The sequence below is a fragment of the Heterodontus francisci genome, chromosome 17, assembly GCF_036365525.1.
Source record: "Heterodontus francisci isolate sHetFra1 chromosome 17, sHetFra1.hap1, whole genome shotgun sequence".
NCBI classification, from domain to species: Eukaryota; Metazoa; Chordata; class Chondrichthyes; order Heterodontiformes; family Heterodontidae; genus Heterodontus; species Heterodontus francisci.
Window position 1 is genome coordinate 84,979,025 of NC_090387.1, and position 72,089 is coordinate 85,051,113.

At 45.2% G+C, this 72,089-nt stretch overlaps 1 protein-coding gene across 1 annotated transcript; it reads left to right on the top strand.

Moving 5' to 3' along the window:
- The first annotated feature begins 2,710 nt into the window (after positions 1-2,710).
- LOC137379106 (lysosomal protective protein-like) lies at positions 2,711-51,940 on the top strand. Its single transcript, XM_068049806.1, has 11 exons — positions 2,711-2,986; positions 27,885-27,996; positions 28,689-28,826; positions 30,465-30,623; positions 31,525-31,616; positions 36,317-36,401; positions 43,093-43,242; positions 43,592-43,722; positions 46,122-46,284; positions 47,495-47,584; positions 49,236-51,940. The coding sequence occupies exons 1-11, from the start codon at positions 2,832-2,834 to the stop codon at positions 49,317-49,319; spliced, it is 1,359 nt and encodes a 452-aa protein (XP_067905907.1). The 5' UTR covers positions 2,711-2,831; the 3' UTR covers positions 49,320-51,940.
- The last annotated feature ends 20,149 nt before the right edge of the window (positions 51,941-72,089 follow it).

Below are 72,089 nucleotides of genomic sequence, written 5' to 3' on the forward strand. Positions count from 1 at the left end.
CCAGTGTCTCTCTCTCTCTCTCTCTCTCTCTCCAGTCCAGTGTCTCTCTCTCTCTCTCTCTCCAGTCCAGTGTCTCTCTCTCTCTCTCCAGTCCAGTGTCTCTCTCCAGTCCAGTGTCTCTCTCTCTCTCTCTATCTCTCCAGTCCAGTGTCTCTCTCTCTTTCTCTCTCTCCAGTCCAGTGTCTCTCTCTCTCTCTCTCTCTCTCTCTCCAGTCCAGTGTCTCTCTTTCTCTCTCTCTCTCTCTCCAGTCCAGTATCTCTCTCTCTCTCTCCAGTCCAGTCTCTCTCTCTCTCTCTCTCTCTCTCCAGTCTAATGTCTCTCTCTCTCTCTCCCTCCAGTCCAGTGTCTCTCTCTCTCTCCAGTCGTGTCTGTCTGTCTGTCTCTCTCTCTCGTCCAGTGTCTCTCTCTCTCTCTCTCTCTCTGTCTGTCGTCCAGTGTCTCTCTCTCCAGTCCAGTGTCTCTCTCTCTCTCTCTCTCCAGTCCAGTGTCTCTCTCTCCAGCCCAGTGTCTCTCTCTCTCTCTCTCCAGTCCAGTGTCTCTCTCTCTCTCTCCAGTCCAGTGTCTCTCTCTCTCTCTCCAGTCCAGTGTCTCTCTCTCTCTCTCTCCTGTCCAGTGTCTCTCTCTCTCTTTCCTGTCCAGTGTCTCTCTCTCTCTTTCCTGTCCAGTGTCTCTCTCTCTCTCTCCAGTCCAGTGTCTCTCTCTCTCTCTCCAGTCCAGTGTCTCTCTCTCTCTCTCTCCAGTCCAGTGTCTCTCTCTCTCTCTCTCTCTCTCTCTCCAGTCCAGTCTCTCTCTCTTTCTCTCTCTCCAGTCCAGTGTCTCTCTTTCTCTCTCTCCAGTCCAGTGTCTCTCTTTCTCTCTCTCCAGTCCAGTGTCTCTCTCTCTCTCCCCAGTCCAGTGTCTCTCTCTCTCTCTCCAGTCCAGTGTCTCTCTCCCTCTCTCTCTCCAGTCGTGTCTGTCTGTCTTTCTCTCTCTCCAGTCCAGTGTCGCTCTCTCTCTCTAGTCCAGTGTCTCTCTCTCTCTCTCTCTCCAGTCCAGTGTCTCTCTCTCTCCAGTCCAGTGTCTCTCTCTCTCTCTCTCCAGCCCAGTGTCTCTCTCTCTCTCTCTCTCCAGTCCAGTGTCTCTCTCTCTCTCTCTCCAGTCCAGTGTCTCTCTCTCTCTCTCTCCAGTCCAGTGTCTCTCTCTCTCTCTCCAGTCCAGTGTCTCTCTCTCTCTCTCCAGCCCAGTGTCTCTCTCTCTCTCTCCAGCCCAGTGTCTCTCTCTCTCTCTCCAGTCCAGTGTCTCTCTCTCTCCAGTCCAGTGTCTCTCTCTCTCTCTGTCCAGTCCAGTGTCTCTCTCTCTCTCCAGTCCAGTGTCTCTCTCTCTCTCTCTCTAGTCCAGTGTCTCTCTCTCTCTCTCTAGTCCAGTGTCTCTCTCTCTCTCCAGTCCAGTGTCTGTCTGTCTCTCTCTCTCTGTCGTCCAGTGTCTCTCTCTCTCTCTCCAGTCCAGTGTCTCTCTCTCTCTCTCCAGTCCAGTGTGTCTCTCTCTCTCTCTCTCTCTCCAGTCCAGTGTGTCTCTCTCTCTCTCTCTCCAGTCGTGTCTCTCTTTCTCTCTCTCTCCAGTCCAGTGTCTCTCTTTCTCTCTCTCTCCAGTCCAGTGTCTCTCTCTCTCTCTCCAGTCCAGTGTCTCTCTCTCTCTCCAGTCCAGTGTCTCTCTCTCTCTCTCTCCAGTCCAGTGTCTCTCTCTCTCTCTCTCCAGTCCAGTGTCTCTCTCTCTCTCTCTCCAGTCCAGTGTCTCTCTTTCTCTCTCTCTCTCCAGTCCAGTGTCTCTCTTTCTCTCTCTCTCCAGTCCAGTCTCTCTCTCTCTCCAGTCTGTGAGAAACGTAGCGCACTTGATAATAATTTACACCAAGTCAAACTCTGAAGAAGTAAGTTTATTTAACGTTCTTGCAAGATCGGGTGTCCTACAAGCAGGCACACCGATCAACATATTCAGTTCATGTTTATACAATACAAATCCATTTGTCCACGCCTTTATTTTACATTATTGGTTATAACGTATTATGACACTAACCTATCCTATGGTTGCTACAGTCTCCTCCTCTGTTTACTTCTCCCCCTACTCTAACTTTCTAGCCCCTAACTCTTGTTTTTGTTTTACCTTATTTGGCTCTCCATTATGTGTTTTAACTTGCAGCTGTCAGCCTTTATCTTAGTGGGGCAGTTTCTTATTCACTACATCCGTTGTTCTAACTCTTGCTGTTTCTCTGTTATCTGCCTAAGCACAATTTTTAAGTGATGTACTGTCCCAAGGTCTCCACTTACATACCCTTATCAATTCTTTGTCAGTGATGTACTGTCTTAAGGTCTCCACATACCCTTATCAGTTCTCTTTGTCAGTGATGTACTGTCTTAAGGTCTCCACTGACATATCCTTATCAGTTCTCTTTTTCAGTGATTTCATTATGTTGTGCACAAATGACTTCTTGGTAACTTTCCACAAGCTGTAGAAACAACATTTCAGTATTTCTTATTCTCACAAGTCCACTCTCTCTCTCTCTCCAGTCGTGTCTGTCTGTCTCTCTCTCTCCAGTCCAGTGTGTCTCTCTCCAGTCTAGTCTCTGTATCTCTTTTTCCTGCAGTGTGACTCTTCAGTCCGAAATGTCAGTTTGAAAAAGCTGTTCCGTTTTCTGCGCCAGCCATGTTTCCGAGAGTGTATCATTTACTGTCGATCATGTGATCATTGTATTCTGAATCCGTCATGTGACGTGCCGCCAATAATTACTTCCCTTTCTTCGGGATCCACCAGGTTATCGTTGCTAATCTGAGAGTCTTTTTCCAGCTGCTTCGTAGCGATGTGGTGGTGTTTGTTGTTGCTTTGTGTGAGCAGTGCTCTGGGATATTTCTCCCCAGATGAAGTCCTGTCCTTGCCGGGTCTGAGCACTAAACTCAACTTCAGGCAGTGGTCTGGGTACCTGCAGGCATCTCCTGGTGTACATCTACACTACTGGTAAGTGAATGAGTTGATGTTGGGTCTCCACAGGAACTGAGATGCTGGACAGCCAACCCTGGCAATGGGGACAAGGCACAATGAGCGGCTGACGAGTGCCCAGACACAGTCAGTTAACTGGGCAAAGACTGGGAATCAAAGGTGGGGTCTCCTGCCCTGTGGCTCAGGTATACCTTGCTATTGCTAAATGAGACTCTGGCAGAGCCAAAACTGCTCAATCCTTATCCACCAACAGCAATCATGTGGCATTCCTTTTCCTCTGTACAGCAAGAATGGGAGTTCCCTAAGGGCTGGGTGTGTGTGAGAGTGATTGTTAGTAATATACATTTACACGCTTATATTTACAAAGCCTCTTATAGACCTTAGGAACTGCAGTAAGCTGTTTGGCTCCTTGAGCCTCTTGCGCCATTCAGTGAGATCAAGTTTGATCAGCAGTCTCACTCCATATTCCCACCTGTGCCCCATTTCCCTTCATACCTTTGGTTAACAAAATATCTATCAGTCTCAGATTTTAAATTTGCAATTTATTTTGCAGCAATTACTGTTTGCAGAAGGGAATTCCAAGCTTCTACATCCCTTTGCATGCTGAAGTGTTTGCTAATTTCACTATTGTAGAGTCTGGCTCTAATTTTTACGCTCTGCTTCGTCGTCCTGGACTCTGCAACCAGCAGAAACAGCTTTTCTCTATCTACCCTGTCTGCTTCCCATAATGTCTTGAAACCTTCAATCAAATTCCCTCTTAAATTCCAGGGAATACAACCCTAGTTTGTGTACTCTCTCTCCTTGTAATTTAACCTGACTGTGAAAATTTTCCAACCTGCTCATTCGTGGTACATGTGTGAGTAATGTATTTTTAACTCCTAAATGGCTTGGCAACATATAAAGAAATCATTTGCATTCATATTACATTTCACAGCTTCGACATCCCAAAGTTCTTTAAGTACTTTTGAAGTGAAAACAGAAAATGCTGGAAATAGTGAGCAGGGCAGTTCATCAGTTCTGACGAAAGGTCATCAACGTGAAACATTAATTCTGGTTTCTCCCTCCACAGATACTGATTAAGTCCTTTTGAAGTGTAGTCACTGTTGTAATGTAGGAAAAGCAGCATCCAACTTGCACACAGCAAGGTTATAATGACCAGATAATCTGTTTTTCTGATGTTGATTTGAGGGGATAGGTAAATATTGGCCAGGCCACTGAAGATCACTCCCCTGCTCTTAAAATTAGTACCATAGGATAAAGGCCTGCTTAGGTCGAGAAAAAGAACCCGACCGATCCACAGTGGACCCGAGTCCGACCCGGCCCAAGTCCCTCCAATTTCGCCCCAAGCCCAACCCGAGCCGACCATCCCTCCGCTTACCTTCTGACTGGGAAGCTCCACAAAGCTGCAGTGCATGTGTGATGACGTCATAGTGATGTCACTCGCTCACTGCACAGACTCCGTTTCGTCCCGGACTCCCAGTTCAAGTAAGTTTTTGTTTTTATTTTTAAAAATGGCAGAGCACTTGCCGTGTGTGTCTGGTCCGGTCTGGCCCGACTCGAACCTGACACGTCGTCGGGTCCCGTTGGGTTCGGGTCGGGTAGCAGGCCTTTACCATAGGATCTATTACGTCCACCCAAGGGGGTAAACGGGGCCTCAGTTTAACATCTCATCTGAAAGAAGGCACGTCTGACAGCGTTATCAACAATTAACACCTCCCTCAGTACTGCACAGGACTGTCGGCTTAGATTTAGTGCTCGGGGCTCTGGAGTGGGAGTTGAAGCCACAACCTTCTGACTCAGATGAGTGTGCTACCAACTGAGCCATGGCTGGAACTTCGAAGGTTCATGAGGATAGCTCAGGATTGAAACTTTTGTCAGAAACTGAATGGGAAGTGATTTAGAGGAAGGGCAGTGGGTGGGATAAGAGGTTGTGCATTCGGATGTGCCATTATTAGTAATTTAACACCTGTCTTGTGTAAACCAGCTACCCTGAAGGTGAGTTTATAAAGTAAATAGCTTACTCTTGCAGGTTACCAAAGCTGATTACCTAGTCAGTGCTGAGTCAGCAGATGGGACACTGGTAGATGTGCAATAATTGGCTCTTGCTTAAGAGAAAGGAGCCAGAGTCCCTGCTCCTGATCACTCCAGGAATGTAAGGAACAGGAACAGGCCATTCAGTCCCTGGGGCCCACTCCATTTCACCATTCATTTAGACCAGGGCTGATCTCCTCGACTCTTTATCCACCAATGCCCCATGTCCCCGTCATATGTGGGCGATTGATGAAGAATAAAAGTGAACTAAAATCTGCATCGAGGGAGAGGGGGGTAAAAGGGAGTTTTTAATTTAAACAAGGACATAGAAATTACAACACGGAAACAGGCTGTTTGTCCCACCCAGTCCATGTTGTTTATCCTTCAGATGAACAGTATTCCAATCCCATGTGCCTATCCTGTCCCCATATCCCATTGTCCCCCTTTTCTTCCTCCAGCTATCTGACCTGTTTTTATATGTTGGCATGGGCTCTGCTATGCTGTTGACTGTGCAGAACAGAAGTGGATGGGTTGTGCCCATTCAGTGACCCCCAACCTGTGGAATGCTGCAGCCCTGGTTAACACATTTCAGTCATGGCACAATTGCTTTCTATTCTCCACATTTAAGAGGGGAAATATAAAATGGCACCTGACTTTTAGAAGGCTGTTCTGTGGATAGCTGGGTAGGGGAAGTGGAGGTGAGATTCTTGCCTGAAATCTGAGAATTTGAGTAGCAAATCTGATGGATTCCTAGGCGCAGCCCATGTACAGCAGGAAAGAAACTAAGCAAGCGAGTTTCCTGCATTCTCTACGGGCTCGGGTTGCAGCCCTTTGGGATCAGTTTCAACTAGCTCCACCCCAGCTTCAACTGATGCAATTTATCTTGGTCAGAATCCAGGGAGAGACTCTGACAGACAGCTAGGCCAGATTCACTTTGAATAAAACACCTGACATAGTTAAGGCAACTTCCCCATTTTTAAAATCTTCTATAATCCCTTAAATAGAATGTTAAAATAACTCTGTTTTATGATCCACTGCCATGTTTTGACTTGCAAACCTAGGTATGGGGCTGGTTTGGCACACATGGTGGGTTTGTAGAATTTTTATTGCTGTCATGTTTCCTGCAACAGTGACTACTTTTCAAAAGGCTGGAAAGTGCTTTGGGACATCCAAAGTTGTGGAATGCAAGTGTTTTTAATCATTCATGGGATGTGGGCATTGCTGGCAAGGCTGGCATATATTGCCTTCGAAGGTGGTGGTGAGCCACCTTCTTAAACCACTGCAGTCTATGTTGTGAAGGCACTCCAAATGTGCAGGTAAGGAGGGAGTTCCAGGATTTTGACCCAGAAACAGTGAAGGAACAGCGATATATTTCCAAGTCAGGATGGTCTGTGGCTTGGAGAGGAACTTGCAGGTGGTGGTGTTCCCATGCATTTGCTGCTCCTTGTCCTTCTAGGTGGGAGAGGTCGCGGGTTCGGAAGGTGCTGTCGAAGGAGCCTTGGTGTGTTACTGCAGTGCGTCTTGTAGATGGTACACACTGCTGCCACTGTGCATCGATGGTCATAGTCATACAGCACAGAAACAGGCCCTTCGGCCCATTGTGTCTGTGCCGGCCATCCAGCACCCAACTATTCTAATCCCGTATTCCTGCACTTGACCCGTAGCCTTGTATGCTATGGCGTTTCAAGTGCTCATCTAAATACTTCTTAAATGTTGTGAGGGTTCCTGCCTCCACCACCTCTTCAGACAGTGTATTCCAGATTCCAACCACCCTCTGGATGAAAAATGTTTTCCTCAAATCCCCTCTAAACCTCCTGCCCCGTACCTTAAATCTATGCCCCCTGGTCCTTGACCCCTCCACTAAGGGAAAAAGTTTCTTCCTATCTAACCTATCAATGCCCCTCATAACCTTGTACACCTTAATCAGGTCCCCGCCCTCAGCCTTCTCTACTCCAAGGAAAACAACCCTAGCCTATCCACTCTCTCGTCATAGCTGAAATGTTCCAGCCCAGGCAACATCCTGGTGAATCTCCTCTGCACCCTCTCCAGTGCAGTCACATCCTTCCTATAGTGCGGTGCCCAGAACTGTACACGGTACTCCAGCTGTGGCCTAACTAGCTTTTTATACAGCTCCATCATAACCTCCCTGCTCTTATATTCTGTGCCTCGGCTGATAAAGGCAAGTATCCCATATGCCTTCCAAATCACTTTATCTATCTGTGCTGCTGCCTTCAGTGATCTATGGACAAGTACACCAAGGTCCCTCTGACCCTCTGTACTTCCTAGGGTTCTACCATCAATTGTATATTCCATTGCATTTTGGGAGGACTAACAAGGCATTACCTCACACTTCTCCGGATTAAATTCCATTTGCCAGTGCTCTGCCCATTGTACCAGCCCATCTATATCGTCCTGTAACCTAAGGCTTTCCTCCTCACTACAACACCACCAATTTTCGTGTCATCTGCGAACTTAGTGATCATACCTCCTATATTCATGTCTAAATCATTAATGTACCCTACAAACAGCAAGGGTCCCAGCACCGATCCCTGTGGTACACCGCTAGTCACAGGCCCCATCACCCTCTGTCTTCTGTCACTCAGTCAATTTTGGATACAATTTGCCAAATTACCCTGGATCCCATGAGCTCTTTCCTTCTTAACCAATCTCCCATGCGGGGCCTTATCAAAAGCCTTATTGAAGTCCATGTATACTACATCAACTGCTTTACCCTCATCTACACATCTAGTCACTGCCTCAAAAAATGCAATCAAGTTAGTTAGACACGATCTCCCCCTGACAAAACCATGCCTGATTAATCCCTGCCTCTCCAAGTGGAGATTAATGCTGTCCCTCAGAATTTTTTCCAATATTTTCCCAACCACTGATGTTAGAATCACTGGCCTGCAATTACCTGGTTTATCCCTGCTACCCTTCTTGAATAATGGTACCACATTCACTGTCCTCTAGTCCTTTGGTACTTCTCCTGTGGCTAGAGAGGATTTGAAAATTTGTGTCAGAGCCCCTGCTATCTCCTCCCTTGCCTCACATAACAGCCTGGGATACATCTCATCTGGGCCTGGGGATTTATCCAATTTTAATCCCGCTAAAATAGCTAATACTTCCTCCCTTTCAATGCTAACGTGTTCTAGTATATCACAATCCCCGTCCCTGATCTCTACACTTACATCGTCCTTCTCCATGGTGAATACCGATGAAAAATAATCATTTAAAACCTGACCTATGTTCTCCGGCTCCACACGAAGATTGTAACGTTGGTCCCTAATGGGCCCTACTCTTTCCCTGGTTACCTGTTACCCTTAATATGCTTATAAAATGCCTTAGGATTTTCCTTTATCTTGCCCACCAGTGTTTTTTCATGTCCCTTCTTCGTTCTCCTAATTACTTTAAGTGCCACCCTACACTTTCTATGCTCCTCTATTGCCTCCACTGTTTTCAGCGCTTGGGATCTGCCGTAAGCCTCCTTTCAGATTTTTTTAGATTTAGAGATACAGCACTGAAACAGGCCCTTCAGCCCATCGAGTCTGTGCCGACCATTAACCACCCATTTATACTAATCCTACACTAATCCCATATTCTTACCACATCCTCACCTGTCCCTATATTCCCCTACCACCTACCTATACTAGGGGCAATTTATAATGGCCAATTAACCTATCAACCTGCAAGTCTTTTGGCTGTGGGAGGAACCCGGAGCACCCGGAGGAAACCCACGCAGACACAGGGAGAACTTGCAAACTCCACACAGGCAGTACCCAGAATTGAACCGGGGTCGCTGGAGCTGTGAGGCTGCGGTGCTAACCACTGCGCCACTGTGCCGCCCCTGATCCAATCCTCTACATCCCTTGACATCTAGGATTCCCTGGACCTGTTGGTCCTATCGTCACCTTAACGGGTACATGTTGGCTCTGAACTCTTTCAATTTCATCTTTGAATGACTCCCACTGGCCTGATGTAGACTTTCCTACAAGTAGCTGCTCCCAGTCAACTTTGGCCAGATCCTGTTTTATCATATTGAAATCGGCCTTCCCCCAATTCAGTACCTTTATTTCTGGCCCGTCGTTGTCCTTTTCCATAACTACCTTAAATCTTGCAGAGTTATGGTCACTATCTCCGAAATGCTCCTCCACTGATACTCCTACCACTTGTCCAGCTTCATTCCCTAGGGTTTGGTCCAGTACTGCCCCTTCTCTTCCAGGGTTTTTTATGTACTGGCTCAAAAAGATCTCCTGTATGCATTTTAAGAATTCTGCCCCCTTTAAGCCTTTTGCACTAAGGTGATGGAGGGAGTGAATGTTCCAAGTGGTGGATGGGGTGCCAATCAAGCGGGCTGCTTTGTCTTGGATGAGTTGAGCTGCTTGAGTGTTGGAGCTGCACCCATCCAGGCAGAGAGTATTCCATCACATTCCTATCTTATGCCTTGTAGATGATGGGGAGTCAGGAGGTGTTATCTGCTGCAGAATTCCCAGCCTTTGCCTTGCTCTTGTGGTCATCATATTTCTGTGACTGGTCCAGTTAAATTTCTGATCAACGGTGACCACCAGGATTTTGATGGGGTTTCAGTGATGGTATGCCATTGAATGTCAAGGGGAGGTGATTAGATTCTCTTTTGTTGGAGATGTTCATTTCCTGACACTTGTGTGGTGTGTTTGTTACTTGCCACTTCTCAGCCCAAGCCTGAATGTTGTCCAGGTTTTGCTGCATGTGGGCATGGACTGCTTCATTACCTGAGAAGTCGTGAATGGAACTGAACACTGTGCAGTCATAAGCAAATGTTCCACTTCTGACCTTATGAGGGGAACATCATCGATGAAGCAGCTAAAGATGGTTGGGCCTAGGAGACTAGCCTGAGGAACTCCTGCAGTGATGTCCTGGAGCTGAGCTGATTGACCTCCAACAACCACAACTATCTTCCTTTGTGCTCAGTATGACTCCAGCTAGTGGAGAGTTCTCCACTAGAGTCTCACTGACATCAATATTACTAGGGCTTGATGCCACACTCAAATGCTATCTTGATGTCAAAGGCAGTCACTCTCCCCTCACCCCTGAAATTTAGTTCTTTTATCCATGTTTGGACCAAGGTTGTATTGAGGTCTGGAGCTGGGTGGTTCTGGTGGAACCCAAACTGAGCATCCGTGAGCAGGTCATTGTTGAGTAAATGCCACTTGATAGAACTGTCGGATGACACCTTTCATCACTTTGTTGATGATGCGGTGGTAATTGGCTGGAATGGATTTGTCCTGCTTTTTGTGGACAGGACGTACTGGGGTTATTTTCCGTGCGGTTGAGGGGGACAGTGGGATAATTGTTGGGAAATGTGGGTATGACTTGAGATCTGAGTTGTGTACTTCTGTAGTTGAAAACTTTCTGTAGACCAATGATAATTTTTAGAACTCGTGACCAGTAATAACTAATGACTAACAACCACTGACCAAAAATCGCAACGCATCCACATCGCAAGATACAGGAGGTGAAGAAAAAATTATCTTTCCCTTTTATAACTGAATTACAGCCATAAGGTGATGGAGGTAAATTGAGCTGCTAACCAGGTTTGGTATTTCGATCTCCAAGTCTCTGAGTAGCAAGCCCCAGGCCCAGACCTTGGCCTGTGCTGGGGGCAAGGGGCTGCACTATAACTCGAGTGAACCACTCTTGGGTTGGGGAGGTGAGCAGGGTCAGCCAGGGTCCTGCTGCTGATCATTATCAATTGCCACCCCCCCACCACCCCCTGCCCCTTACACTGGCTGAAAGGTGCACCTATGTGAAAGTTGGGTGAGGAAAGGAATGGACACGGCTGTGATGCCTCTTATGGTTAAAGATCCTGCTGACACACATGGGCAAGGCTGACACATGAAGGCCAACCACCAAACTCAAGTAACCGAGGAAGTAATTCCCATCAGGTGAAGAGAAAATGGCAGAATAATTTTTTTACACTCCAGATTTAGGAGGGGGATTATTAGCATGAGGCACTATTTTATAAGGTGGACTTTAGCCTATTTAAAGATCATCCATCAGGAAATTTACTTTCTACTGTTTGGTTTACATCCCTTTCCCTGTACCCCACCTCCCAGCCCGTAGTGTATAAGGAAGAATTTGAATGAATTGTATGTGCAAATTCAACTTGGAAGGTATGACATGGTAGTCATTACTGAGACATGGATGCAAGATGATCAGGATTGGGAACTAAATATGCCAGGTTATAAGGCCTGTAGAAAAGATGGGGAAAATAGCAGAGGTGGAGGAATAGCCTTCACGATTGAAGTAATTCTGCTCTTAATAATGAGAGAGAATATAACAAGAGATAAGCAGGCAGTGGAGACTTTATGGATAGAATTAAGAATAGGAAAGGATTTGGGAATGTAGTGGCAGTTGTGTATAGGTTCCTTGGTAGATTACATAAATATAGAAATTAGACAGACATAGCCAAGGCAGAATGATTTTAATGGGGGGTTTTAACTTGCTTATAGATTGGGATAAGTAGACTAGTGCATGTCAGAAAGATAGTGAATCTCTTGAGTGTGTTCAGGATAGTTTTCTACATCAATATGTCCTAGAACCAACAAAGGGGCAGGCCATATTAGATTTAGTAATGAGCCAGATTTAGTTAACAGCATTACGGTGCGTGAACATTTATCTAATAGTGATCGTAATATGATAGAATTCAAGTTGGTATTTGAAAGGGAGAAACATGAAAGAACTACTAAGATGCCAGATTTAGGTAAGGCTGACTTCAATGCGATGAGACAGAGACTGTCCACAGTAAACTGGGCAAATCTGTTAATAAGCAAAATGACAAGATCAGTGGGAGATGTTCAAAGAAGAAATTTAATGTGATACAGAACCAGTTTATATCCGTAAGGGGTGAGAGCTCTATTTGTAAATCAGATAGTCATGGATGACTAAAGAGGTGAGAGACAAAAGGAAACTAAAACAAAATCATGCAAAAATAAAAGCTCAGATCCTGACAAATGGAAGAGGTAGAAAGAATAGCAAAGAATGATAAAACAGATAACAAAAGCTACAAAAAGGAGTCTGAAAAGAAGCTTACAAACGATCGACACATTATTGCAACTACATTAGAAACAAAAGAGGGTTGTCAGGATAAGTGTGATATTGTTAATGAAAATGAAAACTAATTACTTTGTGCCAGTATTTACAGTAGAGGAAGAGGTTAACATGCCACACATCCCAAGGAAACTATTGAATCAGCATCAGGGGCTCACCCAAATTAGCGTAAGCAAAATAACAGTAATGAAGAAACTAATGGTACGAAATAGTGACAAATCCCCAGGAACAGATGGTTTCCATCCCAGGGTTTTAAAGTAACTAGATGAGAACATTGCAGATACCGTAACTATCTTCTTGGAAAGGCCTCTTGATTCAGGAACCATACCTTTAAATTGTAACATTGTAAATGTTATTTACAATGCTAATTAAATGCTATTTAAGGAAGGTGAGTGGGAAGCCAGGGAATTATGGACCAGTTAGTCTAACATCTGTTGTCAGAAAGCTGCTAGAGTTTATACTTGAGGATAGAGTGACTGAACACCTGGAAAATTTTCAGCTGATCAGAGAGCCGGGGCACGTCAGGCCTGGTGAAAAAGTGGTTAAAGTAGTGGACTGCAGAATGTCTATGGATACTATTTACATATACTTCCAGAGAGCATTTGAAAAAGTTTCTCATAAGAGACCGTTAGCTAAAGCTGAAGCTCATGGAATTGAAGGCAAATTATTGACCTGGTTTGGAAATTGTCTCTTTCTGCTCAGAGAGTAAGGTACCATAGTGAGGAGAAAATCCTTAGATTACAGGGAGAAGTAGATGGGCTGGTAAAATGGGCGGAGCAGTGGCAAATCTAATTTAATCCTGAAAAGTGTGAGGTAATGCATTTTTGGAGGACTAACAAGGCAAGGGTATACACAATGGATGGTAAGACCCTAGGAAGTACAGAAAGTCAGAAGGACCATGGTGTACTTGTTCATAGATGACTGAAGGCAGCAGCATAGGTAGATAAGGTGATTAGAAAGGCATATGGGATACTTGCCTTTATTAGCGAAGGCATAGAATATAAGAGCAGGGAGGTTATGATGGAGCTTTATAAAATGACAGGCCACAGCTGGAGTACTGTGTACAGTTCTGGTCACCACACTATAGGAAGGATGTGACTGCACTGGAGAGGATGCAGAGGAGATTCACCAGAATGTTGCCTGGGCTGGAGCATTTCAGCTATGAAGAGACTGAAAAGGATAGACTTGTTTTCCTTGGAGCAGAGAAGGCTGAGGGGGGACATGATTGAGGCGTAAAAGATTGAGGGGCATTGATAGGTTAACTAGGAGGAAAATTTTTCCCTTAGCGGAGAGGTCAAGAACCAGGGGCATAGATTTACGGCAAGGGGCAGGAGTTTTAGAGGAGATTTGAGGAAACATTTTTTCACCCAGAGGGTGCTTGAAATCTAGAACGCACTGCCTGAAGAGGTGGTGGAGGCAGGAACCCTCACAACACTTAAGAAGTATTTAGATGAGCACGCGAATCGCCATAGCATACAAGGCTACGGGCCAAGTGCAGGAATATGGGATTAGAATAGTTGGGTGCTGTATGGCCGGCACAGACACGATGGGCCGAAGGGCCGGTTTCTGTGCTGTATAACTGTGATTCTATAAGGTTAATTGGCAGGTGCTCTAATTGGCATGATGTGACTGGTGTTGTCGCACAAGGATTTCTGTTGGGGCCTCAACTATTCATATTTATTAATGACTTAGATGATGGAATACAAAGCCACATGTCCATATTTGCTGATGAGACACCGATAGGCAGAATTGTACCAGTGCAGATGGAAATGTAACATTACAAAGAGAATTGATAGATTAAGTGAATGGGCAAAACTGTTGCAAATGGATTTCAGTGCAAGCAAATATGAGATCATCCACTTTGGAACTAAAAAGGATAGAACAAGGTACTTTATAAATGATGAAAAGCGAGAAACAGTGGAGTTCAGAAGAGACTTGGGAGTCCAGGTACTCTGATCATTAAAATGTTGGGAACAGCTACAGAAAATTTATCAACTAAAAGTGAGGGGAGGGTTCAAGTGAGGGGAAATTTATAAATCTAAAGAGAAAAGTCAGGACCACAGAGTGGTTTAGATTTTTGGGTAAAGATAGGCAGAGTGTCATAGAAATGGATATAAGGTCAGTCAATAAGGTCAAATCAAGGAAAAATGTTTAAGCAGTTATAAAATTAAAAGGCACTTTATCTGAATGCACTAAGATAGACAAATTAATGGTACACACAGAAATAAATAGGTTTGATCTATAGCCATTACAGAGACATGGTTGCATGGTGACCAAAGTTAACAACTAAATATTCCAGGGTTCTCTATGTTTTACAAAGGGACAAAATGGAAAAGGAAGAGTGAGGGTAGCCCAGATAGTAAAAGAATGATGCAAGGACAGTGATGAGGAAGGATCTTGGCTGGGACATGTCATACACTCATTACAACACAGAAGGAGGCCATTCAGCCAGTCGAGTCCATGCTGCTGCTCTGTACAGCAGTCCAGTCCATCCCATTCCCCCACTCTATCCCCATAGCCCTGCAATTTAATTTCACTCAAATGCCCATCCAATTTCCTTTAGAAATCATTCATCATCTCCACTTTCACCACCCTTGTAGGTAGAGTTCCAGGACATTACCACTTACCGTGTGTATTTAAAAGAAGAAAGTTCTTCCTCACATACCCCCTGCATCTCTTGCCCAAAACCTTAAATCTGTGCCCCTAGTCCTTGTACCATCATCTATTGGGAGCAGTTTTTCTTTGTCTACCCTATCCAAACTTTTCATAATCTTGTACACCTCCATCAAATCTTTGCTCCAAAGAGAACAACCCCAGCGTCTTCAACCTAACGTTGTCGCTAAAATCCCTCATCCCTGGATCCATTCTGGTAAATCTCCTCTGCACCCTCTCGAGGCCCATCCTTCCTAAATTGTGGTGAACAGAACTGGAGACAATATTCTAGTTGTGGCCTAACCAGAGCTTTAAAAAGGCTCAGCATATCTTCTCTGCTTTTGTACTCAATACCTCTATTTATGAGGATCAGGAAGTAGAATTAATATAAGTGGAGATAAAAATAACAAGGGTCATAAAACACTGGTGGGAGTAGTTTATAGGCCCCCTAACAGTAGCTGGACTGTTGGACAGAGTATTAAGAAATAAGAAGAGCTTGTAACAAAGGCAATGCAATAATTTGGGGGATTTTAATTTTCATATAGACTGCACAAATCAAATAGTTAGAAGTATTTTGGAAGGCAAACTCATGCAATGCATTTGAGACAGATCCTTAGAAGAATATGTCATGGAACCAGGGAAGAGATTATTTTAGACCTTGTTTTGTGTAATGAGACGGGTTAATTAGTAATCTCATAGTAAGGGATCCACTGGGAAAGAGTGATCATAATGATAGAATTTCACAATGAGTTTGAGAGTGACTTATGTAAGGTATAAACTAGAGTATTAAACTTAAAGCTAATTACATAGGTATGAGGAACAAATTGGCGAAGATAGGTTGGGAAATTAGATTAACAGTTTTGATGGTGGATGAGCAATGGCGAACATTGAGAGAAATATTTCATAACAAAACTCCATGGGAAAAGAGATTTATCCGTGGCTAACTAAAGAGGGTGAGGATAACCAATTAAGAAAAGATTATGATGTTGTCTAAAAGAGTAGTAAGCCTGAGGATTGGGAGAGTTTTAGATACCAGCAAAGGATGACCAAAAATTGATAGACGGAGAAGATATATTAGAGTAAACTAGCCAGAAATGTACAAGCTCTTACAATGTTTTTATAAGTGTTGGATCCCATTAGTTGCACAAAGAGAGACGAAGTCCGACTGTAGCTTTAAGAAACTTTATTGCAGTACTTCTTGGTTACATCATCAGCAAAGCAAATTACAACAACACCTTTGCCTCCACCTTTCTCCGGGGTGGGGGAGCAGGGAAATCAAGCCTTTCTTATAGTTCTTCATACACATCAGTGACACCCCCTTTATGATCCCAATTGGTTTACAAACTCTGCAGTTTCTTGGTGTCATGGCCTGATTGGGGTCCTGCCTTGTCAATTTGTTGCACCTCCTTACTCTAGCAGTTTCTCATCCCCCTTATCTCCTTGTGAACCGTGAGGCTGACTGTTATACAAAAGGTTATTATTAAGCAGCCTGCAGCTGTCCTGCTAGTTTTGCTTGCTAGTCTACTCCTACTGATAAGCTGTCTGTGCATCCCTGAAGCTATGAAGTCATTCTGATAAGCTGTCCCTACAGCACTGAATGGGCTACTATTAATTTCTGATAAGCTGTCTGCTGAAGCTCTAAAGTTAGTTTATTAGTAGTACATGATTGATTAATTATTTCACCTTAACTGTCCCCATATTATTCTGTTCTCGAAAATTTTGTTCTCTCAACAAGTATGCAAAAAAGAGGAGGGTAGTGAAAGTAAACCCTTAGAGGCTGAGACAGGAGAAACAGGGCACTTAGAAAATCATCATATGATTAGACAACCGCAAGGGTTTATGAAAAGGAAATAGTGTTTGACAAATCTATCAGAATGTTTTTAAGGATGTAACTAGCAGCATAGATAAAGGGGTACTGGTGGATGTATATTTGAATTTTCAAAAGGCATTTGATAAGGTGCCATTTGAAAAGTTGTTGCACAAGATAAGTGCTCATGGGTTGAGGGTAACAGAGTATCATGGATAGAGGATTAGTTAAATGGGCAGAAAACAGAGTAGGAATCAACAAGTAATTTTTCAGGTTGGCAGGCTATCACTAGTGAAGTGTGGCAAGGATCAGTGCTGAGGCCTCAGCTATTTATGATCTATGTCAATGACTTGGATGAAGAGACTGAGTGTAATGTATCCAAGCCTGCTGCTGATACGAAACGAGGTGGGAATGAAAGCTGTGAGGAGGACACAGTCTGCAAATGATATTGACCGGTTAAGTGAGTGAGCAAGAACATGGCAAATAAAGTATCATGTGGGGAAATGTAAAGTTATTTACTTTGATAGGAAGAATAGAAAAGTATAATATTTGTTTAAATGTTGAGAAACTATTAAATGTTGGTGTTCAGAGGGATTTGGATGTCCTTGTACAAGAAACAAAACGCTAACATGCGGGATCAGCAAGCAATTAGGAGGAAAAATGGCATGTCGCCTTTATTAGAAGGGGGCTGGAGTACAAAAATAAGGAAGTCTTGCTGCAATTGTTGAGGGCATTGGTGAGACCACACCTGGAGTACTGTGTACAGTTTTGGTCTCGTACCTAAAGAATGATGGGGTCTTAGAGGGGGTTTAATGAAGGTTCACTAGATTGTCTCTGAAGATGAAAGGATTGTCCTGTGAAGAAAGATTCAGTAGAAAGGGCCTATATTCCCTGGAGTTTAAAAGAATAAGAAGTGATCTCACTGAAGATTCTGAGGGGCTCGACAGGATAGGTGCTAAGAGGTTGTTTCATCTGGCTGGAGACTCTGGAACGGGGGGCAGACACTCTGGGTAAGGAGTCAGCCATTTCAGACTGATATGAGAAATTTCATCACTTGGAGGGTTGTGAACTTTTGGAATTCTATACAACAGAGGGCTGTGGGTGCTCAGTTGTTGAGTATATTCAAGGCTGAGATCAATACATTTTTGGACTTTAAGGGAATAATAGGATATGGGAATTGGGCGGGAAGGTTGGGATTGGGGCCAGAGATCATAGATATCTTGTTAAATGGCAGAGCAGGCTCGAGGGGCTGTATGGTGGATTTTTTTGTTTTATGAGTTCATTCTAAATTTGAGATTGGTTAACCGAAATCTAATGAACGATATTACGGGACATGGGGCAAAGGCGGGTATATGGAGTTAGGCCGCAGATCAGCCATGATCTCATTGAATGGCCGAACAGGCTCGAGGGGCTAAACAGCCTCCTCTCTTTCCTATATTCCTTTATTTAGCTTGGCGACTTGACAGAATGTGGCCATGACCCCACCTCTGGAGATGGCAGTATATACTGAAGCTGCTGGATGGTGGGGGTGTAGGTCTCCAAGCCAGCACAACCTCGGCTCAGTGATCAAGGTGCAGATTTCAGGCCTGTACAGTCTAGTGTTGGATATGGAAACATTTCTATCTTTTTTTTTTTCTGTCAGTTGATGTGACTTAAGGGAATAATATTCTGCATGTATTTCACTTCCTCACCTAAAGGCAGACAGCCTTCACCAGTGTAAATAGCTGTTGTTCATGTCTGAGCCTAGGAGCAGAGTCAGCCTGCATTTCAACTGTGGAAGACATCACAGCCAAGCTGCACATGCATAGCATGCATTTATCCTGCATTCTCTCCTCGAGGGTGCCGAGTTGAGATTAGCTAATTCAGCGCTGACCAGGAATGGAATCTGGGGCTTTCCAATCTTATGTTAAATTTGCCCAGGCATGCGCCATGGAGAGGTCACTCACTGACCACCTCCAGGCGCGTATCCATTGTCTCTCGAGATAAGGAGGCCCAAAAGAAGAAGAAGAAGAAGAAGATGAGAGGCCTTTACTGACTAGGCCAGGAGTGAAGCTGTTGCTGGCTTGTGCTGTTTGAGCTGAGGATTTATTTCCTGTGCAGATTATAACCGCACGTGCTCACTGCTAAGTTAAAGCTGAAACCTGAAGTGGCTTTTCAACTGCTCTTAATCCTTTTTTTCCTGCAAAGAATGTCTCTTTCACTTACTCTCTTATCTTCATACACACTGCTCATACATTCTGTCTCACTCTCACTCATACTCTTTCACCTATTCTCTCCTTTGCTTTGTCACTCATTCTCACTTACTCTCTCCCTCACTGCTTCTTGCGCCCCTCTCTCTCTCTCTCTCTCTCTCTCTCTCTCTCACACACACACACACATCCCCACTTCTTGTTTATTGGCTGGTGGGCCACTGCAGTACACAGGAAGAAGATTCTGATGATTCAGTGGAGGCGCTTGGTCTCCTTTGACTTGAAAGGTGGTTCAGCTCTTTCACAACCCAGAGTACTAGACTGCCCAGGGATGTACGCACCTATTCCCTTCCTCCCAACCCCCAGCCCTCCTCTCGTGAAGCCGCTGATTTTGTGTTAGAGTACGTTCCCTTGGACGCATATCCTGCCCAACCCCAGTACTTCATTGCAAATGAACATTGCTTATTTGAGGGTCTAGACAGTGAATGTCAGTGGGTCATTCTACCATGGAAGGCATCACAACCAAGGCAGATCATCTTCTCCTCTGACATTCTCACAGCAGAGATTATCAGATATGATGGTTGGGAGTGGGAATCCTGTTTACCATGTTTTTGTTTCTCCCTTGACGTGTGAATGCTGAGGCCAGTTGTAGCATGCAGCTGAGCTCTGCTATCTTAGTATAGAATGGGAGCCTTCTGCATTGCATCACTCTCCTACAGCAGGTGGCTCCTTCAGGATACCTTTGGAGAAGCTCAGAACAAAGCTTGCCTCTATCAAAATAGGTCAAGTTCTACAATAGGGTGTGAAAGGGGTTGGGGGGTGGGGGCAAGTGGAGGATGTGGGGAAAATCATTCATTGTCCCCAGTGATTAATGAGTCCAAAGAACAAAAAGAGGTCTATCCAGTCTAAAATAGACCACCATCAATGCCTTCTCTCCTTTTTGTTTGATATTGGGAATTGTCTACATTGTAAATGGAGCCTGCTTCCTGGCTCATTACAATGATTGCCCCGTGTGGTTTTTGTCATCAAGCTTTGTGTTTCTAAACTGTCCCTTTTTTCACTTTTCTGGCTGTGAACTCCTCCAGCTCTCTGGGACCAGTCCCTGTACCCATAGAGCCTCAGAAACTGTTAGACATCCTACCTTCCCATGTCTTCTCCAGCACTGTAACTGGGTTTCTACGCAGGTAATATGGGGGTATGAAACTTTTCTACTGTACCTTGGTGGGCTACAAGATACAGTTCTATCCTTCTGAACTTGGGTTGTATTTGGAGAGAATAATGCTGAGGTGGAACTGCTACCAGGTCAGCGGGAGTAATTTGAAATGTCAGTTTAAGAGTTGGTTCATTGGTACCAAAACATTAGATAAGGCTAGTGCCAGCAGTGCTGTGGGTTAATGCTTTGACCTCGTCTTTCTGCCAAAACCTGATTTCACAGAAAAGAAAAGCATTCAAATTTTCAAACAGTACATTTGTTTGTGGTATGTGGGCATTGCTGGCAAGACTGGCATTCATTGCTGATTGTGGGTTTCCCTGAGAAGATAGCAGTAGGCTTCCTCCTTCTCGATCCACTGCAATTCATGATGGGGTTAGGGAGGGAATTCCAGGATTCTGACCTAGGGACAATGAAGAGATAGCATCCATGCAGGTCCATGTCAGGATGATGAGGGGAACTTGGAGGTGATGATATGGCATTGCTGCTGCTGTTCCTCTCCGTAGAAGAGGTCACGGGGAGGGAGGTGCTGTTGACGAACCTTGGTGAGTTGCTGCAGTGAATCATGTAGAGACTGCAGCCGCATCGTGCCAGCAATAACGCGATTAGATAGGGAGCCCTGTGTTTCTCTAGGTTCAACATGATAACCTCGTTCTTGCATCAAGGCTTTGTGCAATGGCATTGAGCTGGATGTAGATTGGACCACTGGAAGTTACTGCTTGTATCAGCCTCTAATTTTTATGGGTTACTGGTGCTGACTGTGTACACTGTGGTAGGTTATAGGAACAGCTTGACCTGTCTTTAAAGTCACTGACTGTGGTCAGAAGATAGCAAATGTTATGTAAACTATTGTTGGCAAGTGTCTGTTGTAGATATGACCAACCTTTCCTCCCTTGTCAATTTTGTTTCTGTATATTGAGTTTATTACTGCATGTTTGTTCCAGTTTACAACATCTAGAAATCAAAGGGAAGAGACGAATCCCTGAGTGCAGAATATCGCTGGGGTTCAAAAGAATATGGGAGAAAAGAAAGAGACTGGCAATTATACAATGCCTTTCAGGGCCTCAAGATCACCCAAAGCACTTTACAACCAATGAAGTACTTTTGAAATTTGGTCACTGTTGTAATATAGGAAATAGCAGCTAATTTGTGCATAGCAAGCTCCCACAAACAGTAATGAGATAATGATCAGATAATCTGTTTTTAATATTGGTTGAGGGATAAATATTGCCTAGGACACCAGGAGAACTCCCTTGCTCTTCAAGTAGTGCCATGGGATCCTTTACGCCCACCTGAGGCAGACAGGGCCTTGGTTCATGTGAAAGACGACATCTGTGACAGTGCAGCACTCCCTCAGTACTGCACCGTAGTGTCAGCCTGGATTGTGTGCTCAAGTCTCTAGAGGAGGATTTGAATCCTCAATCTTCTAACACCAAGGCAAGGGTGCTGGCCATTGAGCTAAGGCTGACACCTAGATGGTAGGACATTGTGATTAGATATGTAGATTTTTAAAACTTGAAGATTGTAGGAAGAAGGAAAAATGGAGGGCAAGAATGATCTTTAATGTCCTGGAAAAGAATGAGCTGGTACAGAATAAAGTGCGATGATCATTCACTTCAACATAGTGAGGACATATGAAGGAAAAAGCCCAACCAAGACTGGGTATTTGGAGATTAGAAGGAATAACAGGAAAGTTAATGAGGCAGTGGCCAGAGATTAAATCGAGACAAGACAGGTTGCAATGGAGGATAAGGTCCCAAGGGCGAGGAGCTGTGACCAATTGGATTTTGCCTGTGGTGCCTCCGCTGGATTATTTTTTAATGTTTTATAATTCTGCTAGATTCAGCATCTTTGTAAGCTAGCAGCCTGGATGCAGGCTTCTTCCAGTGGTGCTAAGTGGATACTCCAAAAGAAAATTGTTATTGTACAATCTGAAAACATTTTAGGCAATTGTGGGACCTAATTATCTAGGATATTGCTTTATTCCATTGGCACAGCAAGGGGCTTAGCTGCACAGATCCTGAGGGGTCGTCTCCTATGTCACAGGGTAGGTGTTGATTTCAGAGTGATATCGAAGGAAAAACTGTTGATCTTACTCCTGAAAGCTTCAATTGTCTCCCAACAGCCACAGCCTTTTTGGGGAGAGAGTTTCAGGTTTCCACAACCCTTTGTGGAAAAAGAGCTCAATTTCACTCCGAAAGGGTCTAGCTCTAATTTCCAGCTCGACTCCCCTCGTAAAGCCTGGCTCGGGTATAAAATTAAAACCCGACCCAAGCCCTTTAATTGTTTTTAAAATGCCCAACTTCGACCCAAACCTGGCGCGTGTATTCGGGTTTGGTCGGGTAGCCAAGCTTTAATCAGAGGTGAGAAGAGTGGGGGAGGGAGGAGGGGAAAGAAACAGCTACAAGTTCAGACATAAAGCACTTGAGTAAAATTAACCCAACCCCTTACACTCTGAAATCTATCAAGTGCGGGAGCAACTGACAAGCCGGGGGAAGATACCAGTAACTGCAGTATGTACAGAAACATCAACTGAGCTCTTGCTTTAATCTATACTTGGTGACCAGTGATCGAATGCAAGTGTCAGCTGTTGATGTACCCGCGCTGAATTAACAACAAACACTGATTTCAAACAGGCGAAGGCTCCGTGACCCTGGGCACTCGTGGGAAAAGAAGTATCCACTTCAGGAAATCATGCAATGTAACAAACAAGCTTCTGAACTGTATCAAGTTTTGATGTCATTAACAAAAAAAAATCTCCGCGGAGAACTCGAGTTGGGAAGTTTAATCTCCCTATTTCCAGATAATTTTAAATCCTTGGGCCAAGTATAGATTAAAGCAAGAGCTCAGTTGATTCTGTACTTACTGCAGTTACTGGTATCTTCCCCGAGTTTTCAGTTTCTTCCGGACCTGATAGATTTCAGTGTAAGGGGTTGGGTTAATTTCACTTGGGTGCTTTACGTTGGAACTTGTAGCTGTTTCTTTCCCCTTCTTTTCCACCCCCACTCTTCTCACCTCTGACTTCTGTTTGTCCTGATCTCGTCCCTTTTTTCGCTGTCAAACCGAAAGTAGGCTCCAGACTCCGCCTTCTTGCTGTCTCTCAGGAACTCTGTCGTTTCTCCACGATTTGATGTTCTCTCGCTGGCTTTAAAAGGACAACCACTCCAACACACACACATGAAAGAGACTTGTGAGGCCGGCATGCTCTCAGTTGCTGGGGTAAGTGCAGTTGGGCATCTCGCGCCTTGATATTCATGTGAGGGTGTCAGTAATAAGACCACAGCAGCCACCTGGAGGCTACCGAGATATGTTTTCAAACAGGAAGAACAGTGCAGATTTCAGAGCACTGCACGTTTCCCGCCTTGATGTCCTGAATGTTCATTTGAAGATTACTTCCCAGAGCAAGGCAGCACTGTCCACGTCCAGCCTGAGCCCGAATTCTGGACCCGGAAGAGAGACCCGACCCGACCTGAACCTGAACGTGACGTCAGATCTGGTCGGGTAGCCACGCTTTATCCCCTTGTTCTGGATTTTCCGCATCAGAGGAAAAAGTTTCTCTATATCTACCCAATTCAATCCTTTTTATTCTATTAAAGACCTCGATCAGATTGCCCTTGCTGGAAAGTGCCTGTGTGTGTGTTGACTGGATATAACCGAATCAGTGCCTTCTGAAGAAGAGGGTAATAAGTGGTCCTGGTGTGTAACTTTCCTTCAAAGGGTTAGTCCAACCCAATGATAGCTAAAGCAAGAGTAGAGCTTATTACGGACCATAAGGGTAACTTGTATGTGGAGGCAGAGGACATGGGTGTGGTTCTTAATGAATACTTTGCATCTGCTTTTGCAAAAGAGAGGGACGATACAGACAATGTAATTAGGGAAGAGCAGTGTGAAATGTTTGATGAAATTAACATTGAGAGAGTAGTATTAAGGGGATAAACATCTTTGAAAGTGGATAAATCTCCAGGCCCTGACGAAATGTATCCTAGGCTGTTAAGGGAAGCAAGAAAAGAAATAAGAGTCTCTGGCCAGCATTTTCCAATCCTTTCTTGTTAGAGGTGTGGTACTGGAGGACAGCTAACATGTACCATTGTTTAAAAAGGGATAGACCGAGTAATTACAGGCCACTCAGCCTAACTTCAGTGGTGGGAAAAGTATTGGAAAAAATTGAGGGACAGGTTAAATCTTTATTTCGAAAGACACAGATTAATCAAAGACAGTCAGCATGGATTTATTAAGGGAAGGTCGTGTCTGATTAACATGGTGGAATTTTTGGGGGGAAATAACAAGGAGGGTTGATGAGGAGGAGTACACTTGATGTAGTCAGGTGGGCGGAATAGTAGCAAATGGAATTCAGTCTGGAGAAGTGTGAGGTAATGCGTTTGGGAAAGGCTAAGAAAGAAGGGGAAATACTCAGTCATAGAATTATACAGCACAGAAACAGGCCCTTTGGTCCACTGTGTCCATGCCGGCCATCAAGCCCGTCTATTCTAATCCCACTTTCCAGCACTTGGCCTGTAGCCTTGTATGCTATGGCGTTTCAAGTGCTCATCTGAATATTTCTTAAATGTTGTGAGGGTTCCTGCCTCTACCACCTCTTCAGGCAGTGTGTTCCAGATTTCAACCACCCCCTGGGTGAAATTTTTTTTTTCCCTCAAATCCCCTCTAAACCTCCTACCCCTTACCTTAAATCTATGCCCCCGTTTATTGACTCCTCCGCCAAGGGAGAAAGTTTCTTCCTATCTATCCTACCAATGCCCCTCATACTTTTGTACACCTCAATCAGGTCCCCCCTCAGTCTTCTCTGCTTTAAGGAAAAAACCCTAGCCTATCCAGTCTCTCCTCTTAGCTGAAATGCTCCAGTGCAATCACATCCTTCCTATAGTGTGGCGACCAGAACTGTACACCGTACTCTAGCTGTGGCCTAACTAGCATTTTATACAGCTCTATTATAACCTCCCTGCTCTTATATTCTATACCTCGGCTAATAATGGCAAGTATCCTATATGCCTTCCTAACCACCTTATCTACCTGTGCTGCTGCCTTCAGTGATCTATGGACAAGTACACCAAGGACCCTCTGTACTTCCTGGGGTCCTACAATCTATTGTATATTCCCTTGCCTTGTTAATCCTCCCAAAATGCATCACCTCGCACTTCTCAGGATTAAATTCCATTTGCCGCTGCTCTGCCCATCTTACCAGCCCATCTATATCGTCCTGTAATCTAAGGCTTTCCTCCTCACTATTTACATAAAAACATAGAAAATAGGAGCAGGCCATTTGGCCCTTCGAGCCGGCTCTGCCATTCATTAGGATCATGGCTGATCTTCCAATTCAGTAACTTGTTCCCGATTTTGCCTCATATCCTTTTGATCCCTTTAAACCCAAGAGCTATATTTAACTCCTTGAAAACATACAATGTTTTGGCTTCAACTGCTTTCTGTGGTAGTGAATTCCACAGGTTCACCACTCTTTGGGTGAAGAAATTTCTCCTCATCTCAGTCCTTTAATGGTTTACCCCATATCCTTAGACTATGACCCCTGGTTCTGGACTCCCCCACCATTGGGAACATCCTTCCTGCATCTACCCTGTCAAGTCCTGTTAGGATTTTATAGGTTTCTATGAAATGCCCCCTCACTCTTCTGAACTCCAGCGAATATAATCCTAACAGACTCAATCCATCCTCATACGTCAGTCCCGCCATCCCAGGATTCAGTATGGTAAACCTTCGCTGCACTCCCTCCATAGCAAGAACATCCTTCCTCAGATAAGGAGACCAAAACTGCACACAGTACTCCAGGTGTGGCCTCCCCAAGGCCCTGTATAATTGCAGCAAGACATCCCTGCTCCTGTACCTGAATCCTCTTGCTATGAAGGCTAACATACCATTTGTATTTTTTACAGCCTGTTGGACCTGCATGCTTACCTTCAGCGACTGGTGTACGAGAACACCCATGTCTCGCTGTATATTCCCCTCTCTCAGTTTATAGTCGTTCAGATAATCTGCCTTCCTGTTTTTGCTACCAAAGTGGATAACCTCACATTTATCCACATTATACTGTATCTGCCATGCATTTGCCCACTCACTCAACTTGTCCAAATCACCCTGAAGCCTCTCTGCATCCTCCTCACAACTCACCCTCCCACCCAGTTTTGTGTCATCTGCAAATTTGGAGATATTGCATTTAGTTCCCTCATTTAAATCATTAATGTATATTGTGAATAGCTGGGGTCCTAGCACCAATCCCTGCAGTACCCCACTAGTCACTGCCTGCCATTCGGAAAAAGACCCATTTATCCCTACTCTTTGTTTCCTGTCTGCCAACCAATTTTCTATCTCTCGCAATACACTATCCCCAATCCCATGCGCTTTAATTTTACATGCTAATCTCTCATGTGGGACTTTGTCAAGCCTTCTGAAAGTCTAAATAAACCTCATCAACTCTACTAGTTACATCCTCGAGGAATTCTAGTAAATTTGTCAAGCATCATTTCCCTTTTGTAAATCCATGCTGACTCTGTCCGATTCTGCTGCTGTTCTCTAAGTGCTCTGCTATAAAATCTTTGATAATGGACTCTAGAATTTTCCCCACTAGTGACGTCAGGCTGACTGGTCTATAATTCCCTGCTTTCTCTCTACCTCCCTTTTTAAATAGTGAGGTTACATTAGCTACCCTCCAATCTGTAGGAACTGTTCCAGAGTCTATAGAATCTTGGAAGATGACCACCAATGCATCCACTATTTCTAGTGCCACTTCCTTAAGTACTCTGGGATGCATACCATCAGGCTCTGGGGATTTATCGGCCTTCAATCCCATCAATTTGCCCAACACTATTCCTCTACTAATACTGATTTCCTTCAGTTCCTCTCTCACTAAGCCCTGTGTTCCCCAACCTTTCTGGTATGATATTTGTGTCCTCCTTTGTGAAGACAGAACCAAAGTATGCATTTAGTTGGTCAGCCATTTCTTTATTCCCCATAATAAATTCCCCTGTTTCTGACTGTAAGGGACCTACATTTGTCTTCACTAATCTTTTTCTCTTCACATACCACTTATGACACCACCAATTTTCATGTCATCTGCAAACTTACTGATCATACCTCTTATATTCATGTCTAAATCATTAACGTACACTACAAACAGCAAGGTCCCAGCACTGATACCTGCGGTACACCATTGGTCACAGGCTTCCAATTGCAAAAACAACCCTTGACCATCACCCTCTGCCTCCTGCCACTAAGCCAATTTTGGATCTAATTTGCCAAATTGCCCTGGATCCCATGGGCTGTTACCTTCTTGACCCATCTCCCATGTGGAACCTTATCAAAAGCCTCACTGAAGTACATGCAGACTACATCAACTGCTTTACCCTCATCTACCACACCTAGTAACCTCCTCGCAAAATTCAATCAAGTTTGTTAGATATGATCTCCCCCTGTCAAAGCCATGCTGAATATTCCTGATTGATCCCTGCCTCTCCAAGTGGAGATTATTCCTGTCCCTCAATTCTTTTCCAATAGTTTCCCTACCACTGATGTTAGACTCACTGGCCTGTAATTACCTGGCTTATCCCTACTACCCTTCTTGAATAATGGTACCACATTCACTGTCCTCAAGTCCTCTGGTACCTCTCCTGTGGCCAGAGAGGATTTGAAAATTTGTGTCAAAGCCCCTGCTATCTCCTCCCTTGCCTCACAACAGCCTGGGATACATCTCATCTAGGCCTGAGGATTTATCCACTTTTAAGCCTGCTAAAACAGCTAATATTTCCTCCCTTTCAATGCTAATATGTTCAAGCGTATCACAGTCTCCCTCCCTCCCTGATCTCTACACCTACATCGTCCTTCTCCATAGTGAACATTGATTCAAAGTAATCATTTAAAACCTCACCTATATCCTCAGTAACTGACCTTAATTCCGACGTGATTTGTGTCCTGCAGGTTTGTGACATCTCAGCAAAACCCACTCAAAGACCCTCTGGTCTTGTGGTTGAATGGTGGCCCTGGGTGCAGTTCCTTGGATGGATTCCTCGCTGAAAATGGACCTTTACATGTAAGTACTTCCTTTACTGAAGGGAAAATGATTGAGCTTCACTGTTGGCTAATCTCAGTCAGGACAGTATTATGAGTTTTAACTCTCTCCTGTGCTGGTGGGAAGGGAGCAGCTTGGGTTCCTGGTTCTGTCCTGATCCAATTCCCACCTCCCAGCTTGAGGTGGTGTTTGAAGATTGGGAAACCTGGGCTCTTGTCCCTCTCCCCTCCCCTCCCAATGTGGATTAGCGATGAAAGCTGCAACTTTCTGGTCAGTATAGCTGAGTGCCATACTGATTTGTACATTTATACTCTGAGCCATTGGGGGAACTGAGAATAGTGTTTTGCTATGAAATGGGGGTGTGTCCACTGAGTGAACAGTCACCAAGGAGCTCCTGAAAATCCCTTCAGGCCATTCTGGACAGGGAATAGAGCTGAAGTATAGACTCAGTGCAGAGGCCCTGAGCTACCAGCACCGAGTGGACGGATGTACCAGCTCAGTCGGCCACCAATAAAATGAACTTTTATTCAACAGGTTCAATGTGGGGTGCCCTGGGGGGGGGGGGCGCGGGAGTGTGAGGGCCTGGGGGTGGGGGAGTTAGTGTGGGGGGTACGAGTGAGTGTGGAGTGAGAGAGCCTGCAGGCTGGGGCGTTGGTTAATGTAGATTCAGGTTGAAGGTCATATCCTGTTGATTCCAATGTGTTTGCTTCCAGGTGAACAATGATGGCAGCACACTCTACATCAACAAGTACAGCTGGAACAAGGTGGCCAATGTGCTGTACCTGGAGTCCCCGGCTGGGGTCGGCTTCTCCTACTCTGATGGTCAAGTCTACACCACCGATGATGATGAGGTATTGTGCCCAGCCTGCCTCCCCCTCTTAGGACATGCCATGTGATGAGGGCTATTTGTCAGGGGCCCCTGTGGCACTCGATCGTGATCCTTTACCACACTGATGCAGCTCCATTCACAAACACATTTGCTTTCTCTAGTTTCATCAATTGTTAATCCATCTCAGATATTCGACCCCTATTCCTTGCCTTCCTACTTTTCGGCTGATCATTTGTTTGATAATAGTGTGAGAAATCTTGCTGAAATCTGAATATATCAAATATATCAGATCCACGGAACTTCTCATGTGTTCTGTAGCCAAGAGTGGTTTAGTTATCGGGTCAAAGAAAGAGCCTGTGTTTCTATAGCACATTTCATAACCTCAAGATGTTCCAAAGTGCTTTACAGCCAATCGAGTATATTTGAAGTGTAGTTATTGTTATAATGTAGGAAACATGGCAGCCAATTTGTGCACAGCAAGCTCCCACAAACAGCAATGTGATAACGAGCAGATAATCTGTTTTTGATTGAGGGATAAATATTGGCCAGGACGCTGGGGATAATTCCATTGCTCCTCTTCAAAATAGTAACATTAATCTTTTACATCCACTCGAGGCAGCTGACACCTTAGTTTAATATCCCATCCGAAGGATGATTACTTGTGGACGACCCGATTCTGGCTCAGGACTTCACGTGTAGCAGATCTTGTTGCGATCTATTGAAAGTCATCTCTCGAGCCAAACCTTTGCCCTTCTGCTCTTTGGGAGGTTTCTGTACTTCCTAAGCTCACCTTAGAACAGCTGCATTACAGTGCGATAGAGGTTTGACTGGGGCAGTACACCTAACATTGCAGCGTTCCTTCAGTACTGATGCTAATAGTGTCAGCCTGGATTGTGTGCTAGTCTCTGGAGTGGGACTTGAACCCACAATCTTCTGACTCTGAGGCAAGGGTGCTACTCACTAAGCCACAGCTGACACTGGAAAGTCTTGGGGCATGACTAAACTCTAGCTCAAAGCTTTCGGGGCAGCTGATAACCCTTAGCCCAGTAGTGTCAATAACTATACCATGCATGTTCTCCTTGGCAGTGGTTCTCAAACTTTTTCTTAGGCAGATCGCTTAGACAGGGCAAAAAACCCCACGGACCACTTAGCAGTTTTATGCCAACTGCTTTTGCTTGCTATGGCAAAAAAAAAATCTCTCAATTAATGGGAGCAATGGTGTTACTTTTAATGAAACACCAATGAGGTGACGTCTGGCTCCAAGCTGGAGAGCTCAGTCTTGTGTCGGGCTCGCTGTTCAGCTGGTTCCTCTTCATTGTTTCCAGCTGATAAGTGTTGAAAATCTGATCTCTCAGTTGTATGTTGCAACAGTAAACTAAATCTTTCTTTCTTATAAAATTACATTACTGTTGTTCGCACTTATAACAACTTGTGCCAGTCTAGTTGTAACATCTCACGAGTTGTGAGGCTGAAGGTTTAGCCTGTTCACTGGTATGGCCTCTGCTGTGGCGTTGTGCGTCAATGGCTTGTATTTTGAACTAGCCAGCAGACCACCTGTGGCAGAGCAGACTTTGAGAACTGCTGTTCTGTGGATCTTTCACCCCATGGGAAGCATAGCACTTAACGCCCTGATCTCATGTTCTTCTCCCCACTTTGGCAGGTCGCAAAGAACAACTACCTGGCCCTGCAGGATTTCTTCAGCAAGTTTCCCAACTTCACCAGGAATGACTTCTACGTGACTGGTGAAAGTTATGGGGGTGTCTACGTGCCAACCCTGAGCTTGAAAATCGCAAATGGAGAAGCTAAAATTAACCTCAAGGTATTTGTGTTTCCTTCTGCCATGGAAACTGGGATCAGCCTATTCTGTGTTTCCCCAGCACCGTGTGTCTCTGCCTGCTGTTGGGTGGAGTGTCCCAGCTGTGGTCTGGAACAGTGCCATATCCCCATAATCTAAAATGGGATTGAAACATGTGCTAAAGGGTGTGTTAATGTGAAAGAATAATGAGCCTCTATTTTATACTGTGCTTTATCACAGTGTCCCGAAGTGCCTCTCAACCAATGAAGCATGCTTGAAGTGGAGTCATTCTTATAATGCAGGATATGCAGCAAATCTTTTGCACAGCAAGCTCCACAAACAGCAATGGATAATCTGTTTTACTGATGTTGGTTGAGGGATAAATAACAACCACAACACCAGGAAGAAATATCCAGCTCTTTTAAATAGTGCGGTGGGATCTTTTATCTGCATCTGAGAGGGAAAGGCAGGGATTTGGTTTACTGTCTGATCAGAAAACAGCACCTCTGACAATGCAGCACTCCCTCAGTACTGCACGAAGTATCAGACTTGTTTTTTGTGCTTCTGTCTCTGGAGTGTGACTCCAACCCACAATCTCCTGACTCGGAGGTGAGAATGATACACACTGAGCCACTGGCATAAGGTGCAGCTCGTCAGTGGGCAGGTGCAGTCCACAGTGGGGCATCATCTAATCCCACAGCCAATCCCTGCACGACTGTGTTAATTTATCACCGCTGTGGGGGGGGGGGGGGGGTGGGAACAGTTGACCTCCGCACCTGTACGTGAAGATTGGCCCCATTGGGCAAGGTGGCAGAGGAATGCCTGTGCTTATGTACCCTGGAGTGAAAGCCTTCGGGGGTGGGGCCGGGAGGTGGGCGGGCAGGAGCCCAGCTTCTTGTGGTGATGTTACATTTCTGTGTTGTAGGGGTTTGCAGTCGGGAACGGACTGAGCAGCACGTATTTCAACGACCAGTCACTTGTCTATTTTGGATACTACCATGGACTCTTCGGGGACACGTGGGTATTGTGTTCAAACCCCCAAACCGGGTACATTAAATCACAATGTGAGGTTGGTCTTAAAGGGGCATCACCCTCACTTGCCCTGAAATGTTGCACGAGCAGGGTAGGCAGCCCTGTTCAATGTGGGCCGACCTGTTTCTGTTGAAGTAGCCAGGCTCCCATTCCAAGTGGCGCCACATCCTAGGATACAAAGAGTGCAAAATAAATAGTGACAGGAAGGCAGGCAGCCTTTTCTCATTCTAATTTGAGTTCTTTTTTGAAAAATAAAACATGACAGATTAACCTTTGGAGGCTTGTTGAGGGGAAGAGGGGAAGCTAGAAGGGGAAGAGGGATACTGGTTTTGGCCAGAGGGTCCTTGCCTCTTACCAGCTGCTCTTGGGGGAACAAGTAGGAATGAGGTGAGTCGGTGGAGGGTTCAGGGTGTGAGGACAGTACCGGGATTGAGCTGGTGGTGTGAAGGTGTAGGTGACACCACAGGGCAGAGGAGTGGGGAAGCACATTTTATCCACAGCCCTCACTTCGTTAGTGGCTCCTTTCCCTGATACATTACCTTGCATTGGAAAGGAAATGAAAGATGATAAAAAGATAGAAGCAAGAAGAATAGTTAAGAGGAAAGAAGCAGGAGCAAAAAGAAAGCAACATGAGACATTAGAAACAGACATGAGATATTCTTTGATTTAATGTGATCAATGTCACAGGTGATTGACTTTTCAAAGATGTGATCAAGTTTAATAATTGTACATTAGCTATTTCTTGATGCCCTCTATTAATTCAATGTAGTTTGTTGTCATCCTTCTCTCTTGTGCCCCCCTCACTACCCCCTGCACCCACCCCGACAGTATGGAACCGGGGCTCCCTGCACTAAATTGACAAACTAGTGTCCGAGGCAGCATTTTGTCAGAGGATGTGCCATTGGGTCATTACTGAGCGAGCCCGTGTCAGTGGCCCTCTAGGTAGACTGACCAGGAGGTTCCCCAGTTCCCGTCATTTGTAGGTCTTTGACTTGTTTGTTTTTTTATTCTTTCGTGGCATGTGGGCATCACTGGCCTAGCTTACATTTATTGCCCAAGGTGGTGGACCACTTTGTTCAGCCACTGGTGACGGTTTGGTAGAACTTAGACCAATCCTCATTTGTTTCCACATATTCAAAAAAAATTATAAATTTGTTTTTAAACATGACATGTAACACTTTTATCTTAGTTTGATGGTACATAGTTTCAGGTATAAAATGATGTACCATTATTATACAGAGAGACTATATGCCCTCTCATTGGGAAATGTGTATGGGGGAGGGGGCAATTTAAACTCAGCAGATTAATTAACTCCATTAATTTCTATTGGGATTTGTGGAATCTACTACAATGCATTAAGCATGTTAGAATTGCATTAACAATAGTACAATATATGCAAATATTGGGTTATGTACATATTGACAGTAACAGTGCCACTAATTGGGGAGTAAGCTTCTCGGCACCTGCCGCCTCTTGAGAGAGGGCACTCTGTGTATGGAGGACCGATGATAGCTGGAGGCTGAACTTCATAGAATGGCTTCCTTCTGTGCTGTGACCATTTGGCCCTTTGAGTCTTTGTCGATCTCTGTAAGAGCAATCCAGCTGGTCCCACTCTTTCCCCCCCCCCCCCCCCCCCCACCCCCCTCGGTAAGCCTGCAAATTTTCCCTTCAAACACTAATCCGATCTCCTTCTGAAAGACATGATTGAATCTGTCTCCAGCACACTCTCAGGTAGTGCATTCCAGATCCTAACTACTTGCTGCAGAAAAAAGGTTTTCCGCCTGTCGCCATGGTTCTTTTGCCAACCACCTTAAATCTGTGTCCTCTGGTTCTCGATCCTTCTGCCAATGGGAACAGTTTCTCCCTATATACTCTGTCCAGATCCCTCATGATTTTGAACATCTTGTTCATATCATCTCTTCTCCTTCCCTAAGGAGAACAGCCCCAACTTCTCCAATCTATCCATGTAACTGAAGCCTCTCATCCCTGGAACCATTGTAGTAAATCTTTTCTGCATCCTCTCCAGTACTTTCACACCCTTAAGTATGGTTCCCAGAATTGGACACAGGATTCTAGTTGTGATTGAACCAGTGTTTTGTACAGATTTGTTATAACTTCCTTGCTTTTGTAATCTATGCCTCTATTTATAAAGCCCAGGATCCCGAATGGTTTTTTAAAACTGTTTTCTTAAACTACCCTGACACCTTCGGTGACTTGTGCACGTATACCCTCAGGTCTGTCTGTTTCTGCACCTGCTTTAGAATTGTTCCCTTTATTTTATGTTGCCTGTCCTTGTTCTTCCTACCAAAATATATTATTTCACACATCTATGCATTAAATTTAATCTGCCACATGTCTGTCCCTTCCACCAGCCTGACTGTCTCCTCAGTTCACAATACTTCCAAGTTTTGTGTTATCTGCAGATTTTGAAATTGTGTCCTTTACACCCATGTCTAGGTCATTCATATAGATCATGAAAAGCAGTGGTCCTGGAAATCCCATTGTATACTTCTCTCTAGTCAGAAAAATAACTTCACCACAACTCTTTCCAGTCACTGAGCCAATTTCGTATCCATGCTGCCACTGTCCCTTTTATTCCATGGGCTTCAACTTTTCGAGCAAGCATATTGTGTGTTACTGTATCAAACGCCTTTTGGAAGTCTATCGTCATGCAGGCCCCCACCTGCCAAGAATGAGGAATATTAATTTTGCCACATGAACATTAATTTAAAACTGTTACTGGAGTGAAGAACTGGTTTAAAAAAAACACAATGGATCCTTGGCTGGAGAGACATTTTTGCATATTAACAGACAGTACTTGGAAAGGACAAAGGGGCTACTCCCTGCTCCAATTTAATCCACAATGGACCTTTGATTACCAGATGTTGAGGGTGGAGGTGCTTGCATTCCAGGTTCACTGCTAAGATGGCCGAATATACAAATGGATGTGGTCATAATCAGCTAGTCACATGACTAACCTGCCGGGTCACCTGAGTTCTTTTTTGAATTTGAACTTGCCACGGGGTTTTGAACTGGCAGAAAGTTCCTGGCTCCTGGATTGAGAACATCTCTCTCCTGTCTGCACCCATCTCTTTCTCACAGAACTCCAGGACCCACTGAAGACACGTGAACCCCAAGAGAGAAAAGTCTCCTACAGTAAACAAGGTTTAAGAAGAATACTGGGCCCCAATGAGAAGCAAGATCCACCTACAAACAAGGACTCTACAGTGAGCTCGAAGCAAAGTAACAAGAAACTCTTCAGATATTGCCTCAAACCTCTTTATTTTTCCTCCCTTTTCTGTCTCTATTTGCATGTGCGTATCGCGTATGCATGCTAGCATGGGGCGTGGCATGTATCCATAGGCGTTAACCAAATTAGAGTTTAAGTTTTAATAAATTTCACTTTTCTTCTTTAAACCTAAAAGTCTGTTTGTTTGTGCTCATTTCTTTGCCCAATAATTGGAAAGCAGTGAACAAGGATTCATCAAGGGGGAGCTCAAAAGACAGTGTGTTTAAAATTAAATCCTGTTACAAGAAGGCCAGGTGAAGGCTGAAAGGGACCCTTTGACACCTTTCTCACCTGGTCGTAACACTATGTACACCATATCAACCGCATTATACTCATCAAAAAACTCAAAACAAATTTGTTAAACTCGACTTGCCCTTAACAAATCTGTGCTGGCTTTCCTTAATTAACAATCACTTGGACAAATGTGGATGAACTTTGTATGGGTTTGCGGTTTCTAAAAGCTTTCCCACCACCGAGATTAAACTGACAGGCCTGTAATTGCTGGGTTTATCCTTCAAAATAAACGGAGTAACTTTGCAACTCTCCAACCTTCTGGCACCACCCTTGTATCTAAGGAGGATTGGAAGATTATGGCCAGTGCCTCCGTAATTTCCACCTTTTACTCAGTATCCTCGGATGCATCCCATCCAGTCCTGGTGACTATCAACTTTACGTACAGCCAACCTTTCTAATACCTCATCTTTATTAATTTTTATCCCATTCAGTGTCTCAACTACCTCCTCTTTCACTGACTTTGGCAGTATCATCTTCCTTGGTAAAGACAGATACAAAGTACTTACTTAGTACCTCAGCCATGCCCTCTGCATCCATGTGTAGGTCTCTTTTTTTTTTTTGGTTCTTAATTGGCCCCATACCTCCTTTTATCACCTTTTTACTATTTGGATTCCTTTTTTTAATGTTGGCTTCCAGTCTCTTCTCAAATTCTTTCTTTGCTTTTCTTATTTCCCTTTTCACTTCCTCTCTCAACCTTCTAAATTCTGCCCAGTTCTCACTTGTATTATCAACCTGATATCTGTCATATGCACGCCTTTTCTGCTTCATCTTACTCTCTATCTCATAATATTCAGGGAGCTCTGGTTTTGTTGGCCATACCTTTTCCCCCTCCGACCTTTCTTTCCTTCCTTATGTTTCCTGAACACCTTGTAGCCAGGAATATTTAATAACCAGTCCTGCCCGTTTTTTGGAGCCAGGTCTGCGTTACCACCGCAATGTACAGTAGCTGCCGACTGAGCTTGATGTGAGGAGACCAAGGGAGGGGAATAGGATTGGAAAGGCAGGAAATGTTCAAGGGCATATGACCCTCAGCGCACACAGGTATAGTCAACCGTCGCGACCTAGATCACGTCATCTATCTATCTTTCTTTCCCCACTTAAGATTGTGGAGCACGCTGAACACACGCTGCTGCAAAGATGGATCCTGCAACTTCTTCAACAACACCGACTATAACTGCCAAGAATCAGTAGGTTTTCCTTGTTCACTTATCGTCCCCAGCTTGCTTGCTCACTCTCTGATTCTATGTGCTGTGGATATATGAAAGACTTGTATTTCTACAGTTCCTTTTATGACCGCAGGATGTCCCAAGGTGCTTTACAGACAATGAGGTACTTTTGAAGTCTAGTTACTGTTATAAAGGAGGTGACCAATTTGCAAACAGCAAGATCTCTCAAACAGCAATGTGATAATCACCTGATCATTTGTACTAGTGATGCTGATTGATGGATAAATATTAGAGAGAGAAATCCACTGCTCTTTGAAAAGTGCCTTGAGATCTGTTGTGTCCATCAGAAGGCAAATCAAGCCTTTAATGGCACCTCCAATATTGCAGCACTCCCTCAGTACTATACTGGAGTGACAGCCTAGATTTTGTGCTAGAGTCTCTGGAGTGAGACTTGAACCCACAACCTTCTGACTCAGAGGTGAGAGTGCAATCCACTGAACCACAACTGACTAACACTTCTGCCTTTTCTGGATGGCGACAATTTTAACTCTACTCACCCAATCGAAACTGACCCCATCAGATCAGCCATCCAGTTTTTAGATTGTCAATAGCTCACACCTGCCTGGTCTTTGACAAGTTTAGCTAGACTTGGTCTGATGGAGTTTCCATTCTTCCTTCTGGGCATTTGGTCAGGCCAGAATTGGGTCTGGGTGCGATTTCTCCAGCGGACAGACTTTAACATTCCTTCTGTAAGCTGTCACATGAAGACTGCTCCAGTCAGGGTGAGGTACCAGATGGCTCAGCTGTACTGCAGCAAGAATTTCCATGTTCAGAAGAGGGTGGATAAAGGAAGATAATTTGGAAGGGAAAAATGCCAAGGCTGAGTTGAGAGGCAGTTACTTGTACCCTCCAAACCAGGGAATGTTTGGTTTTTGCGGCACTCCTTCTAAAATACAGCATAGAAGAAGGCCATTTGGCCCATTATATCTGTGCCAGCTCTTGGAAAGAGCTGTCCAATTAGTCCCTCGCCCTGTTGTCCCCAAAGCTGTGCACAATTTTCCCCTTCAAGTATTTATCCACTTCCCTTTTGAAAGTTACTGGTGAACCCGCTTGCAGTACATTCCTGATCATAACTTGTTACATAAGAAAAATTTAAGTTTCTCATCTACCCCCAGTTCTTTTGCCAATTACTGTAAATCTATGTGCTTTAGTTCCAACCATCATGCCCATGGAATAGTTTCTCCCTATCTACTCTATGTAAACCCAACATAATTTTGAACACCTCTATTCAATAAACCTCCCCTTTAACCTTCCCTGATCCAAGGAGAATAACCCTAGTTTCTCTAACCTCACCATGTAACTGGAGTTTCTCATCCCTGTGAACATTCTGGTAAACCTTCCAGTAGTGTGGTGCCCAGAATTGGACTCCCAATTTGGGAGAGCTGTCCTACAGACTAGTCAAGCAGCAGCCTGACATAGCCATACTCACGGAATCATACCTTACAGACAATGTCCCAAATGCTGCCAGCACTATCCCCATCCCCTGTCCCATCGGCAGGACAGACCCAACAGAGGTAGCGACACAGTGATATATAGGCGGGAGGGAGTTGCCCTGGAATTCCTCAACATCGACTCTGGACCCCATGAAGTCTCATGGAATCAGGTCAAACATGGACAAGGAAACCTCCTGCTGATTGCCACCTACTGCCGTCCCTCAGCTGATGAATTAGTACTCCATGTTGATCACCACTTGGAGGAAGCACTGAGGGTGGCAAGGGTGCAGAATGTACTCTGGGTGGGGGACTTCAATGTCCATCTCCCAGAGTGGCTCGGTAGCACCACTACTGACCAAGCTGTCCGAGTCATAAAGGACATAGCTGCTAGACTGGGTCTGTGGCAGGTGGTGAGGGAACCAACAAGAGGGAAAAACATACCTGACCTTGTCCTCACCAATCTGCCTGCCGCAGTTGCATCTGTCCATGACAGTATTGCTAGGAGTGACCACTGGCACAGGTCTTGTGGAGATGAAGTCCCGTCTTCACATTGAGGATACCCTCCATCGTGTTCTGTGGCACCATGCTAAATGGGATAGATTTCGCACAGATCTATCAATGCAAAACTGGCGCTGTGGGCCATCAGCAGCAGCAGAATTGTACTCAACCACAATCTGTAACCTCGGCATATTTCCCACTCTACCATTACCATCAAGCCAGGGGATCAACCTTGGTTCACTGAAGAGTGCAGGAGGGCATGCCAGGAGCAGCACCAGGTACACTTCAAAATGAGGTGCCAACCTGGAGAAGCTACAACAGCGTAAGTAGCATGCTATAGAGCTAAGTGATTCCACAACCAACGGATCAGATCTAAGCTCTGCAGTCCTGCCGCATCCAGTCACGAATGGTGGTGGACAATTAAACAACTAACAGGAGGAGGTGGCACCACAAATATCCCCATCCTCAATGATGGGGGAGCCCAACACATCAGTGCAAAAGATAAGGCTGAAGCATTCGCAACAATCTTCAGCCAGAAGTGCCGAGTGGATGGTACATCTCGGCCTCCTCCTGAAGTCCCCAGCATCACAGATACCAGTCTTCAGCTAATTCGATGTGATATGGTGGCTCAACCGTAGCTTACAAAACAAATTAGGGATAGTATTAGATCCAAGGCGCAGAAATATAAAATGGCCAGTACAAGCAAAAAGCCTGAGGATTGGGAGCAGTTTAGAATTCAGCAAAGGAGGACAAAGGGATTGATTAAGAAGGGGAAAATAGAGTGAGTAAGCTTGCAGAGAACATAAAAACTGACTGTAAAAGCTTCTATAGATATGTGAGGAGAAAAAGATCAGTGAAGAAAAATGTTGGTCCCTTGCAGTCAGAAACAGGGGAATTTATAATGGGGAACAAAGAAATGGCAGATCAATTAAATGCATACTTTGGTTCTGTCTCCTCAAAGGAGGACACCAATTACTTCCCAGAAATAATGGGGAACATAGGGTCTAGTGAGAAGGAGGAACTGTATGAAGTCAGTATTAGTAGGGAAATGGTGTTAGAGAAATTGATGGGATTGAAGGTTGATAAATCCCCAGGGCCTGATAATCTACATCCCAGAGTACTTAAGGAAGTGGCCCTAGAAATAGTAGATGCATTGCTGGTCATTTTTCAAAATTCTATAGACTCTGGAACAGTTCCAACAGATTGGAGGGTAGCTAATGCAACCCCAATATTTAAAAAAGGAGGTAGAGAGAAAACAGGGAATTATAGACCGGTTAGCCTGACATCAGTAGTGGGGAAAATGCTACAGTCCATTATGAAAGACGTTTTAGCAGAGCACATGGAAAACAGTGACAGGAACGGACAAAGTCAACATGGATTTACGAAAGGGAAATCATGCTTGACAAATCTACTGGAATTTTTTGAGGATGTAACTAGTAGGATAAGGGAGAACCAGTGGATGTGGTGGACTTTCAGAAGGCTTTCGATAAGGTCCCACACAAGAGATTATCATGCAAAATTAAAGCACATGGGATTGGGGGTAAGGTACTCTCATGGATAGAGAACTGGTTGGCAGACAGGAAACAAAGAGTAGGAATAAACGGGTCTTTTTCCAAGTGGCAGGCACTGACTAGTGGGATACTGCACGGATCAGTGCTAGGACCCCAACTATTCACTATATATTAATGATATAGATGAGGGAATTAAATGTAATCTATCCAAGTTTGCACGACACAAAGCTGGGTGGGAGTGGGAGCTGTGAGGAGGACGCAGTGAAGCTCGTGTGATTTGGACAGGTTGTGTGAGTGGGCAAATACATGGCAGTTGCAGTATAATGTGGATAAATGTGAGGTTATCCACTTCAGTGGTAAAAACAGAAAGGCAGATTATTATCTGAACGGCGATAGATTGGGAAAGGGGGAGGTGCAATGAGACCTGTATGTCCTTGTGCACCAGTCGCTGAAAGTAATCACGCAGGTGCAGCTGGCAGTTAAGAAGGCAAATGGTATATTGGCCTTCATTGCAAGAGGATTCGAGTACAGGAGCAAGGATGTGTTGCTGCAATTATACAAGGCCTTGGTGAGACCACATCTGGAGAATTGTGTGTAGTTTTGGTCTCCTTATCTGAGGAAGGATGTTCTTGCTATGGAGGGAGTGCAGCGCAGGTTCACCAGACTGATTCCTGGAATGGCAGGACTGACGTACGAAGAGAGATTGAGTCAATTAGGCTTGTATTCGCTAGATTTTAGAAGAATGAGAGGGGATCGCAAAGAAACCTACAAAATTCTAACAGGACTGGACAGACTAAATGCAGGAAGGATATTCCTGATGATGGGGGAGTCCAGGACCAGATGGTCACAGTCTAAGGGTAAGGGGTAAGCCATTTAGGACTGAGATGAGGAGGGATTTCTTCACCCAGAAAGAGGTGAACCTGTGGAATTCTCTACCACAGAAAGCAGTTGAGGCCAAATCATTAAATATATTCAAGTAAGAGTTATATATCGTTCTTGGGGCTAAAGGGATACGGGGAGAAAGCGGGAACAGGTCGCTGAGTTTGGATGATCAGCCATGATCGTATTGAATGGCGGAGCTGGCTCAAAGGGCCGAATGGCCTACTCCTGCTCCTATTTTTCTATGTTTCTATATCAAGAAATGACTGAAGGCACTGGATACTGCAAAGGCTATGGGCCCTGACAACAATCCAGCAATAGTACTGAAGACCTGTGCTCCAGAACAGGCCGCGCCCCTATCCAAGCTGTTCCAGTACAGCTACAGCACTGGCATCTGTCCGACAATGTGGAAAATTTCCCAGGTATGTTCTGTACACAAAAAGCAGGACAAATCCAACCCAGTCAATTACCATCCCATCAGTTTACTCTCAATCATCTGTGAAGTGATGAAAGGTGTCGTTCAACAGTGCTATCAAGCGGCACTTGCTTAGCAATAATCTGCTTACTGAAGCTCAGTTTGGGTTCCACCTCATTCCTGACCTCATTACAGCCTTGGTTCAAACATGGACAAAAGAGCTGAACTCGTGAGAGTGACTGCCCTTGACATTAAGGCAGCATTTGACAGAATATGGCATCAAGGAGCCCTGGCAAAACTGGAATCGGGGAAAACTATCTGATGTTTGGAGTCATACCTAGCACAAAGGAAGATGGTTGTGGTTGTTGCAGATCAATCTTCCCAGCTCCAGGACATCATTGCAGGAGTTCCTCGGGGTTGTGTCCTAGGCCCAACCATCTTCAGCTGCTTCATCAATGACCTTCCTTCAGTCATAAGATCAGAAGTGGGGATGTTCGCTGATGCTTGTACAATGTTCAGCACCATTCGTGACTCCTCCGATATTGAAGCAGTCCGTGCAGAAATGCAGCAAGACCTGGACAATATCCAGGCTTGGGCTGATAAGTGACAAATAACATTCATACCACACAAGTGCCAGACAATGACCATCTTCAATAAAAGAGAATCTAAGTATCTCCACTTGACATTCAATGGCATTACCATCGCTGAATCCCCCACTATCAACATCCTGGGGGTTACCATTGACCAGAAACTGAACTGGACCAGTCATATAAATACTGTGGCTACAAGAGCAGATCATAGGCTAGGAATCCTGCAGTGAGTAACTCACCACCTGACACCCCAAAGCCTGTCCACCATCTACGAGGCACAAGTCAGGAGTGTGTTGGAATACTCTCCACTAGTCTGGATAGGTGCAGCTGCAACAACACTCAAGAAGCTCAACACCATCCAGGACAAAGCAGCCCGCTTGATTGGCACCCCATCCACAAACATTCACTCCCTCCACCACCGACGCACAGTGTGTACCATCTGTAAGATGCACTGCAGCAACGCACCAAGGCCCCTTAGACAGCACCTTCCAAACCCGTGACCTCAACCACCTCGAAGGACAAGAGCAGCAGATGCATGGGAACATCACCACCTGAAAGTTCCCGTCCAAGTTGCACACCATCCTGACTTGGAACTATATCGCCATTCCTTCACTGTCGGGTCAAAATCCCAGAACTCCTTCCTCGCAGCAGTGTTGGTGTACCTACCTCACATGGACTGTAGTGGTTCAAGAATGTGCTCAGCACCACCTCAAGGGCAATTAGGGATGGGCAATAAATACTGGCCTAGCCAGTGATGCCCACATCCCATGAACGAATTTTTAAAAAAATAGTACTGCAACTTTCACAACCTCAGGACTTCTAACAGTACTTTACTTTACTTTACAAGTGTAGCCACTGTTGTAACATAGGAAACATGGCAGTCAATTTGTGCATAGCAAGATCCCACAATCAGCAATGTGATCACCAGATGATCTGTTTTTAGTGATGCTGATTGAGAAATTAATATTGACCAGGATGCTGGGCAGAACTCTCCTGTTCTGCTTCAAATATTGCCATGGGATATGTTCCATTCACCTGAGAGTGTTGATGGGTCTCAGTTTAATATCTAATTTAACAGTTTCCTTGCTCTTGCTCTTTCTCCCTGTATTTTTAAAGCCCAGGATCCCATTATGTGTTTTTTTTAAACGTTATTCAATGTCCTGCCATCTTCTTAGATTTATATATGTGACCATCAGTTTGGATGCAAGTGTAATCCTTGGTCCAGATGTCTGTTCCCGGATGGAGAGAGACACCGATCTGGTACAAAGTGATGGGTACTCAAGTAGACCTGAGAAAACAGACAGTGGAAAATTATTTTCTTTACAGATCAAGGAAGTCGTCATCATCATCTACGATAGTGGACTCAATATGTACTCACTGTACATGGATTGTGCTGGGGGAATACAAAGAAGTGATGCCCGCTTTCTCAGAGACTTCAAGAACCTCTTTCAATTTTACAACTTGGAAGCAGTGGAGGTACAAAGCATGTTCTTTCTGTATAAAATCCCAATGGATGAACCACATCCCAATCACTCCCAATGGACTAAGCCCCTTCCATACACTCTGTGTGTATAGGATTCTGATGCACCCAATCCTTTCCCATTACTTCAATTGTACAGAATTCCAATGGTCCATTTTCCTCCCACATATACATTTCCTGATCTCGGTGTAAAATAGTGCCTAATTATCTGGAGTGTGATTAGCTGGGTCAACTTGATTTGGTATGTGAAATTAGTTTCTTGTGGTGTATCTATGCTCTGTGTCACTCACACCCCCTCAATGCTACTGTAAATCTGTGTGTGTCTGTCTCTTTCTTTCTTACCAGAACACAGTTGAATCCCGGACCCTGGTTCCTCCATGTATCAATGGGACAGCCCAGAACATCTGGCTAAATCGTGCAGATGTGAGAAAGGCCCTACATATCCCAGAATTTGTCCAGCCTTGGGAACTCTGCAGGTAAGAGAACATGTTGGCAAACTGGCAATATTGCATGTGCAAGACACCTCCGATTTGGATGTCTCGGTTTAACATCTCATCTGAAAGAAGACACTTCCAGCAGTGTAGCATTCCCTCAGCACTGCACTGGAGTATCAGCCTGGATTTTGTGCTCCGGTCTTTGTAGTAGGATAAACTGTGACCAGTTAGTCTAACCTCAATAGGGGGATAATATTCCTGTTCGTGGATCAAATACCCAGTTTCCATCCCCTTCAAATGGGTTCAGTGGAAATGAAAATCAGGCGGGTGTAAATCGGGCGGCTGATCCACTACCTCCTGTGGTAAAAGTGAAAATTCACCGCCCCCCCCCCCCCCCCCTTGAAGTTTGCTGATGTTCTCCAGAAGGAGCGGGTTTGGCAAATATTGGAAGACTGGAATAAACTTCAAGTGGACATAAAAAGATTAGTGAAACCAGCTGTCAGCTGGATGCTTCCACTTGATGTGGATAAGTGAGAGGGAATAGTTTTAAGAGGAAAAATGAGGATTAGGGAGTATGCACTTGATGGAAAGACACTGAAGGGTGTGGATGAACAGAAGCCCAAGGGTTCAAATACATAAATCCCTGTAAGTTCATGTAAGTATAAATAAAGCAATCCTAAAAAGGCCAATAGAATTTGGATTTTATAAATGAGAGTGAAGAGGTAATGATCAATTTATACAAAGCATTGATTAATTGGACCACTGTTACAGCACTGTTTCCGGCTTCCTATAATAAAAGGAATTTGGAGCCACAGAGAGTGTACAGTGTAGATTCACCAGCATGATGCCAGGGATGCGAAACAATAATTGAGAAGCTTGAAATGCTGGAGCAGAGAAGGCTGAGAAAAGTTAAGTTGAGGTTTTTAAAATTATGAAGGTTTATGATCAAGTAAATATAGAAAGTCTGCTCCCTCTGTTTTGAGACAGTGATGAGCAAACATCAATTAGAAAGTCTCAAAGGTTAGAAGGCACTTCTTCACACTGAGTGCTGTTGGAGCATGGAATGCTTTGCCACAGGGAGTGATTGAGGCAGAGACCACTGCACCTTTTAAGGGAGTGTGGGTCAAATATTTAAAGCAGAGCTATGTGCTAGGGGAGCAGAGCAGGGCCAAAGGATTTGTTTTGGATTGCTCTTTCAAAGAACCATAACAGACGCAATGGGCAGAATGGCCTCTCACTGTGATGTAAACCTCTAATGAAATCAAGCATCAGACAGCATTGTAAAGATTCAGTTACCTGGCTTGACAGTTGGGTGTATTCAATAAGAGCATTAATAGCGAAGGCCATTCAGCCCCTTGATCCTGTTCTGCCATTTAATTAGATCATGGCTGATCTGTATCTCAATTCCATTTACCTGCCTTGGTTCCGTAACCATCAATTCCCCTTACCTAACAAAAATCTACCCTATTGAACCCTTTCATAATTTGAACACCTCGATTAGATCACCCCTCACCCTTCTAAACTCTGGAATTGAGACTGGGATTAATTTTGATATAGTCGTTTGGTAGTACATAACATGTCTCTATTTTCAGCAATACTCAAGTAATCGAAGCTTTTCGTCTTGCACTCATCAGGATAGTACGCAAGAATAACTAATATAAGGGAAAACAACAACTTATACTGCATGAGAAGAGAGTACTGATTGGTCAAGGCATTGCCATGGAGAATGTACCAGTTTATAGTGACTGACCGTTAACTGCCAAGCTTTGTTTGAAACTTAAACCAGGCAGCTTGACTGTGATTGGTCAAGGCATTGCCCAGAGGAACGAACCAGCGAATGGCTGTCACTTTGTGCCTGTTTCAGCTGAAACAGGCACAATGTGTGTACATGTTCTTTCTGTCTGCAAAGAACAGGGCCCTGTTAATATATGTAGCTTCCAGTATTCGCAAATGCGCCACACTGCAAGCCCAACTGACAATCTTAAAGTGGTTGTCAGTGTAATTCTTAGCACACTGAGGATTATTTAGCAAATGTTGTCCAATTGCAGAATCACAACTAATGTTGGACATTGCGCAGGCTGGTTGGGTACAGCCTGTACCTTGCCCATTGTGAACAGCGGAAGGGACATGTTGTTTGAGACGATCCGCCAGTCTTTGGGATGTATGGCATATGTACCTAGCATCACACTGGCATTGAAATTCATACATCACATTACTCATTTGTGTGATAGGCAGGACATCTTTCTGGCTTGACGGCAGCATCCTGTTAGTGGTGAACACCATACATGTTGCTACTGCATTATTACATTGGTTATTCTTGTGTATTGTCCTGATGAGTGCAAGATGAAAAGATTCAACAACATCTCTATTTTCAGCAAGTCCTAACTTTGATATATTTATTTTTATTCTAACCTGAGCTAAACCATCTTCTCCCCCTGCAGTGAGGTAGTTAGTGAAAACTACCATCGCCTCTACAGTTCCATGCGTGACTTCTACCTGCAGCTGCTCAGCAAGGGTCTCCGTGCGCTGGTCTACAATGGAGACACTGACATGGCCTGCAACTTCCTGGGCAATAACTGGTTTGTGCAGTCATTGAATCAGAAGGTACGTAAGGATACGACTCTTTTACTGGGACTGGCAGCTAAGATGTTCCCTCCATCCTTGATTTTCAGAGCTCCATGATTCTGTAAACCTTCCCAGTCGGAAGATTATTATTGTAATGTTCTGTGCTCAGTTAAGCAGCTGATCCAGCCTCAGGTATGGGGACAGTGGAGATGTTAATAATTAAGGAAGGGGGAAATAGGCAGGGGTTTTCCTGCTGCTGATCGCTGACCCCTGCTGGAAAGTGTTGGGGTGGATGACAGGTCAGCCTGGGATCAACAATGAAGAGTCTGCTGAGGTTTCCTTTCTTTTATTATTCATTCACCGATGTGGACGTCGTTGGCAAGACCAGCATTTATTGTCCATCTCATATTGCCCTCAAGAAGCTGGTATTGGTCCTTCCTGAACTGCTGCAGTCCATGTGGTGTATGTTCACCCACAGTGCTGTTAGGGAGGGAGTGCCAGGATTTTGACCCAGTGACAGTGAAGGAACGGTGATATATTTCCAAGTCAGCAGTGTGTTTCACTTGGAGGGGAAGTTGGAGGTGGTGGTGTTCCAATGCGCCTGCTGCCCTTATCCTTCTAGGTGGTAGAGGTCGTGATTTGGGAGGTGCTGTCGTAGGAGCCTTGGCGAGTTCCTGCAGTGCATCTTGTAGATGGTACACACTGCTGCCACTGGGTGCCGATGGTGTACGGAGTGAATGTTTAAGGTGGTGGACGGGCTGCTTTGTCGTGGATGGTGTCGAGGTATTCATCAAATGATGGATGATGGTCTTGGTCTGTGAGCCCAAGGAAGGGTCAGCACCCGTGGGGGTGGGTGGGGTAAACATTCCAGTGAATTAGAGAGTTGAGCAGTTTGCACCATACAAGTGGACTGTGCTGTGATCCCAGACGCTGAGTGCCTGGCACTGACACTAGCCCAACACTCCGATGTCCCATCTATATCAAAGGCCCTGTCCGTCAACAACAGTTGTCCAATATAATCTGCTGAATTCTCCCTCTCGCACTGCTGGACAGATTCTGGGATAGTGGATAAGAGTGTGTCTGTGAGCGAGGTCCTTGCAGATCATTAATATGGAAAGTATAAACTCCAGCCTATGTGGTCAGGGCAGGTGCTCTGCCTGTGAACTCCAGTAAGAGTTGAGCTGCAGGTGTGTGTGTAATTCCTAAAGAATAACTAACTACCTGACTAACTAGCCTGCTTCACCACCAGAAAACCATAGACTACCAATCATGGACTTACAATAAGCAGATCGCAGGGTTCTACGAGCAGTATGGAAACCTCACCTACCTGACTGTCAAGGTAACTAATGCTTTTTACATCACTTCTCCTTTGGTCTAATGTAGAATCACTGAGTAATCGTGGAATCTACACCCACAGTGACGCTAACAATAAAAGTATAACATGAGACAGGCTACAACCTGATCACAAATCACTGAATGAAGCAGAGCAATTACTGCAGTTAGACTTTTCTGAGAAAGAAAGATTAGCATTAATCTAGCACCTTTCTCAACCTCAGCACGTTCCAAAGCCCTTGACAGTCAATGAGGTTCTTTGATAAATTGCAGTCACTGTTGTACCTTAAAGACAGCAGCCAAGTTCCACACAGCAAGTTCCCACAACCAGAAATATAACAACCAGATAATGTTTCAGTGACCATGTTAGAGGGACAAACATTGTCCGAGACCCCAGGAAGAACTGACACTTCAGATACTCCAATCACCCACTGTCTCTCACTGACCCCTGTTATACTCCACTCACACCCACTTCTCACACTGATCCCTGTGATGTTCCACTCACCCCCCACCCCCCCCTGCCCGTCTCACCATGTCCCCTGTGATACTCCACTCAGCCCGTCTCACACTGACCCCTGTGATATTCCACTCAGCCCGTCTCACACTGACCCGTGATATTCCACTCAGCCCGTCTCTCACTGACCCCTGTGATATTCCACTCACCCCGTCTCACACTGACCCCTGTGATATTCCACTCACCCCGTCTCACACTGACCCGTGATATTCCACTCACCCCGTCTCTCACTGACCCCTGATGTACTCCACTCAGCCCGTCTCACACTGACCCCTGTGATATTCCACTCACCCGCTGTCTCACACTGACCCCTGTGATATTCCACTCACCCGCCGTCTCACGCTGACCCGTGTTACTCCACTCACCCGCTGTCTCTCTCTGACCCGTGTTACTCCACTCACCCGCTGTCTCGCACTGACCCGTGTTACTCCACTCACCAGCTGTCTCACACTGACCCCTGTGTTACTCCACTCACCCCACCCTTCAGAGTATTTTATCTCATTCTCAGCATGTGGCTGTTGCTGGCAAGGCCCTCAGTTATTGCCCATCCCAGCTTGGCCTGAGATGCTGGTGGGCTGCCTTCTCAAACTACTGATCTCCTGTAGTTTTCAATTCCTGAAATCGAATATCACATTTTCCAGTCACTACCTTTCAGTTTTCCTTGTCTTTGTCCCTACTCTCTCATCTTGGCTGGTGATGTCCTGCACTGTGGCCTTCACCTAGAATTCTCAATAAAAAGGACTATATTGATTAGGAGACAGTCTCACCAAATAGAAAGGAGCTGACTGATTGGAAGTCATTGGAAATCCATTTGCGGAGTGACTTTTGTCATCAGATTCAGGAGATTGACCTTCTGGTAGTTGGTCGGCACGACAACATTGCTATCAAAACATTCAAGGTTGCTGAGTTACATCTGTGATGTCACAATATTCAGGCAGCGTCATGGGACGTGTCACTAATTATGACATCACTGCTGTAGTGCTTGGCAACTAACCTCCCTGAACACTGGTCATTATGGGCTGCTTGATGTTCAGAAATGGCAGCAGGATGGAATGGGTGTGGAGCCTGAGTTTCCAGGGAGATGTTAATGGTCATTTATGTGGCTGAAGATTAATCCTAACTCTCTGCTCTCTCTCTTCCTCAGGGAGCTGGACACATGGTACCACAGTGGGCCCCAGCACAAGCCTTACAGATGTTTGAATCCTTCCTCTCCAACTCTCCATACTGATAGGGCTGCTGCCTTGTCCTCATGGCTCGTTGCCTTGCTATCTTGTTGCCTTATTATCATCCAGTTGTTAAATTTTTCTCTCTTTCTCACTCTCTCTACGTGTGCACACAGTGGGATTTTTATCATAGCACAGGGACCAAAGCAAACAGCACCAAGCTGAGCCAAATGTAACCAAACCAGCAGTGGCTCACCCTAGTAACAGAGACTACATCAGGACAAATACCAACACCAGTCCTGGGTTAGCTTTTACTCTGCACATGCAACTGAACCAATGTTATCAATCAGAGTGCAGGAGTGACTGACTACCCTATAGGTTTATAAATACAGGCATTAGAGGACCCTGCCTACAGGAACCTCTCATTCCTGACAGGTGTGCGCTCGATCCAGGCACTCCAGGATTTCCATGTCCCATTAGAGTAACCCCAGCCAGTGTTCCTGGGACTGCCTTTAATTCGCTGTTCGCCCATGTTTCAGGAGTGGTTCCCTCACCGCTGTCTCTGTCCTGTTTATACTCTCTCTCTCACGGGGAGATTCAGTGACACTGGGTAACCAGGGTGTGGGCAGTTCATCCACAACCAGAAACAAAATGGTGGAGTCAGCACAATGAGCACTACGTAATGATAAATCTCCCACAGAGAGGCATTCGGTGCCTCCCACATCACGCTTTCATGTTAGGCGATAGTACTGCCCTGGGCAATGGTTTTAGCACCAGAGGTAGTCCTGTCCAGCAAATGGGGTATTAACAATCCCTGGGAGTTGGCCCTGGTAGAGGGATTCCCCTCGGCCCAGTCTGGGGTCGGGGCCCTGTGTACACGGGGATTCCCCTCGGCCCAGTCTGGGGTCGGGGTCCTGTCTACACGGGGATTCCCCTCGGCCCAGTCTGGGGTCGGGGCCCTGTGTACACGGGGATTCCCCTCGGCCCAGTCTGGGGTCGGGGCCCTGTGTACACGGGGATTTCCCTCGGCCCAGTCTGGGGTCGGGGCCCTGTGTACACGGGGATTCCCCTCGGCCCAGTCTGGGGTCAGGCCCTGAGTTTCCGGGGATTCCCCTCGGCCCAGTCTGGGGTCGGGGCCCTGTGTACACAGGGATTCCCCTCGGCCCAGTCTGGGGTCGGGGCCCTGTCTACACGGGGATTCCCTTCGGCCCAGTCTGGGGTCGGGGCCCTGTGTACACAGGGATTCCCCTCGGCCCAGTCTGAGGTCGGGGCCCTGTCTACACGGGGATTCCCTTCGGCCCATTTCCACTTAGTTTGGTGCTGTTGCTATTTTTAGGTAAAAATCTCATTTTGGAACATGGCTTTTTTATAATCACGGGATTGATAATCACTGGAATGTACAAACCAATCAGTTCCCAGAGGGAGCTTTTTAACCATTTTAATATAATTGTTAAATATGATTTTTAGCAAAAGTCAGAGACCGCTGAAGAAACTCAACAATTTCTCCTCCAGGAAGGGACTGAAATCTTCAGTTGCCTTTAGATGGGTTTCTGTCAGAAACCCAACACCTCGGGAAGCAGTTTATGAATAATTTGAGTCATGTCATGTGGCAAGTTTGGGAGAAACAGGTGACTTTGGACCGATGGTTCCCACAGCTCTTCACCACTGGGGTTTTCCTCACCTCAACTCTGGGTCGGTTGTAGACTGACTGATAGAGATTGGTCACTGTGATTAGTCAATAACTCCATTATTGTGGTATCATGGGATCACCAGGATGGGAGAAAGGGAATGAGATGGTTCATAGTCTTTCTTACATCCAGCAATTCCTATGTTTAATCTGTCAATCTCACCATAACAAGAAGCTCACACCTTGAGGAGGAGGTAAAGTTGAAAGAATGTCTGTAATGTGTTGTGTTGGGAAAGGTGCTGCTGCTTTTTAAAGGGTTGCTAAAGCCCTCAGCTTCCTTTTGGTGCTTTTATTACACAAGCTCTTCCCTGCACGGTGAACAAAACAGCTGTGTTCGGCTCCCTCTGAGGGGCTGAGGCGCCTGAGCAGGTCTCTTGAGCCTCATACTCCCACTTCACACTTCTGCAGAGAGGACAGCCCCTAAGGCAACTGATGAGAAGAGACCAGGGAGACAGTGGAAGCAGTTACCTGGACCAACTCTTGGGCCTCTCACAGCAGTCATTGTAACAGGTGGGGAAAGGGAGTTCCGAGGCCCGTTAGCTCTCACTGGGAGTTGGCTCATTCCCCTGTGCTGGGGGCCTGCAGGATCAGGGAGTAGAGTGAGGCTGCCCAGTTCTCTCGCCCTGGACTGACTGCTGTCGGTGGGGGTGCTGAGTCAGGCTTGGCTGCAGCACTGCCAGAGCTAGACTGTGGAACGTGTCTGACCTCTCCAAGTGGACAAGATCAGAGCTACAGGAACACTGAGTACTGCAGCACATGCTCAGTCTACACACACAGACACAGACACACACACACATAGACCCCGTGTGGACCGGGTGTCAATGACCTTTGCTGCTGCTTGGTATTGTATTGAATTCTCTAATTTGGTAGTTACATAGGATGGGTATATGCTGCAGGCCCTCTTTGTGTGTGTCTGAGGGCAAAGCAGAGCAGGACATTCTGAAGCAGAATAACACTTCAAATAAATAATAAACAAATAAATAAATCATCTAAACTTGACTCCATCCTGTCTCATTGTGTCTGTATCAGGGACATTGTCAACTCTCCAGGATCGTTCTGGAGTTTCCAGGAATTGATGATAAATCTCCCAGACACGGCCTCCGGGAGAAACATCGTAAGGATATTAAACATAGTTGTGTGTTTATTCCACTTTCAACACGTTTACTAGTTATAAAAATATTGGAGGTAGGGAAAAGGCAGTTTGACAGTCAAAATCTTCCAAATGCGTAATGGCGAGTCTGTTTGCTTTTTAGTGGGCGTGGTGGACAGAGGTGAGCGGTCGTATGTTGAAACCTCCAGTAATAGGTCAACCAGATTTGGCAACCAACAACAATTTGTACTTATATAGCGCCTTTTAACTTAATAAAATATCCCAAAATTCTTTGCAGTAGCATTTTTAAATGAAGTAGGACACTGAGCCACAAAAGAAGCAATTAAGTCGAATGAACAGAAGCTTGGTCAAAGAGGTAGATTTTAAGGAGTGTCTTAAAGGAGGGAGAGAGGCTTACGGAGGATATTCCAGAGCTTGGGTTTAGGCAATTGATGGTGCGGCCACCAATGGTAGAATGGTTAAAATCAGAGATGTACAAGAGGTCAGAATTAGAGGAGCACATATATCGTGAAGGGTTGTGAGGCTGGAGGAGATTACCGAGATAGGGAGGGGCAAGGCCATGGAGGGATTTGGAAATGAGCTGAGAATTTTTAAATCAAGACATTGCTTGACCGGGAGCCATTGTAGGTCAGTGAGCACACTGGTGATGGGGGAATGGGACTTGTTGCAAGTTAAGACACGGGAAGCAGAGTTTTGGATAACCTCAAGTTTACAGAAAGTAAAATGTGGGAGTCCATCCAGGAGTGTGTTGGATTAGTCAAATCTAGAGGTAACGAAGGTTTGAATGAGTGTTTCAGCAACAGATGAACTCCGATGTGTGAAGTTATAAAGGTGGAAATAGGTGGACTTAGCGATGGCATGAATTTGAGGTTGGAAGCTCATTTCGGGATTAAATGTGACATCAAGAGTGTGAACAGACTGGCTTAATCTCAGACTGTTGCCAGGGAGCGGGATGGAGTTGGTAACTTGGGAACGGATTTTAGAGTGGGGACCAAAAACAACGGCTTCAATTTGATCAATATTTAATTGAAGAAAATTTCTGCTCATCCAGTATTGGTTATTGGATAAGCAGTCTGATAACTTAGCAACTGTGGAGGAGCTGAGAGCGCTGGTGGGGAGGTAGAGCTGAGTGTTGTCAGCATGCATGTGAAAACAAATGTCCTTTTGGAGGATGTTTCAGAGGGACAGCATGTAGATGAGAAATTGGAGGGGGGCGCTAAGACTAGATCTTTGGGGGACATCAGAAGTAATAGTGCAGGAGCGGGAAGAGGAGCCATTGCAGGTGCTCCGCTTGCTACGACTGGATAGGTAAGAATGAAACCAGGTGAGAGTATTTGTAGCTTTTGTGGGGTGCAGATGAAATATGGATCCTCCATCTCCACTCTCACCTAACTTATTCACCGCTTCCTGTGCCTACCTCTTTATGAAGCAACAGGGACTGTGGGATCTCAATGTTACACTAAATAGCAGTACAACTAAAACAACTGGCCATGCTTCAATAGAGATGCTCAAGTTTTTAAAAGCGAAAAGGCTGAATTGCCTTTAAATGAGGCTGGTGGTTTATAGGTCAGTACAAATAAACTCATTGAAGTGGTGGCTGAGTCACTCCCCCCACCTCACCAACCCAGATCTTGAAATGAGACATCAGCCACAGGCTGGCCTGCTGCAGGCTGACTGTCCCTGGACTCAACACACTCCGTGCATCCAGTATCCCCACTGATGCTGCAGAGATTATAAAACTCAATGCAAAGCTCTTACTGAGAGTTCAAACTTTATCCTTTCATCTCTAGGCCCTGGCCCAGGATCGTAGGATATCTGGGTCACTCCCAACCATTCAGTTCCTAATTGATACCATCACCCAGTACAAAGTGGCTGACTATCATCAGGGCTGGGCTGAGCTCCTAAAGGACAGATTGTTCCTCGCTCTGATCATCCCTTACTCTTAAATACAGACACAAACTTTTATCAAAACCTTCGGCACAGTGCAATACATGCTTGGATTTCTACACTGCGGTGTTTGCTTGTCACGATCTCTGCAGGGAAAAGGTCAGTTTTTGAACAATGGCAAAGCAGCGAAAGCACTTTGGGATGTCCTGCTAAGTAAGTTTGAAGTGTAGTCGCTAATAGGAAATGTAGCAGCCCATTTACACACAGCCAGCTCCCACAAACAGAAAGGAAATAATGACTGGAAAATGTTTTTGTAATGGTGGTTAAGGGATAAAGGTTAGCTAGGACATCAGAGGTCCCGGGTTCTTCTATGAATAGTGCCATTAGTAAAAGAAAGACTTGCATTTATATAGTGCCTTTCACGACTATGGACATTCCAAAGTACTTTAGAGCTAAGGAAGTACTTTTGAAGTGTAATCTCTAATATAGGAAATGCAGCAGCCAATTTTCGCACAGCAAGCTCCCACAAACAGTAATGTGATACAAAAGCTGTCAGCTGCTCATTTATTTATTTTTTTATTTAGCGATACAGCACTGAAACAGGCCCTTCGGCCCACTGAGTCTGTGCCGACCATCAACCACCCATTTATACTAATCCTACACTAATCCCATATTCCTACCACATCACCACCTGTCCCTATATTTCCCTACCACCTACCTATACTAGGGGCAATTACTAATGGCCAATTTACCTACCAACCTGCAAGTCTTTTGGCTGTGGGAGGAAACCGGAGCACCCGGAGAAAACCCACGCAGACACAGGGAGAACTTGCAAACTCCACACAGGCATTGTTTATCCCTCAATCAATATCAAACATTGATCAGGCCACTGGGGAGAAGTACCCCTGCTCTTCAAAATAGTGGTATGGGATCTTTTACACCCACCTCAGTGGAAAAATATGGCCTTAATTTAACATCTCAGCCAAAAGGTGACAACTCCCAACAGTGCGGCACTCCCTCAGTACTGCACTGGAGTGTCAGCCTGGATTATGTGCTCAAGTAGGTCACTGGAGTGCGATTTGAAGCTGTGACCTCCTGACGCAGGGGCGAGCATGTTGCCAGTGACCCAAGAATGGTGCAGAAACATCTACTCTAAACAATGGAGGGGGAGGGGAGAAAGACAGCAGTAACATTTACTCCTAGAAATCGAGCAATACAAACTTGGTCAAAGAATATTTGGAAGAGTATCTCAAAGGAGGAGAGAGGGGCAGAGAGGTTCAGGGAGGGAAGTCCAGTGCTTAGGGTTTAGACAGCACAAGGCAGGGTTACCAATGAAGGGGTGAAGGAAATCGAGGATGCGCAAGAGGTCAGGATTGGAGAAGCACAGAGATATCAAGGGGGTAGACTGGATGTGGTTAGAGATAGGGAGTGGCTAGAGAGGTACAGGACACTGAGGCATCTCCCACCCCTGCCTGCGATTGCATAACTCAGGACAGAACGAGGATTGAGCCTCGGCCTCTTCTGATTGGTGTGTCTGATTTGCAGTCTAGAGAAGGCAGGTCCCACTGCCCCACGAGCAAATATTCTCTCAGGTGCAGTAATTTTGTTTAAATAATAAAAGTGAATCTAGTGAAAAATGGAAATATTATGAAAAGTTGAGAACCATTAGACAGCAGCAGTGATTTTCATTTTCAAACATTGCCTTTGAGAGTCCCACAGTGACTACAGACACAGGCAGGCTGATTGGGAGTCAGTGAGTTTCAGAGGACAGTCCTCACTGAAACCTTGCAAAACAGGTTACAGCTGCCCACCCAAACCCACCAACTGCAAACTGGCTAACAAGCTGCCCGATTCTGGCACAAAACCAACCCTGTCCTGCTGAAACAGCCCAGAATCAGAGCTTCATCCCTCCATCAATCATTTAAATGGTGTCCTCCCCTTTCCATCTCTGCGAGACATGGATAGCACCAGGTCACTGGGTCATGAAAGACCTCTCAAGATTTAGGCGAAGGATTTGTTGTGGATGGCCTTCCCGTCCCTTCGATACCGATCTTGGGGCAACACCAGTGAAGCTTAGCGGCATCTGCTGCTTTGCAGCCGGTACTGAACTGGATTCAGATACTGTGGCCAAAGACGGACACTGACCGCTGGTGACTGGGAAAGAGGAATCCAGGAAGTCATACTGAACATGACAGTTCAGGGCACTGGGTATTAACAGGATGAGCTGGACTGTAGATGACCCATCTGTCCTAGAAGGGAATCCCTTCCGCACCATCTGTTTTACATTAGAACCTCAGTTACTGACCAAAACTGCAACAAGCTGCACAAAGAGCTCAATACATGAACAATAGCTCAACACGGTGACAAACAGGGCAGTGTTAGTGCCCCTGGGTCCATGAGAGTAGGAATTACTGATGAGCTCAGAAAGGCAAAGGGAGTTCATGTGTTTGATGTTTTTAGATGCAGTATAATGTGGATAAATGTGAGGTTATCCACTTTGATAACAAAAACAGGAAGGCAGATTATTATCTGAACGGCTATAAACTGAGAGAGGGGAATATGCAACGAGACCTGGGTGTTCTCGTACACCAGTCACTGAAGGTAAGCATGCAGATCCAACAGGTGGTAAAAAAGGCAAATGGTATGTTGGCCTTCATAGCGAGAGGATTCAAGTACAGGAGCAGGGATGTCTTGCTGCAATTATACAGGGCCTTGGTGAGGCCACACCTGGAATATTGTACGCAGTTTTGGTCTCCTTATCTGAGGAAGGATGTTCTTGCTATAGAGGGAGTGCAGCGAAGGTTTACCATACTGATTCCTGGGAAGGCGGGACTGACGTATGAGGAGAGATTGAGTCGGTTAGGATTATATTCGCTGGAGTTCAGAAGAGTGAGGGGGATCTCATTGAAACCTATAAAATTCTGACAGGACTTTACAGGGTAGATGCAGGAAGGATGTTCCCGATGGTGGGGGAGTCCAGAACCAGGGGTCATAGTCTCAGGATACGGGGTAAACCTTTTAGGACTGAGATGAGGAGAAATTTCTTCACCCAGAGAGTGGTGGGCCTGTGGAATTCACTACCACAAAAAGCAGTTGAGGCCAAAACATTGTATGTTTTCAAGAAGGAGTTAGATATAGCTCTTGGGTCTAAAGGGATCAAAGGGTATGGGGGAAAAGCGGGAACAGGCTGAGTTGGATGATCAGCCATGATCATAATGAATGGTGGAGCAGGCTCGAAGGGTCGAATGGCCTACTCCTGCTCCTATTTTCTATGTTTTCTATGTTAATGAGAGCTGGGTCCTGTTCTCAAGTGCACAATTTTAGTACTACCAGAAATTGTTATATTAAAAATCTCACCATAAAGAACAGTAATTTTAGAAAGTTTTCCCCATCATCACACTCCACATAATTGTAACACACAAACACTGGAATACAAGGCTGTGCTCAGACACAGACACAGGTCTCAATCCGATCACAAGCTTAAATAAAGTGACCAGAAACCCACCCGTTCCAACTCGGCCTGGATCAAAAAGCTCAAATTGTGCAGGGCGTCTCACCTGGTGGGACTGAAATTCATGCTGCCAGTCTGAATGGTCGAAAAGAAACCCCTTTCTGGAAACTGAACTGTCATCAGCCAGTTTCTGCACCAGGTAGTCCTGGTATCAAAGGCTGTAACAGAAGTCACACAAACTGCTGGTTGTACAGGGGCAATTTCTGAAGCTGTAAGCCAAGCAGCTACACTGAACTAGTACTTCAAGGGTAGAGTGAAAGGAGGGGCTGGGAAGTCATTGTTGACAGATTCCCCAAAGTCCTCATACCACAGCAACAGCTGCACAGCAGTAACACTGGAGTGACTGCAAACTGTGATGCCCCATTGTCTCAGCTACACACCGGAGCAGTCGAGGGGAGGCAAGAAAAAAGTGTCAGAGGAGATTGAGAAAAAACTTGTGACAAACCAGTGTTCGAGAGTGTGGCAGAATCACCAAGACTGTAACACTCAGCAGGAAAAACCAGAGCACCAAGGTTATTGTAGAATCTAATGGTCGACTGCAGAGGCAGTTCTAGTTGTGTCTCAGCTCACAGGGGAGGCAGAGTCTCTGTAAACATTGTACTGATGGGTACAGTTCAGTTCCCTTAACACCAGATCAATTGGCCATCAGACTATTGTGCAAAGTAACAGAAAGGGGTGAAGAGGGTGTTGGAGTAACTGGGGGTCAGTTACATCAGTCCTGGGTGTCTGGAAGGGCTGCGGTCAGTTATGCAGGTCCTGGTAGACCGAGCTCATCGTGCTTTGGCCAAAGATGAAAGCTCCCATACACACCATGAAGATCCCGCACAGCACTAAGGCCCACCAGCTGGAGAGAGACAGAGAGACATCCCATTAGAGAACAAAAACTCATCCAGACACAGAGAAACCAGAATAAAACAAAAGGTAAAAAATAATCAAGCAGACAAAGAAATGAATGGAGTCACCCATCGAACCTCCAATATATCCCATCTTTTGTCAAAGGTTTATCCCTCTCTCCAGTGTAGATCAGATAGGAGCAACAACTCCTCAGATACTGAAGCAGTCAGTCTGTCACCAACAAGAGTGTCTCAGTGCCTCCTTTGACATTCAATAGCATTACCAACATTGGCTCCCCGACCCTCAACATCTTTGGGGTCGCCATTGATCAGCAATTTAACTGGAGTAGCCATACAAATACTGTGGGTACAAGAGCAGGTCAGAGGCTGGGAATTCTGTGATGAGTAACTCACCTCCTGACTCCCCAAAGCCTGTCCACCAACTACAAGGCACAAATCAGGAGTGTGCTGGAATACTCCTCACTTGCCTGGATGAACAGTCAAGAAGCTCGACACCATCCACGACAAAGCAGCCCACTTGATCAGCACCGCATCCACTACTTTAAACATTCACTCTCTCCACCACCAGCGCACAGTGGCAGCAGTGTGCACCAGCGATAAAGTGCACTGCAGCAATTCACTAAGGCTACTTACCTTCAGGAGCGGAGAACAGTCAGACCTGTGTGGAAACGCCAAGAACCGGGAGCGGATAAATTCAGCACGAGGCTCGGGGCCTTCACCTACCTTCAGGAGCAGAGAGCAGTCGGACCTGTGTGGAAACGCCGAGAACCGGGAGCGGATAAATCCAGCGCAAGGCTCAGGGCCGTCACTTACCTTCAGGAGCGGAGAGCAGTCGGACCTCTTCAGGCGCGCCGGAGTTTTGAAAAAAAGCCAACAGTGACATCACAGGAAAGCTGCAAGGTGATTAGTTGGTGAGTCCCTGCTGTTAAGGAATAGCTCTGAATAGCTGGGTAAGTATCTAAGGCAAGAAAGGTTTACAGTTTATTTTCATGTATAGTAAGTAGTGTTTTTTAGGGAGTTCTGTAGTAATGAGGACCAGAGAAGAAGGGCACTAGTGTAATTGATATTATTTGATATTAAGATCTTCCAAAAGGTTTAATTTAAAAGGGTTATGTCATGGCAGGAGAGCTTAAAGCCGTGGCGTGCTCCATGTCGGAAGCCGGGAATTCCAGTGCCCGGGACTAGCATGTGTGCAGGAAGTGTCTCCAGCTGCCGCTCCTGGAAGCCCGGGTTTCGGAGCTGGAGCGGCAGCTGGGGACACTGGGGAGCATCCATGAGGCGGAGAGTATCGTGGATAGCATGTATAGAGAGGTGGTCACACCGCAGGCTCAGACCCCACAGGCAGGAAGGGAATGAGTGACCACCAAGCAGAGCAAGAGGACTAGGCAGGCAGTGCAGGAATCTCCTGTGGCTATTCCCCTGCAAAACAGGTATACTGCTTTGGATACTGTTGGAGGGAATGGCCTCTCAGGGGAAAGCAGCAACAGCCCAATTCGTTGCACCACAGTTGGCTCTGCTGCACAGGGGAGGAGTAAAAAGTGTGGGAATGCAATAGTTATAGGGGATTCAATTGTAAGAGGAATAGATAGGCGTTTCTGTGGCCACAAACAAGACTCCAGGATGGTATGTTGCCTCCCTGGTGCTAGGGTCAAGGATGTCTCAGAGCGGTTACAGGACATTCTGAAGGGGGAGGGTGAACAACCAGTGGTCGTGGTACACATTGGTACAAATGACATGGGTAAAAAAAAGGATGAGGTCCTAAAAGCAGAATATAGGGAGTTAGGAAGTAAGTTGAAAAGTAGGACCTCACAGGTAGTGATCTCAGGATTACTACCAGTGCCACGTGCTAGTCAGAGTAGAAATAGCAGGATATATCGGATGAATACGTGGCTGAAGAGATGGTGTGAGGGGGAGGGTTTTAGATTCCTGGGACATTGGGATCGGTTCCGGGGGAGGTGGGACCAGTACAAACTGGACAGGTTACACCTGGGCAGGACCGGGACTGATGTCCTAGGGGGAGTATTTGCTAGAGTGGTTGGGGAGGGTTTAAACTAAAATGGCAGGGGGATGGGAACCTTTGCAAGGAGTCAGAGAAGGGGGAATCAAAGACAAGAACAAAAGACAGTAAGGGGAATAAGAAAATTGATAGGCAGAGAAATCAAGGACCAGAATCAAACAGGGCCACAGTGAAAAATAGTGGGAAGGGGATGGGTAATGTTAAAAAGACAAGACTTAAGGCTTTGTGCCTTAACGCACGGAGCAGTCGCGATAAAGTGGATGAATTAATCGCGCAAATAGATGTAAACGGGTATGATATAGTCAGGATTACGGAGACATGGCTGCAAGGTGACCAGGGATGGGAAATGAACATCCAGGGGTATTCAGTATTTAGGAAGGACAGACAAAAAGCAAAAGGCAGTGGAGTTGCATTGCTGGTTAAAGAGGAAATTAACATAATAGTGAGGAAAGATATTAGCTCTGATGACGTGGAATCTGTATGGGAAGAGCTGAGAAAAACTAAGGGACAAAAAATGTTAGTGGGGGTTGTAATATAGACCCACAAACTGTAGTGGTGATATTGGAAATAGCATTAAACAGGAAATTAGAGGCACATGCAATAAAGGAACATTTGTAATATGGGTGACTTTAATCTGCATATAGATTGGGCAAATCAAATTAGTCACAATACCGGAGAGGAGGAATTCTTGGAGTGTATACGGGATGGTTTTCTGGACCAATACATTGAGGAACCAACTACAGAATAGGCCATCCTAGACTGGGTATTGTATAATGAGAGAGGAATAATTGACAATCTAGTTGTGCGAGACCCCTTGGGGATGAGCGACCATAGTATGATAGAATTCTTCATCAAGTTGGAGAGTGACATAGTTGATTCTGAGACTAGGGTCCTGAATCTTAGTAAAGGAAACTACGAAGGTATGAGGCGCGAGTTGGCTATGATGGATTGGGAAACGTTACTTAAAGGGACGACAGTGGAAAGGCAATGGCAAACATTCAAAGAGCGCATGGATGAACTGCAACAATTGTTTATTCCTGTCTGGCGCAGAAGTAAAACGGGAAAGGTAGCCAAACCATGGCTTACAAGGGATATTAGAGATAGCATTATATCCAAGGAAGAGGCATATAAATTCGCCAGAAAAAACTACAGACCTGAGGATTGGGAGCAGTTTAGAATTCAGCAAAGGAGGACCAAGGGATTGATTAAGGAGGGGAAAATAGAGTACGAGAGAAAGCTTGCGGGGAACATAAAAACTGACTGTAAAAGTTTCTATAGATATGTGAAGAGAAAAAGATTGGTGAAGACAAATGTAGGTCCCTTACCGTCAGAAAATTTATTATGGGGAACAAAGAAATGGCTGACCAACTAAATGCATACTTTGGTTCTGTCTTCACAAAGGAGGACACAAACATTATACCAGAAATGTTGGGGAACTCAGGGCTTAGTGAGAGAGAGGAACTGAAGGAAATAAGTATTAGTAGAGAAATGGTGTTGGGGAAATTGATGGGATTGAAGGCCAATAAATCTCCAGGGCCTGATGGTCTGTATCCCAGAGTACTTAAGGAAGTGGCCCTAGAAATAGTGGATGCATTGGTGGTCATCTTCCAAGATTCTATAGGCTCTGGAACAGTTCCTACAGATTGGAGGGTAGCTAATGTAACCCCACTATTTAAAAAGGGATGTAGAGAGAAAGCAGGGAATTATAGACCAGTCAGCCTGACGTTGGTAGTGGGGAAAATTCTCGAGTCCAATATCAAAGATTTTATAGCCGAGCACTTGGAGAACAGTGGTAGAATCCGACAGAGTCAGCATGGATTTACAAAAAGGAAATCACGCTTGACAAATCTACTAGAATTCTTAGAGGATGTAACTGGTAGAGTTGATGAGGGGGAGCCAGTGGATGTGGTTTATTTGGACTTTCAGAAGGCTTTCGACAAAGTCCCACATAAGAGATTAGCGTGTAAAATTAAAGCGCATGGGATTGGTGGTAGTGTATTGCGAGGGACAGAAAATTGGTTGACAGACAGGAAACAAAGAGTAGGGATAAATGGGTCTTTTTCCGAATGGCAGGCAGTGACTAGTGGGGTACTGCAGGGATCGGTGCTAGGACCCCAGCTATTCACAATATATATTAATGATTTAGATGAGGAAACTAAATGTAATATCTCCAAATTTGCAGATGACACAAAACTGGGTGGGAGGGTGAGTTGTGAGGAGGATGCAGAGAGGCTTCAGGGTGATTTGGACAAGTTGAGTGAGTGGGCTAATGCATGGCAGATGCAGTATAATGTGGATAAATGTGAGGTTATCCATTTTGATAGCAAAAACAGGAAGCCAGATTATTATCTGAACGGCTATAAACTGAGAGGGGAGAATATGCAACGAGACCTGGATGTTCTCGTACACCAGTCGCTGAAGGTAAGCATGCAGGTCCAACAGGCGGTAAAAAAGGCAAATGGTATGTTGGCCTTCATAGCAAGAGGATTCGAGTATAGCAGCAGGGATGTCTTGCTGCAATTATACAGGGCCTTGGTGAGGCCACACCTGGAATATTATGTGCAGTTTTGGTCTCCTTATCTGAGGAAGGATGTTCTTGCTATAGAGGGAGTGCAGTGAAGGTTTACCAGACTGATTCCTGGGATGGCAGGACAGATGTATGAGGAGAGATTGAGTCGGTTAGGATTATATTTGCTGGAGTTCAGAGGAGTGAGGGGGGAGGGGGGGATCTCATAGAAACCTATAAAATTCTAACAGGACTTGACAGGGTAGATGCAGGAAGGATGTTCCCAATGGAGGGGGAGTCCAGAACCAGGGGTCATAGTCTAAGGATACGGGGTAAACCTTTCAGGACTGAGATGAGGAGAAATTTCTTCACCCAGAGGATGGTGAACCTGTGGAATTCGCTATCACAGAAAGCAGTTGAGGCCAAAACATTGTATGTTTTCAAGAAGGAGTTAGATATAGCTCTTGGGTTTAAAGGGATCAAAGGATATGGGGCAAAAGCAGGAACAGGTTACTGAGTTGGATGATCAGCCATGATCATAATGAATGGCGGAGCAGGCTCGAAGGGCCGAATGGCCTACTCCTGCTCCTATTTTCTATGTTTCTATGTTACTTCAACAGTACCTTGTTACACAAGATAAGCTATCGAGGGGTTGGGTTAATATATTAGCATGGACAGAAGATTGGTTAAAGGACAGGAAGCAATAGTAATAAATGGGTCATTTTCAGGTTCACAGGCTGTAACCAGTGGAGTGGCATAAGAATCAGTGTTGGAGCCTCAGCCATTTACAATCTTTGTTAATGACTTTGATGAGAGGACTGAGTGTAATGCATCCAAATTTGCTGACAATATAAAGCTACATGGAACAGAAAACTATGAGGAGGGCACAAAAGGCGGAATTTTAACTGCCAAGGCGGAAAAGTGGAGGTGGGTTCAGGTGTGAGGATGGGGCTGAGTCTCCAAAAAAGTCGATGTGTTCCCACCCACTTCCAGCTTTAACCAGGGGCACCATCCAAGACGTGTGGGAAACTCCCATGGAAATGTCAGGTCAGTCATTTAAATAACAATTGATTGCGCCTTTAACCCAAAATTCTGGCTTTAACGGCTAGCTCACAGGTTTCCTGAGCTGTGTGAAACTCACCAGGGTCAACAAGGTCAACAGCAGGAAGTAATTGATCATGAAATTGACAGGCTGGAAAAGCCTTTAAGCAGTAAAACTGCACAGCTGCCGCCCTGCCTACGTGAAAGGCTTGTGCTCACAGGACTTCTTCTGAGAGCAATGATTTCACTGCTTCACAGGTGATTTCTAACTTTTTGGAAGTCATTTCACATACCTTGGGCTTGATCCATTTTCATCTGCACTTTCCTGCTATCAGCCTTCACTGAAGATTGAGAGCATTATGCAAGAAACATAAGAACATAAGAAATAGGAGCAGGAGTAGACCATACAACCACTCAAGTCTGCTGTGCCATTCAATATGATCATGACTGATCTTATGCCACCAAGCCACTTTTCATAAACCCTTGATTCCCCCGAGACAGCAAAAATCTGTCGATCTCAGCCTTGAATATATTCAACAATGGAGCATCCACAACCCTCTGGGTACAGAGTTCCAAAGATTCACAACCCTTTAAGTGAAGTAATTTCTCCCCTTCTCAGTCCTAAATGATCAATCTCTTCTCTTTTTAGTGTCTATCCTGTCAAGCCCCTTCAGAATCTTGTATGTTTCAATGAGATCACCTCTTATTCTTCTAAGCTCCAGAGAGTATAAGTACAATTTACTCAACCTCTCATCATAGGACAGCACTGTCATCTCAGGAACCAATCTACTGAATCTTCGTTCGACTGCCTCCAAGGCAAGTATATCCTTCCTTAGATATGGAGACCAAAACTGCACAAAATACTCCAGATGTGGTCGCACCGAATCTCTGTACAATTGTAGAAAGACTTCCTTGTTCTTGTACTTCAAACCCCTTGCAATAAAGGCCAACACGCCATTTACTTTCCTAATTGCTAAATCTGCATGCTAATTTTCTGTGTTCCTTGTACGAGTGCGCCCAAGTCCCTCTGAACATCAACATTTAAAGTTTCATGTTTTTTCAAAAATACTCTGCTTTTTTATTCTTATGATCAAAGTGAATAACTTCACACTTCCCCACATTATACTCCAAGTGGCACCTTGTTGCCCACTCACTTAACATGTCTATATCTCTTTGCAGCCTCTTTGTGTCCTCCTCACAGCTTACATTGCTGCCTAGCTTTGTACCATCAGCAAACTTGGATACATTACTCTCCGTCTGTTTGTCTAAGTCAGGGTTGTCCAATATACGGCCCGCGGGCCAGGATCTGGCCCGTCAAAGTTTCCATCCGGCCCACAGATGTATTTCAGAGGTGAAAAATTTCCCGTTGGCTTCTTCTTTCAGACCAGCTTTTTTAAAAAGAAAATTGCATCAGTTTCACAGCTGACACTGATAGGTGCTGGGAGCAGGAACAACACTTTTGAACTTTGGACAGATTCGGGGTTTTCCAGCGAGCTTTTTAATAAAAATTCGGAACCTGCCAGAAAACCCCGAATCTGTCTGAAGTTCAGAAGTGCTGTTCCCACTCCCAGCAGCTGTCAGCGTCAGCTGTGAAACTGACACAATTTTTTCAAAAGAACTATGTTCCCGCTTTCAGCAACTGTCAGAGAGATGGGGGGAGGTGTGGGGGGGGGGGGAACAGAGAGAGAGAGAGGGGGGAACAGAAAGAGAGAGGAGGATAGAGAGGGGGTTGGCATGGACAGAGAGAGAGCGATAGAAAGGGGGAGGAGGGGCAGAAAGAGAGGGGACAGAGAGTGAGGGGGCAATAGAGAGAGAGAGAGGAGGATGGAGAGGGGGGTGGCATGGACAGAGAGTGGGAGTGGTAGAAGGGGGATGGGGGGCAGAGGGAGAGAGCGAGAGGGAACAGAGAGGAGGGACAGAGAGAGAGAGAGAGGGAGGACAGAGGAGGGGGGGTGGCATGGACAGAGAGAATGCTAAAGGGGGGACGGGGTGGGGGGGGGGAAACAGAGAGAGAGAGAGAGAGGAACACAGAAAGAGAGAGAGTGATCAAGATCACTCCTGACAGATGGACATCTATCCAGAATACTCCGCATTGCTACAAGAAGTGTGCAGGCAAACATTGACTACTTGTGCAAGCAAAAAAATGCCAGGTATCTCACTAAATCAGTGTTCAACATAGTGATGAGAAAGGAAGTCAATAAATTAATCTTTTTTCTCATTTAAAGCTCCTTCTCAAAAATGCAAATGTGTTGTTTTGATTAACAGTAAGATAAAGTTTTAGTGCCTTTATCTTTCTGAAATTTTCTCACTGGCCGGCCCCCTTCGTAAGACAAAAATTGTAATGTGGGCCCCCCAGGCGAAAAGGTTGGGCAGCCTTGGTCTGAGTCATTAATATAGATAGCTGAAGCCCCTTGCGGCTCTCCACAAGTTACAGCCTCCAAACTTGAAAATATCCTATTTATCCCCACTCTTTGCCTCCTGTCCATTAACCAATCTTCCATCCATGTTAATATATTATCCCCAACTCCATGAGCCCTTACCTTTGGGGAACACCTTAATGAATGCCTTTTGGAAATCCAGGTATACTACATCCACTGGCTCACCTTTATCTACCCTGTTAGTTATATGTTGAAAAGCCTCTAATAAATTTGTTAAACATGATTTCCCTTTCATAAAACCATGTTGACTTTGTCTGAACATACTATGATTTTCTCAACATATTGTTAAGACTTTCTTAATAATAGATTCCAGCATTTTCCTGATGACTGATGTCAGGCTAACTGGCTTGTAGTTCCCTGTTTTCTTCCTCCCTTTCTTGAAAAGCAATGTTACATTTGCTAACTTCCAATCTGCTGGGACCATTCTAGAATCTAGGGAATTTTGGAAAATCATAACCAGTGCACCCACTATCTCTGAATCTATCTCTTTTAGAACCTGAGGATGTAGGCCATCAGGGCTTGGAATTTGTTGGCTTTTAGTCTCTTATGTTTCTCTAACACTTGCTTTCTGCTGATGTTAATTACTTTAAGTTCCTTACTCTTATTACCCCGAGGACTTTTTATTTCTGGTATATAATTTGTAACTTCTACTGTGAGGACAGACACAAAATATTTGTTCAACATCTTGCCATTTCTTCATTCCCCATCATAATTTCTTCTGTCTCTAAGGGAACAATGTTTACTTCAGTTACTCTCCTTTTTATATACTTGTAAAAGCTCTTACGATCTGTTTTTATATTGCTGGCTAGTTTACTCTCGTTCTATTTTTTCCCTTTTTTTAAAGCAACATTTTGATTGCCCTTTGCTGGTTTCTAAAACTTTCCCAATCCTCAGGTTTACTGCTATTCTTTGCATTAGAAGCCTTTTCTTTTAATCTAATACTGGTTTAGCCATCCACTGACAGATCTGTCTGGTCCACTTAAAACACTATTGGGTCCTGCTCTTGTCTCCTAAAACTGCTCACTATTCCAGGATCATCTTGGAATGCAAAGATAACCCCTGGCTTCTCTTCTGTACTGCAGACTGTCTTCATAAGCCCCTCTCCCCTGTCCCCTCCACCCTCACTACCAACAAGAAGTGTGAGGAGCTCACAGACTTCATTGTCACTGAGATCCCGCCCATCCGATCAGTAGCCTTCGCTGTGTCCCTCCCTTCCACTAGCGCACCAGGCCAAACTACCTATAATGCTCCCCCCATCCTATCCCTGAACTCACATCTTTTTCTAGTTTCTCTCCAATCTCCCCACATGCCCTCTCTGAGCTCATCTTGTCCATGAGGACCACTGCCTGCTCTTTTGATCCTATTCCCACTAAACTGCTGATCAACCAACTTCTCCTTCCCCTCCTGGTCCCCACGTTAGCCGACATTGTAAACAGTTCTCTCTCTTCAGGTGTTGTCCCTCTCTCCTTTAAATCTGCCGTCATCACCTCAAAAAATAACTCTTGACCCCACTGCCCATACAAACTACCATCCCATCTCTCCAACTTCCCTTTCCTCTTCAAAGTCCTTGCATGTGTTGTCGTCTTCCAAGTTCCATTCCCATATTTCCCGGAATTCCATGTTTGAATATTTCCAATCAGGTTTCCCCCCTGCCACAGTACTGTAACAGCTCTAATCAAAGTCACTAATGACATCCTATGTGACTGGGTCAAAGGTAAACTTTCCCTCTTTGCCTTTCTCAATCTGTCTGCAGCCTTTGACACGGTTGACCACACCATCCTCCTCCATCGTCTCTTCACTGTCATCCAGCTGGGTGGGACTACTTTCACCTGGTTCCATTCTTATCTATCCAATTGTAGCCAGAGAATCACTTGCAATGGCTTCTCCTGCTCTCACACTGTTACCTCGGGTGTCCCCCAAGGATCTATCCTTGGCCCCCTCCTATTTCTCATCTACACGCTGGCCCTCAGCCACATCATCCAAAAGCAAGGGTTAGTTTTCACATGCATGCTGATGACACTCGGCTCTACCACCACTTCTCGCGACTCCTCCACTGTCGCTAAATTATCAGATTACTTATCTGACATGCAGTGCTGGATGAGCAGAAATTTCTTCCAATTAATTATTGGGAACACTGAAGCCATTGTTTCTGGTCCCCACTCCAAACTCTAGTTACTGACTCCATCCCTCTGCCTGGCAACAGTCTGAGATTAAGTCAGTCTATTTGCAATCTTGGTGTCACATTTGACCTCAAGATGAGCTTCCGACCTCATGTTAGTACCATCACTAAGACCGCCTACTTCCACCTCCCTAACAACGCCTGACTTCGCCCCTGTCTCAGCTCATCTGTTGCTGAAACCCTCATTCATGCCTTCATTACCTCCAGACTTGACTATTCCAACACACTCCTGGCTGGTTTCCCACATTCTACCCTCCGTAAATTTGAGGTCATCCAAAACTCTGCTGCCCATGTCTTAACTCCAAGTCCCATTCCCCTATCACCCCTGTGCTCGCTGACCTACAATGGCTCCTGGTCAAGCAAAATCTTGATTTTATAATTCTCATCCTTGTTTTGAATTCCCTCCATGGCCTCACCTCTCCCTTTCTCTGTAATCTCCTCCAACCCCACAATCCTCCAAGATATCTGTGCTCCTCTAATTCTGGCCTCTTAAGCATCCCTGATTTTAAACGCTCCATCACTGGTGGCTGCGCCTTCAGTTGCCTAGTCCCTAAGCTCTGGAATTCCCTCCCTAAACCTCTCCAGCTCTCTACCTTGCTTTCCTTCTTTAAGACACTCCTTAAAAACTACCTCTTTGACCAAGCTTTTGGTCATCTGACCTAATATCTCCTTTTGTGGCTTGGTGTCATATTTTTATAATGCAACTGTAAAGTGCCTTGGGATGTTTTATTCTGTTAAAGGATAAGTTGTTGTTGTAATACTGTCCTTAACTTCCTGAGTAAGCCAAGGATGGATCTTATGCAGCTATACTATACACCTCTGGTGAGGAACAAGAGCAGCCACACAATCACCAGGAGGTGCAGCAACAACTGCAACAGCAGCTGCCTTCTCTTCAGCCACATATTTCTCCATAGGACAGAAGGGATGGACACAGAACTCCAGCTCAAAGGAGGCAATACCCCAGCACAGGGTGTACATATAGAGGATCAGCATCCTTGATATCACAGAGCAACAATGCTTCAGCAGGCTCAGGCATTTGCAGCAGGTCATTGCTGACATCTGCAACCTCCGGGGCACACATTGCCAGTGGTGGGCAAGGCTGCCACAGCTCTTTCCATGGATCTGCTGGTGACGTCTGCAGGATTTCACACTCTGCTGACCACAGGTGTATCTCCCAGGTGACCAATGTCATGTTTGCCAAGGTCACCACTTATTGTCAACTTTGACACTGATGAGGCCAGTCAGAGACAAAGAGTTCTTTCATTTGTAACAGTGGCTGGATTCCCACAGGTACAAGGAGTCATAGACTGCACACATGTGGCAATCAAGGCACCACTCTCAGGTCAACCTGAAGTATTTATGAATCAGAAGGGGTTTCACTCCCTCAATGTCCACCGGAAGGTGACCATGCAAGTCTGTGCAAAGATATCCTGGAAGCTCCACGATTCCTTCATTCTGCGATAGTCACTTTTCCCACAGGTGTTCGCACCTCCACACAGCATCAATGGGTGGCTCCTTGGAGACAAGGGCCTACCTTCAGGACCTGAATCATGACACCTGACGCGCACACCAGAAGTGCAATGATACAACAATCATGAACAAACTCTGAAGAGTTATAAAAACTGACTTTGTCTTAAAAAAAAAAGAACGTTTATTGTAGAAACCTAACTATGCATCCAAAATGGCCAAAGAAAACAAAGCTTGGCCTTTGTGTATTCAAATTGTCTGACAAAGATAAAGGACAAACCTTCAAAGCTAAGAGGTGTCAACTGAACCCATCCTACACCCATCCTAAAACATTCCAGGATTGAATGTCTTCTCCCAAAACAAAGAAGGTGTGAAGTCGCCATGTCCTGGGCTGTTGTGTGATCACCATGGGGAAGAGACCAGAGTGTCTCCTACCAGAAAGTGAGTAATAACATAGCTTTACCTTAAAAAAGACAGCCTAGAGAGAGAGACTCCAGAGAAAGAGATAGAAGAGAAGCAACATCCAACAGCTTGTTTTCCAGCAAGCAAGATGCACGTGCCCTGCTGTAGAATCCTACATCTACACTAGATGGCAGTGAACTAGAAATGACCCACTGCCTTCAACTGACTGTTCAATCAAGACAGAAATCTACAATCATCTCAGACCTGCATCCATCGAGAACTTGATTTCCAAGAGAGTTCAACAGGTTTATCGTGACCTTCCCCCATTAAAAATCACTTTCCCTTTTTTCCCTCTCTATTGTCTCTTCTTGTGTGTGTGTGTGTGCGTGTGCGCGAGCGAGTGCGTGAGTGGATGCGATTGCGACAATTTCGGGATAAGATATATTTATCAATAAACAATTGATTATCTGTTTTAAAACCTGCAAGAAAATCTGTTGCTGTCTGTTGATATATAAAACCTAATAGCAAAATACACTTGCTGTGGTCAGTTGGGGAGTTGAACAGTGGGAACAACCCACATCGCACCACGTGGCCATAACACAACTCTGAGAAGCTCTAAAATTGATGCAGAGGAGAGGTACAACAAGAGCCACATGAGCACAAGGGTGATTATTGAGAAAACACATTTGGTTGCTGAAGATACGATTCAAGTGCCTGGATAGATCTGGGGATGCCCTTCAGAATGAACCAGCAAGGGTCTCGAGAATGGTAGTAGTTTGCTGTGCTTTACAAAACAACATGGATCTGCAAGAGGAGGAAGGTACAGAATGCTCAGCACCCTTCTCCTCTGAGGAGGAGCCTGATGTGGCCAGGATGTTGCAGATGCTCAGCTGGCTGCCAGAAAAGCCCATGATGGACTCATATAGGCTCACTTCAGGTCACCTGAATGTGTGAAGCCATATGGCACTCCAATGCTAAATCCTCTGCACCCCAACCCCCAATACAAATCATTCCCACTGTCATAAATCCTCCCATCACATTTACACCCTTTGCTTATCCTCCATTCTGGTCATATGAATCTCCTGAAGGCTAATGTCCATGTGCAATTTGGAATGCTACAATGGAGAGTTCAAATAAAGTGCTTAATTCATTTACAATTCCACATATAGAACAACATTGACAATGTGAATCCCATGGGGAAACTATGACGTCTTCCTCCTCCTGTTTTCTATTTCTCCTACATGGTGCTACCCATGTGACTTCAATAGCGCTAGAGGCAGGCTGCTCATTCCCCTGCTCTTGCAGTTGTGATATCCATGGTGGACGTCCTCTGGGTTTTCAGCCTGTGAAGGACCTGCCAAAGACTGTCCTACCTGCAGCTGTGCAGGAGGCAGCATGGGGGGCTCAGTCTGAGGAGTGGAGGGAGACAAGGGATGGGAAGTGGCAGTGCCTTGAAAAGAGTCTTCACTTCCATTTGCCCTTTCTCCACCTTCCCTCATGGCCCACCTGCACTTCCCTGCTAACCAGAGCTGGTGAACAGTTTACTATATTTCAGTGAGGTGTTGAACAGGCAAGGCGAGGCTTTCCTCCGTCCTGTTTAAAGTGGCAGACTGCAGCCATTGGTCAGAGCCAGTATGCACTCAGTTGTCTGCCGTGTCTGATGCTCCCATGGAGGTGGACATCAGTGCAATTGCCTGAGACCTCAAGGTAGAGAGGGACTCCTCCAATCTCTCTC

Excerpts from the sequence above, each read along its gene's own strand:
- LOC137379106 (XM_068049806.1), top strand. The coding sequence starts at position 2,832 with ATGTGGTGGTGTTTGTTGTTGCTTTGTGTGAGCAGTGCTCTGGGATAT. Across the intron at positions 2,987-27,884 it reads GGTGTACATCTACACTACTG|GTTTGTGACATCTCAGCAAA; the intron begins GTAAGTGAATGA and ends TGTGTCCTGCAG. Across the intron at positions 36,402-43,092 it reads ACTATAACTGCCAAGAATCA|ATCAAGGAAGTCGTCATCAT; the intron begins GTAGGTTTTCCT and ends TTTTCTTTACAG.